The sequence below is a fragment of the Neolamprologus multifasciatus genome, chromosome 6 (genome assembly GCF_963576455.1).
Source record: "Neolamprologus multifasciatus chromosome 6, fNeoMul1.2, whole genome shotgun sequence".
In the NCBI taxonomy this organism is placed as follows: Eukaryota; Metazoa; Chordata; class Actinopteri; order Cichliformes; family Cichlidae; genus Neolamprologus; species Neolamprologus multifasciatus.
This window is the reverse complement of record NC_140444.1, coordinates 18590671-18662759: the sequence shown is the minus strand read 5'-3', so window position 1 is coordinate 18662759 and position 72089 is coordinate 18590671. Positions and strand designations below refer to the sequence as shown.

The following is a 72089-nucleotide window of genomic DNA, read 5'->3' as shown; positions in this document are numbered from 1 at the left end:
TCTTGTCTTTAATAATGTGATGTGCTTCCCTGCTTACTCAGTATAGTTCAGGTAAATGTTTCCTCTCTGGCTAAATGCTATGTGTAAAACAGGAACAAGTGCTACTGTTCTTACCTACTTAGGTTTGCTGGCAATTCCTTTCTCTTAACCTTTTAAAGCCCGAACCTTTAAATAATTGCCAGAAAATTCGAAAGTTTTGAAAATGACATGCTTATTATGCCTTTTGCTAAAACCCCGACTCAAGAAACACACACACATACATTTAAACAAAACCGTTTAATCAGTGTATTCAATCTAAAACAGGAGACACTGAAGTTTGTCACTGGATCAAAGTGAAATGATGCTATTTCTAATGAGTAACTTATAAGTAATCAATGTAATTTCATTTATCAGTACAAGCCAAACTGAGTTCTTGAGGTTTCTATTATTTACTAGATTTATTTATCAGCTTATCCAAACTAAGTAGTCATACAAGTCATTTGTTCTTCTGTTATATTACCATTGTGGTTTGAGGACCACAAAATACCCCTTCATGGGGTTAGAGGTCAGAAGTTAAATTAAAAAAACATTTTTGAGTCTTACTGGCATTTATTTTTGGTTTCTTATTCTTTTTCTCTGGTTTTGTTAGACTTTGGCAATAAAATAACTTGATAAGGCTAGGAAAAGATCATGGCTCTGCTCAAGACAGACTCAAAACAGTATTTAGCACACATTTTAAAGCTCGTTTTTCTGTGTTTCCCCCAATCTAAAGATATTAATGAACACTAATAAACTTAATAATATTAAGTAATATGCACCAGAGTTCAAAGAGATATATCAAGAAGAGTATCACAGAGAGAGAAATTTCACACAAATTTCACACAAAGAGAAAATTCTGCATGACAGGCCTCTGAGTCCTATGACCTTATGATTTTAAACGTTACTGATTCTGATGAGGGCCTCTACTACTGTGGAACAGAACAACAAAGATAAAGATAAAGATATAGATAAAGATAAAGAATTCATCGTGCCTAGATTTATTTACACTTATGGCAATGCCACAAGAAGAATCATAATAGGTGAGTGTTTTTGTCAGGTTTTTCTTTTGTATGACATTTTATGTGATCTTAATTGAGATGTAATTTGAGTAGATGTTGTGCATCATTCATCTAGAATGAAAGGTCAAATATTGTTTTTTTTAAGATTTTTCAAAGAATTCCTACAAGATCAGAGACCCCTTGCTACTTAGATGCACACCATTTGGTATAAATGTATTTTTCATATGATCACAGTATCACAAACCTCTGAGATTTTTTTTTGTTTTTACACTTCATTTCTGGAAAAAAAAAGTTTGGAAAAAACAGTAGCGCAGTGCAGTTATCAAAATCAATCAACCTATGTCAAGAAATCAAAGTAAAAAGCCACGATTGTATAGCATTTGCAAATTTCAAAAATGTCTATTCATTCTGCAAAGAAAACTTAGCATGGGTTGTAACAGAATAATTGATAACAGCATTCATTTTATGGTCATGGTCAAAGAAATGATGAGTTTCCATTATGAGATTAAAATATAATTAACCTACTCATTAGAGCTTTTTGTTTGATCCAGGTTCCAGCAAACATCATGAACCTTCTCAGAACTGTGACATGTGTTGGATGCTGCTCGTCTCTCTTTGTCCAGTTTTTGCTGGCCTCTCCTCACTCCTCACTTCTGGTTTATCACCTATGTAGGAAAAGATTTAATAACTGTAAGTATTACTATTCATATGCCGTTCATTTAAATCAAGACATTTTTCCATTGTTTTGATTATGTAAGGGAATTTTTTTTCAAAGCTAAAGAACCTGAAGTTGACCAGATACGTCCTAAAACAAGACGTCTAACAAGAATAAAGGTAATTGACAGAATGTTTTAACTTTATGTTATACTACAGTAATAGCATTACAGTAGAACAAAATGGAGCTTCTAACAACAAATGTGACCTCTTAGGATGAAGATATGTGTTATGCTGCCTTGGAAATCAGGCATCGCAGAGGCAAAAGAAGAAAACACAGAGTTCTGACTTCTGCACATTATTAATACACACAATATTAATATTCTACACCTTAGTGTGAAGCTGTGAAAGTGTGAAAACTTTGTTAATTTGTAATTGTTAATATCATAAATATATTGCTGCAAGCTCCTCTGTTTCTGGTGATGCCAACCTTTACTGCAAAGGGCTGAAAAATGTACAGAAAATACATTTTGATCTCAGTAATTTGCTGGAATAGGTATGAGTAATGGATATTTTTATGGTTCAAAAAAGGACATTTTGGTTCTAAAATACTCTGCATGTGAAGGTTGTGTGTTTTTGTAGCTTCACTGTGAACTGAAATGTACACAAAAATGTATATTTTTTTGATTGAAATTGGTTTTATTACGATGTTCCAGGCTTCATGTCATCTGGTTTGTAAATGAATTGTTAATTACTTGGTGTTTTTTGAATTTTTTAGAATATGTGTGCTTTTTTAAATTAAGAGAAAGGTAGGTTGCTATGTGCATTTTTTACTGGGTGGGCCAACTAGAAATTAAATTGGAATAAATTATTACATAAAGCTTGTCTGACAGTGCTGCCTTAAACCATAAAAACGAACAAAAAGAACTACAACGGTAGTTACATTTTCTGTTGACTTGTCTGACACATGACTGTCAACAGAGAGTCTTTTGAGTGGGATTATTTGACTGGGATTATTTTAACGTCCATTTTATTATTATTTTTCTCTGGTTAGGTTCAGTCAATGCTCAGGAGGGGCTGGAAATACTTAGAACTTGGTAAGGGCTTGGCTCAAAGTACCTTTTCACAGGTTTTAGAACATTTTAGAAAAGCTCTTTTGCTCTGTTTTATCAGTTGTTACTTTTTACTGGTAGATTATAACTAACAATGCCTGTACTGTAGTAGTTCATAGCATTTGATAGGTTAGAGTGGCTTTTTCTACAGGAAATACAACTCAACATACTAAATTTGTTTTAGGACGCGTCACAAAAAAAACAACAAAAAAAAAGACTCATCCTTTGCTTAATGACAGGCCAGCCACATAAAGTTACAACAACCCAAAAATGACAACAAAGGTAGCCTCAACAAGCCTTGTGATATGTGAAACTCACAGGAAACCCACAATGACAAACAGCTCATGTAACTAAAAACCTTGGCCTGTACACTGTTTGAACCACCAGATTAGCACATAGTGTGATTACGCTAACGAAAACAATATTGCATTTAAAGTATACACAAGCCAAAAATTAGCAGCTCTTCTGAATAAACAAATCACACTTAGATAACAAATGTTGAAAAAGTGATTTACTTTTTAATAAACATGTAATGTGTCCTGACATTAAATGGTCTGATTCTTATATTGCACTTTTCTACTCTCCTAGAGCTCTACTCTACTCTATTCTACTTTTCTACTCTCCTATTCCCCAACCTTTTTTTGCGCCACAGACCGGCCTTTGCCAAACTCAAGACTATTGTATCCAAAGGCGAATTGGAGATGGTTGGAACAGTTGACCTCACCCGCTACGCACCATCAACACTGTACATGGTGCCTTTCTACACATCTGTTTAGAAAGGCATTTAGGTAATATTCATGTGTAGCAAACTGTTTTGTTGGATATGCTACTATATCCTATTTATAGTGTTTTATTGTATCAATTGCTATGCTTTTATACCTTTTTTATACCATTTTTATTGTTTCGTTTGATATGCTTTTATTCCCATGTGAAGCACTTTGAAAAAACAACAAAATAAAGTACTGGTACCAAAAAAAAAGATTTATTCATAACACACAGGAAAACACCCAGGGAAACTGAGTTGAGGATAAAAAAAAATAATGATAAAAACCGATAAAAACCCTGAAAACCATAAATTTCACACCCGAGTCTCAACTCTCGCCTCCCTGTACCAAATTACTCACGGACCGGTGGTTGGGTACAGCTGTCCTAGAGCACTCAAATCATATTATATGACATGCCTCATTCACTTACTTCTATGCTTAAGCGCTTCCTGTCTACCAATCATACTCCGACGGATGCATAGGAGAGCAACTTGAGGTTAGTAACTTCTTCAAGGGTTTTTGGTATGCAGACTGGAGCAACAAGGAATCAAACGACTAACCTTCCACGCAGTAGAGGACCCACTCTACCTCCTGAGCTACAGCCACCCACATTAGCTGAATTCTTCTTTTTTTTGACATAAGAACCAAGTCACTGTGTATAGTTAGATCCTCATACAAACTAATTACACAGCTTACTAAAAGGATGAACAAGCAGGTTGGCATCCTTCATAACAGATGCCTCTGCTTCCCACACTTCTGTTAGCATCCACCCAAATACTGTACTATTCATGGACAATTTATTATTTAAACACTTATGAATACTTATCACTTGATATTTATTGCAAATGATACAGTTTGAAAGGGTATGTACTGAAAGATAACAAGCCTGTATTCTCTGGAAAGATCACAGTATGTCAACATGGCACCAATGCAAGATACCGTACTTTCTTGAAATTGAAACTCTACCATCCCCTAACAATCTTTTGTTCACAGGGGTATCCCAAAGGGAAGCATGCCATAATCAAAAATTACATCTTTCCCACTCTGTGTGGATTTTAAAGAAAAAAAGAGAGAGGAAAAAAAGAGATTTTATAGTTTTAGTTTTGAGCGTTTGGTGCACTGACACAATCATGTAATTGCTCAATGCTTTCACACTTACTGGGAGTAAGTAAAATAATCCATTTGTTCATATGGTTACAGTAAAACTGTATCTCATTTATTTATTTATTCATTTATATAACCTCTAATGGGCAACTTCTGCATTTTCTTGACTTCAAACTTCTACGATTTACAGGTGGGTCAAGTCAGTTAAGCAACTGACATGGACTTTGAAGAACATCTCTTTTGCCTTGACAAATATTTGGATTGCTTTTGCACTATGCACATTTAGTAGGGAAGAAAGATTTTTTTTGTTTATTTGTTTTTTGGAGGGTTTTTTTTTTTAGATTGGGCTAGGGCTATGAAATCTTTCACATAGCAGAATGAAGCTTTCCAAATATATTTATGTAAACCTTGTGGACAACTGGAAAGTCTTCTTTGTATCATGAATATCTTTTCTGTCTGAAATGAAGACATGAAGAAATCAATCAAAGCTTTGGACGAAAACTAGGGCTTATACACTTGAATGTGCAATGTGTTTATGCTTTTTTGTTTTTTGAAAGTTATCTTTTACATCAGTATCAAAACATAAAAAGCCTATAGAAAGCATCCACAAAGAATATTGCTCAGCAACCAATCACAACTAACATTTCCTTAAATGAAAAAATCGGCATGGCTCATGACATCTGTTAGGAGGTCATGGTGTTGTCTTCTAACTCCAGGATGTCATCATCATCACACATGGACGGGCTGCATGTATTTCTAATTGTTCCTTTAGGTAAATCTTATAAACATTTTGAAGATAGAATTATATTTATTCCATCTTTATTGATGTTCATTTTTGTAATGCCATGCAGATGCAAACAACCTTTAATTTTGTTTTGGGGTTTTTTCTCCAGGATTTTTAACTTCCAGTCAAGATCTCAGATATGACTCGCTGATAGAGATGGCAGTCAGACCAGGAGAAAATATCACTCTACACTGTGATTGTAAATCGTCAGTTGGAGTTTACATACTGTGGTATAGGAATTGCACTCATGAGAAACAACCTCCTCTTGCAGTGAAAACTGTGCTTGATTGGAAAAGTGGGGACCAAAGTTCAAATGATAGGGCTGCTTACAGAAACATTCTGAATCCATTCCCTGATTTTTACCTGGCGAAGAATGAGTCCTCTCAATCTTACAATCTGCTGATCACAAACATCACTGATTCCAATGAGGCTCTCTACTACTGTGGAACTGAAAAGCTTGCGCTTACGGATAAGAAACTAATTACTCCTGGATATGTACGCACATATGGTAACATCACAACGAGGATTTTCTTTTGTAAGTAATCGGTGTGTCATTAATACATTTTCTGTGAACTGTTTAAAGGATTTGACAAACTAAGCACAGAAAGAAAATCAGGTCTTACATAACCCCGTACTTGTTTAATGGTCAAAGTGGCGGCAAGATTATGGATTGAAAGAGAAACCGAATTTCCACTATTGAAACCCATGCATGCATGATGTAAGATGCTTGGATTTTTGTTCCATCCCTAGAACTAAAGATGAAACTGAGCACATCAGTCATGTTCATCTGTAATGTCACAGTGTCTAAATTTTCATAATTTCTAGATATCTGGTGTGTTGTTTATTTTTCATTCAGATTCCAGTGAACCTCATCACCGTGAGACTCAGCCCGACTGTGCTCTTTGCTGGATGCTCTTCTATTCTCTCTGTCAAGCTTTTGCTATCCTCTCATCTCTCCTCTCCTCTCTTTTGATTTATTACTGTCAGAAGACAGGTAACTCCTCAATGTTTCATTTTGTCCAGCCAGTTACTTTTTATCACTTTATTCCTCTGGTCATTTGACCATCACTATTAAATTGAGTTTTTGGAAAAAAAAAAAAACTGGGGAAAAAAGTGGCTGATTAAAATGAATGTATCTTTTAATGTATTACCATAATTAATATTGTGATATATTTTAATATTTATTTTATATTCATTTTAATTACATGTTGTTAATTTCTGTAGCTAAGGAACCTCAAGTTGATGAAAAACAGTATGACAGAAGAGACCAGACTACAAGAAATCAGGTAAGTAATGGCTTTCATCAGTCTTCACATCAATGATATGATATATGTATACTACAGCTACTATTTATTTTCTGTAGTCATGATTATCAAGATATTGAGCAGTAAAATACATTTATCATATTACACAAGTATATCATGATACATCGAAATTATTATAAAATTTTAGGATGACGAAGTGTATTATGCACCTTTGGAAATCCGTCAGGCATCACAGAGACCAAAGAAGAAGAGGACAGCCCAGATTTCTGATTTCAGCATCTCTGCTATCAACACTTGCACCATGTAATAATAATAATAATAATGATGTTTTTTCCTCCCACAGAAATGACAAAGAAATATCTAAGTCTGGTTATTGTTATACAGTGAAATAAAAAGCTACCATCTTTAACTTACAGAACAATTGCTCTGATATGAACAAAACTAATATATACGATTTGACAACATGAAAAAAATTGTTAAAATTACTAGCTTTTTGTTGTTCTTTATAGTTCATAAGTGTGTTTTATTACACACACACACACACACACACACACATATATATATATATATATATATATATATATATATATAATATACATATATATTAGTGCTGTCAGGGTTAATCTCGTTAACGCCATAGCCGCATTAACGCGCAAATCTGTGTTTGGGTTGTTTGGGTGTTGGGTTATATTAGTTATTATATTAGTTATATTTATATCAGTTATATAATTCAGCATCATTTATTTTTACCTCAATGTTTATGAACTTGCCTCAACTGTCATATAATGTCTATTTATCCTCTAAGTCAGCATTATAAATGCTCTTGCGGCCAAACCCTGTATATAGGATAACTTAATGGGTTGAAAAAAGAACTTTCTGCGGTGTAATTCTCAGGTGATATTTCTCATTCAGCTCACAATCAAAATGCTTTGTTTTTGGTATTGGACAAAAGGATAATATAAAGCAATCACTGTAGTACAAACCAGCGCTCTACAATATTTTTCTGGGAATTATTGTCAAACCTGAGAACAAACGTCATAGCTTAGGAAGGTTAATTTCAAACAGTCATAAAAAACAGCCACATAAAAAAAATCACATAAACCAATACAGCAGCATCTAAAAATTTGAGTTTTGACCCAATTAAAATAGTTATTCTCCTCATTTCTAATAGAGTAATATAACTATTTCACATGTATTTTTCTCATCAACATTCATGTACAGTAACTTAGCAATGGTGATTGGTACAACAGAAAATCCTTGAATTTACTAAAGTTTTCTCACATAAAGGGAGATGAGGGTATTATTGAAAAATCCTGAAGCTCATTAGCTTCCAGTACAGATTTTATGTATGTGATTTTACTTAGTCTAAACTGAATTTTGATTCCTAGCTGTCCTCCAGCTAGCGTATTTCCAAATTGACAAGTGAATATGGATTTTATTTTACCAAAATAACTACACATAAATATTTGTGAGAAGTAAACTGGACAATGTGGGAAATCTTGGTGAAGTTAATTACCTGGACACAAGATTTGAGACAAAGCTTTTTATAGGTTAGCTGCCTCAACAGCTAAGAAAGGCCCCTCCTTATAGACAGAATACATATATCCAAGTCAACAGATTATAATCGTTCCTCTATGTGTTCCCGATAACTCCTCTATAAGTCACACTTATGCCCAAATTTATTCATGCACGGTATGTTTTGTCTTCCTCTATTCATAAAAAAAATTCCCTATGAATTGAATTTTAGCTGCACGTTTTTTGAAACTGCAGTAATTTCAATAGAAGATTTTTCTGTAAAATTTTGATGGTGAAGGTGCATGCTTGGAAATATATTGCGTGTCTTTCCAGACTTTGCTCTCTGCCATTTGTGCACGCCTTCACCTGCTCCACCTGACATCTTTAAGCCAAACGAAAAGGTGCACAAAAAAGGAATGAAGAAAGAGAGCAGCACTGAAACATTATTATTTATATTTTGAAACTGTAATTGCTTATTGCTATCTGATTTATTTTGCATTTACAGTGCATGTGTGTATATGTGTGTCTTTGACCATGTGTGTGTATGTGTGGGAGAGAGACTGAAAATAAAAAAAGGCAATTCTATTCTATTCTATCCATCCATCCATCTTCATCCGCTTTATCCGAGCTGGGTCGCGGGGGCAGCAGCCTAAGCAGAGAGGCCCAGACCTCCCTCTCCCCAGCCACCTCCTCCAGCTTATCCGGGGGAACACTAAGGCATTCCCAGGCCAGCCGAGAGATATAATCTTTCCAGCGTGTCCTGGGTCTGCCCCGGGGCCTCACCCAGGAGGGTGAGGTGTTCCGGGCACCCATGCCCGAGGCTCACCCATGGTGCAGGAGGTTCCGGCATCCTTTTCAGGATGCCGGAACCTCCTGCACCACCTCAGCTGGCTCCTTTCGATGTGGAGCAGCTAGCGGCTGCCACCCTTCGGAGGAAGCTCATTTCTGCCGCTTGTATCCGCGATCTTGTTCTTTCGGTCACTACCCACAGCTTGTGGCCATAGGTGAGGGTAGGGACGTAGATCGACCGGTAAATTGAGAGCTTCGCTTTTACACTCAGCTCCCTCTTCACCACGACGGACCGGTGCAGCGTCCGCATTACTGCAGCTGCAGCCCCAATCCATCTGTCGATCTCCGGCTCCCTTCTCTCACTCGCGAACAAGACCCCGAGATACTTGAACTCCTCTTGGGGCCAGACTCCTCTTGGGCCAGACACCCCATGCTCCTGCAACACCTCCCACAGGACACCCTGAGGGACACGGTCAAATGCCTTCTCCAAGTCCACAAAACACATGTAGACTGGTTGGGCAAACTCCCATACACCCTCAAGTATCCTTGAGAGGATAAAGAGCTGGTCCAGTGTTCCGCGATCAGGATGAAAACCGCATTGTTCCTCCTGTATCCGAGGTTCGACTAGCGGACGAACTCTCCTTTCCAGCACCCTGGCATAGACTTTCCCGGGGAGGCTGAGGAGTGTGATCCCCCTGTAGTTGGAACACACCCTCCGGTTTCCCTTCTCAAAGATGGGGACCACCACCCCGGTCTGCCAGTCCAGGGGTACTGCCCCTGATCTCCACGCAACATTGTAGAGGCGTGTCAACAAGGACAGCCCTACAACGTCCAGAGCCTTCAGGAACTCGGGGCGGACCTCATCAACACCAGGGGCTCTGCCACCAAGGAGTTGTTTAACTGCCTCAGTGACCTCGCCCCCGGAAATTAGCGGGTTATTCCCCTCATCCCCAGACTCTGCTTCCTCCTCGGAAAACGTGTCAGTGGGATTAAGGAGGTCCTCGAAGTATTCCTTCCACCGCCTGACAATTTTCTCAGTCGACGTCAGCAGCGCTCCGCCAGCACTATACACAGTGCAGGTAGAGCACCGCTTTCCACTCCTGAGATGCCTGACGGTTTGCCAGAATCTCTTTGAGGTCGAAGTCTTTTTTCATGTCCTCTTCGAACTCCTCCCACACCCGAGTTTTTGCTTCAGTCACTGCCCGAGCCACATTCCACTTGGCCTGTCGATACCTGTCGGCTGCCTCCGGAGTCCCACAGGCTAACCAAGCCCGATAGGACTCCTTCTTCAGCCTGGTGGCTCCCTTCACCTCTGGTGTCCACCATTTGGTTCGGGGATTACCACCACGGCAGGCACCAACCACCTTGCGGCCGCAGCTCGATGCAGCAGCTTCGGCAATGGAGACGCTGAACATGGTCAATTCGGACTCAATGTCCCCAGTCTCCCTCGAAATGCTGTTGAAGCTCTGCTGGAGGTGTGCGTTGAAGATCTCGCGGACTGGGGCCTCTGCTAGACGTTCCCAGCACACCCTCACTACGCGTTTAGGTGCACTGGGTCTGTCCAGCGTCCTCCCCCGCCACCTGATACCAGGTAGTGATCAGTTGACAGCTCAGCCCCTCTCTTTACCCAAGTGTCCAGAACATATGGTCGCAGGTCTGGTGATACGATTACAAAATCGATCATCGACCTACGGCTTAGAGCGTCCTGGTGCCACGTGCACTTATGGACACTCTTATGTTCGAACAAGGTGTTCGTTATGGCCAAACTGTGATTTGCACAGAAGTTCAATAATAAAACACCGCTCGGGTTCAGATCAAGGAGGCCGTTCCTCCCAATCACGCCCCTCCAGGTCTCGCTGTCGTTACCCATGTGAGCATTGAAGTCTCCCAGCAGGACAACAGAGTCTCCAGGTGGAGCACCTTTCAGCACCCCCCCCCCCCAGGGACTCTAAGAAGGCTGGGTACTCTGAACTGCCACTCGGCGCATAAGCGCAGATGACAGTCAGGACTCATTCCCCGACCCTAAGGCGCAGGGAACAAACCCTCTCATCCACCGGGAAAAACCCCAACATACCGGCAGCAAGCCGAGGGGATATTAAAAAACCCACCCCAGCCCGCCGCCTCTCACCAGGGGCAACTCCAGACTGAGACAGAGACAGAGTCCAGCCCCTCTCCAGGAAAAAATTGCGACACAGCATCTCAGTGTGTGACTTGATCACAAAAGTTAGTTTCAATGGCAAAATCAAGCAATTAATTTTGATATAATTGTCTAGATTTTTGTTTGTTGGTTACTCATATTGGCAATAAATGTAGATGAATAAAGTTAAAGGGAGGAAAGCTGATCCAAATAAAAGGGGCATAGCTGCCACAAGCAGAATAGTATACATACAGGATAGCGACGAATACATGTATATCCTATAGACTAACGAGACTCATCAAGGCTAGTAAACATTAATTTAAATTGACTAGATTAAGATTCACTCAGTCAATTCAATCTTTTATATTGCCTTTATATTCTCTGGGGTTGAAAAACAGTGATGATAGCCCATGCAATATCTACTTCTGCAACTATTGGCTAAATCCACAAAGGGTAGTGAATTTCAGAGCAGCAAAATGTTTTGTTTTTTGTTTTTTTGTCCACACAACATCCAATCTTAGAGTTACCCCATCTGTCAAATCTGCACACGTTAACTCCTGAGCACAACAATTCAACTCAATTCAGTTGAATTTATATAGCATCAAATCCCAACACCAATCACCTCAAGGTGCTATATATTGTAAAGGCTCTACAACGAGATAGTGTACATGAACATCTGTGTAGCATATTGATTTGTTTATATACCTCAGTAACTGCCGTTGGTTTTCTAAGGCACCAACGGCTGAGGACAAGAGAGCTCAACCTGTCAAACCCTAGTGGTGACAAAACACCACTAGGTTGTGAAAGATGTGGCAGTCCTATTAAACAGCAGATTCAGGAAGAAGGCATATAAGAAAACTGTAATGTACCGGGGCAAAAGGAACAACTGAATCAAATGTGGAACACTGTTTTTCACATAGTAGTTGCAGTAAAGGGGCAATAAAACCAGTAAACCCAAACTGTAAGATTCCAGTACATTGCAGACACAACATCAAAGGTCTCAGTCCAGAAGAGATTATAGGAATAGTTAATACTGTGCAGAACCCTCAAACTTGATAGAGGACCCAAGTTTGAGGAATATGGCGACAATGTAGCATCAAGTTAACAAGGTCCCAGTCTCACAGGCTTAGAGACCAGTCCATTCTGATCTGGCAACCACCAGTTGTGAAGAAACTAGTAGATAACTTGCTATGGGATGACTGATATTGGATGACTTCCTCTTCCTGTTGCTGTGTACAGATGTGCTTTATCTACAGGTTAATCTGATTAACTCATTTAATTACAAAACTTTACTTAAAGGATAAACAGATTTAGTAGAAATGTAACTCATGTTAATACTAATGACAGTGGTTTTATTCGTTTTTCTTCAAGGAAATTCAGAAACTAATAAGATTAGAATGTATTTTTGTGAAAGCACTTTCACTTTCAACCTAGCTATGTAGTCTACAAGAAGTTACAACAATATAAAGTTGACAGTAAACCCAATGTTAACAACCCCCTGTTCTGTGAAAGTCACAGGAAACCCACAATGATAAACAGCCCCTCACAAGCACGCACAAACCTTCAGGCTGTTGAACCAGTATTAAGTGCAGAGTGTGATTTGTTTTATTGTCAGTAGTTTAGAATGTATTTTCAGAAAAAAAAACAAACATCAAGTTAATGCATACACAAGCCAGAAGGTAGCATATATATATATATATATATATATATATATATATATATATATATATATATAGCAAGAGAGAGAGAGAGAGGGGGAGAATCAGCACGATTCAGAAACTAATAATATTAGGAAGTGTTATTTGTGACAGCACTTTCAAGATTACCTTTTTTATTTTTCAGAGAAATGATATTTGAAACAAATTGTAATCATTTTCCTTGTGTCCTTAAAGTCAAGGTTGGTCATCATACAAGCTCTGTCTCATGCTGCAGAATGACGGAGGATTGATCATCCAGTGTGGTATTATATAAAAAAAATATATAATCAACACCAAGTGAACTACAGCATCATCAAGAAACCTCAGCATTACTTTTCATACTGCAGTGTTTTGAAGGGTTTTTTTTATTCGGGCTCCACCCAAGTTATTTACACTGTCCATAGTCCCCTGGTATCTTGCATAGATAATATCAATTATGCGCTGCTCATTATTGCTGCCAAATTTTAACACTGAGATCACCACCTAAAGGGAACCAATAACATAACAATAGATGCTCTGTTTAGAGGAGGATCTTAAATCAAAAATTTAATATTAATTTTTGATTCTGTTTGTGTCCTCCATCTTTGTTAATGTGAACATATTTTCTTTATTAATAACCCAATAGAGGGCAACTTCTTCAGATTCCAGTGATATAAAACATGGTTAAACAATATTTGTGCATGACTAGAAAGTCTAGGTATATATAAATATTTAAAATGCATGTATAAATTGATTTTAATAAAAGCTTTCAATAAAGTGTAAGGCTTATTGAAAGCTTTTTTTTTTACAGTGTGTGCGTTTTTTGTTGTTTTTCCTTCTTTTCTTTCTTTTTTTGTTCATTTTTGGAAAATTATCTTTCAGGTTACCATCATAACATCACTTAGTTTTGCACCTATAGAAAACAACCACAAAGAAATGTTCCATTCAGCAGGCCAATCACAACTTACATTTCCTTTAATGGAAAAATGTGCATAGGTTATGTCATCTGTTAATAGGAAGTGTTGTTGTCTTCTAACTCCAGGTTATCGTCATTAGACATGGACGGGGTGCATGCATTTCTGGTTGTTCTTTTAGGTAAATCATCTAAATATTTTAAAGATCCCATTTTAACAATAAACATTTTTCTCATTCTGAATGTTTAAAAACTATGCATATGTGAACATTCTTTAATTTTTGTTTGTTTGTGTCTTCCAGGAGCTTTATCTTCGAGTCAAGATATGAGAAATGCATCAGTGATAGAGATGAGAGTGAGACCAGGAAAAAACATCACTCTCTACTGTGATTGTAAATCATCAGTTGGAGTATACATAGTGTGGTACAGGAATTGTTCTCATGAGAAGCAGCCTTCCCTGGTATTAAAAACCTCGCATGATCGGAGATATCATGTCCGACACTCAGATTATGAGTCTGCTTTCTTCCATCTCCTGAATCCATTTCCTGATTTTCATCTGGTAAAGAACAATTTATCTCAATCTTATGACCTGCTGATCACAAACATCACTGAGACTGATGAAGGCCTTTACTACTGTGGAACTGAAGAGCTCAAGGTTAAGGATGAAGAAAAAATTATCCAAAGATATGTGCACACATATAGTAATGTCACAACAAAGATCCTGCTTCATAAGGATTCTGGTGAGTCTTGTATTATCTGTTTTTTAGCCCTTTGAAAAACTAACCACAGTAAGAAGATATGATCCGACATTGTGATGCATTTTAAAATGGACAGTTTGATTGTTTAGTAGATAGTAGGTAAATGATTATGATGATTTGCATGCCACCAGAATAAATTTAAAATGAAACAAGAAAGATGCAGTTTTTTAAATTTTTTGACAAACGCAGTTGTGAATGAAATGCAATTTGTTTTATGTTTTCTTTGTGGTGTTTTAACACTTTCCGTCCCTCAGAATGCTTTGCTAGGCCTTAAATAAAGCTGTCTTAAGCTTTTGCCAGTAAGCAAACTGCATTCTAAACTGAAATCAAGTCAATGACGTGGCCGTTACTAAATATTTTATTTATTTATTTATTCATTTTACTTCTTTAAAACAAGCTAGATGCTGTTACAGCACATTCTGGGTTATCCTCTATAATATCAACTACATCTGTAAAAAGCCCTCATCTTTGTGGCTAAAAGATGAGCCTGGTGTCAGAATGTAGGTAAAAATGAGAACATTTATACTATACAACTTCGTTTGAAGTTGTAAACCACCTATCTTGGAAGGTTATATGATCCTTTGTACTCTAATTTCTACTTTGTTATGATAATTCATAGATAATTAGTTTTACTATTGAAACTATCATATATAGTAATGTCCAATGCTGGCAGTAGAGCAATAGAACAAAAAATAAACTTGGGCTTCAGATTTTGAGATTACTTAAAAACTGTTTTTCTTGCAACTTTGGTTGCAAATTTTTAGAGGAGCTAATATGTTTATTTCAAACATAAAAATTTAATATCACTTGCTCCTATATTTAAAAGTTGTATTTTGTGTTGTGATTCACTGTCCACAACCTAAATAGCATTTGGCATAATCTGAGCTGAAAGCAGTTGAGATTTTGGTGAGGTCTGATGCAAAAATTCACAGAGGGTTCCTCTATTTTATTGCCCTGATATTATAAATAATAAAATAATAATTTCAATTCATGACACCAAAAAAGAAACATGGCATATCTTATTCTGATGCCAGAAACTTGATTAATGATTCTGAGAAAAGATAATAAAGTGAGATAATATAAGATGCACTAACAAGTTACCAAAATTACATGAAAAAGCCTTTGTCTAATACAATTCTAAACATTCTATAGCATTCATTATATAGTACTTATAGTACTACTTAGTATGTAACTGAAGGAGTGTAATAATTATGATACAGAAAATTTTACATATGATAGAGCCTGCACTACCAGATATGGAAAATACAATTAAATGCACATACAACATGTAGAGCAATAATTTACACCACTACACCTTAGCAACTTAATGTATAAATCCAGATTTCTTTGGCTTTAAATTTCATTATTTAGGAGTCATGCAGCTTGTTTCATTTATCAGAAATTTCCATACACTCATCATGGGCATTTTGTCATTTGGGACTTATACTGATTTCATTGAACAGTTTTTTTTTTCAGTGGTGGGAAGATACAGTATATGTACAGCATACTTCTGTAATTACTTACAAAAATAAGAACTGGGTGCACAAGTGTGAATTTGTTTGGATTTTCACTCATTCACACAGGGTCAAAATTATATGTACAGGTTCAAATATGTATAGTGGTGGCTGTGACACATTAAGAAATAACACATTACTGTAATCACATTATATTTTCCAGTAACATTTTACTGTACAAATTCAATAATGCAGCACATTACAGTTACAATTATGTCAACACTTGCGTTACAAAGGTTCATTCATCTGCTGTGCGGCAGACAGAAACCATTTGCACATTGTTAAAATCAGGTGATTCCAGTTCATGTGTGAGAGGAGAAAATTGGTGGAGCAGTACAGCAATACAGCTTCTGAGGAGTGGATATGGACATTAATTACATTTTTATTGCACAAAAGGACAAGAGCACGATGGTCAAGCAGAAACAGCTTCCAGGACAGAAACAACCCCATTATACTGCTAACACAAAGCTAGCCAAGAACTGAGAGTAATTTTAAAGCTGAGAACAAACTGACTGATCTTCAACAGGGACAAAAAACAGTGATGAGCATTGAGGCTAATAGTCTCCATTTCTACCTGTTCATGTTTCTAAAGTAGAATGACTGTGTCGATCATTTTCAAGTTTCTTTGAGCTGGTTTTCATCTTTGCTTTGTGTTGTCAGCTTAGTGTTCATATCTAAAAACTGAAAGAAATATTGTACGTGTGTCCCCATTAAGATCGAGATTTGTGTTGGTACATGGGGCTGTAGCCTACATTAGCTGGTTATTATCAAACGATGTGTTTCAGGTCATTTTATGGAGTAATGACTAACTTCCTGTAACATATGAGTAGTGTAACAAATAATTTTTCCTGGCAAGTAATTATGCAAAGCATAGCATTACTTTTAAGTAAAGTAACAAGTAATGTATTAAAAAGAGGTGCTGGAGGTTCTACAATGTCTTTGAACCAGACAAAGTCAAGGCATATTAATCTCTCATTAGTGATCACAACTGACTACATTTGGTAGTTTCTTATTGCAAACATAACAATTTGTACAATAATTATAACCATAATAATTTATTTGGATCTTTGGATTGACCAATACTCAGAACAATGGGAAAGTCCAAGGAACTAAGTGAAGACCTAAGAAGGAGAATTGTATAAGTTGGGAAGGTCTCTTGGAGACCTTTCTAAATGACTGTAGAGTCCAAGATTATCAGTTGAGACAATTATAAATAAGTGCAACTTATTTGGATGTTGCCGTTTTGCCAAGGAAGAAGACCCAGACTATCCCTGAAATAGGAGGAATCTGGTTAAGATGTTCAGGGACAATTCAGTGCTCAAACATGCCATGAACTGAAAACTCCTCACATGCCAGCATCACTGCCCACAGTGAATTGAGTTTTACATTGCCATGGACTGAGAGGGTGTTGACCAGTAAAGAAGTCCCTGCTCCAAAATCGACATCTTCAAGCTCAACTGACATATGCAGTTGCCCACACAGACGAGCCAAATACGTAATGGATAAAAGTCAGACATGAAAAAGACTGAACTATTTGGCCACAATATTGAGAGGTATATTTAGAGGAGTAAAAGTCATGCTTTCAAACTTAACAACACTGTACTGCCAAACATGAAGGTGGTAGCATCATGCTCTTGAGCTGTTTTATTGCTAATAATAACTCGTATGTTGCACAAAGTCCAAGACTACAGCCAAATTCTTTGACTACACCTCAACAGCTATACGGTTGAAATACAATTGAGTGTTCCAATAGAACAATAATCACTGAAAGCCCTAAATTACCATGATATTTGTGCCTATGATGAGTTTATGTGAACCGCAACTGTAGAAAGTATATCCCTCTACACTTCAGAATCATTAGGTTTATGTCACATATTAACAAACAGAACTGGACAGTGTGCATTACACTATCTGCACTATTTCTTACATGTGATGCCATATGCTTGGATCAAGGATTTTAATTGTTTTATTTCAGAGTTTCAAAATTGTCACAGTTTCTTGTATGTTATCATCAGTCTACACAATGAGCTAACCTCGATAACTTCTGTTTTTCAGGTTCAAGTGAGAACGTCTGTTTTACAGCTTCAAGTGAGCCCCATCATGAAACTTGTTGGATGCTACTTTATTCCTTGTGTCCAGCTTTTGCTGTTATCTCATCACTTGTCTCTTCTCTTTTGATTTATTACTGTCAGAAGACAGGTAAGTCCTCAACGTTTAATTTGTCTAGCAAATTATTTTTCATCTCTTTATTTCCATGATCATTTTTCCATCATGATTAAATTAAGTTTTTGTCTCTAAAATTGAAATATTTTCAGTTTCTCTATAATTCTGATATTATAATTTTACTATAATTTTTCCTTTAATCTGGTTCTACAGGGTGGGCCATTTATATGGATACACCGTAATAACATGTGAATGGTTGGTGATATTGAAGTCCTGTTTGTGGCACATGTGGCACAGTATATGTGAGGGGGCAAACTCCTCAAGATGGGTGGTGACCATGGTGGCCATTTAGAAGTCGGCCATCTTGGATACAACTTTTGTTTTATCAATAGGAAGAGGGCTATGTGACATTACCCGGCCCTGGCGCAGGGTGCCGAAAGTGCATCGAGCCACCTGGGGGGCTCTTCAACTGGTGGGGGAGGTTGTTGCATCTTGCAGGAGCTCTCCTCTCTTCAGGAACTCACTCTGCAGGAGGGGGAGATACAGGAGAGGTGGAGGAACATCTCAGCCTGGGTGTCTATTGTCTTGTGTAGTCTGGAAGATAAGTGGATGACGGGGTGGGTGCAGTTTTCTCTGTGGTGGGGTCAGGTGGGCTGTCCCGGGCTCTGTGGGGCCGGGTGGCGCTGCTGTTCGGGGCCCCGGTCCGGATGGGCCTGGGCCCCCTTTCCCTGGCAGGTTGCGGAGTATGGGGGTGCCTACTGGGGTCAGCGGGGGAGCTGGCCCCAGGGAGGGGTCACTTGCCCCTCCCTTCCTTCCCTCCCCATCTCCAGCTGCCTCCCTCTTCCCGCTCTTCCACAATCACCCACACATGCAGGGCCTTGGGGTAAAGGTGTGTCACCAGTAGGGATGGGTACCGGTATCCGGTGCCATCATGGCACCGGTTCTGTCATAAACGGTAGTAACCAGACTGAAAAGCAGCGCACATTTCAGTGCTTCATTTCGGTGCTTTTTTTTCCTGAGATGTCATACACTTTAGATTCTAGCCAATCATTTTATGTTTCCGAGGATAGTAGGCGGGTCCAGGTACGTACGTTCTTTTAGAGCAGAGCTACAGATTAAAAATAGCCAAGGCGAAGCGATCAAAAGTCTGGCTGTACTTCATAGCAAAAGATGCAAACTCAGCAGCCTGCAACAAGTGCTTTAAGGTGATACTGTGATACTGTGCAAAGGAGGTAACACCTCGAATCTGATGAAACACCTGGTGACGCATAGCGTTTTTTTTAAAAGCCGAGAAATGCGCTGTATTTGATAGCTTGCTGCGAGACCTCACACCGTGCACATCTACTGTGGGTGGGTTGCCTGTTATCGGACCCGGAGTTTGCAACATCCCCCAAAAACCCGAAGAGGAGAGTCCTGGTCCCTAGCCCTGCCAGTGTAGCAGGGCTAGGGACCAGGACTCTCCTCTCCTAGACGGATGATGATGGCAGCAGCAGCCGTTCTTCTCTGAGTGAGTAGCTTAATGTTGTTCGTGTGTAATTTACGTTGAGTAGGCTAACCACGCTATTACATTATTGCATGTAAGGTGAACTAGCAAACACCATCGTAGTTACATGCGGCTGTCTTCTTGTTTGATGGCAGATACTCCCTTCTCCCTGGCCAAAAAGTCTAAAATGACCAAAGAAAAAGTGGAAAACAGTTAAACATGAGAGGTTTTTGGACAAAGTTTGTGTTTTTTCCATTGTTTAAGCACTGCTTCCAGCCAAGAATGATACCATATATGCCCCATAGCTGCAGAAGAGGCTAACATTGTTATCTTTTTACAAAAAAACAGCTGAACATGAGAGGTTTTTGGACAAAGTTTGTGTTCTCCATTCTTTAAGCACCGGTTTGAGCACCGTTTAAGCACCGGCACTGTTTCAAGAGTACCGGTTTGGCACCGGTATCGGATAAAACCTAAATGATACCCATCCCTAGTCACCAGGGTGCAGGGGAGGCATCCCCCCTCTGTCCCCTTCTGGCTTCTTGTGCCTCAATTTTATCTTACAACTTAGACATTCACATTACTCACACTCTCATAACACATACAGTGGGGCAAAAAAGTATTTAGTCAGCCACCGATTGTGCAAGTTCCCCCACTTAAAATGATGACAGAGGTCAGTAATTTGCACCAGAGGTACACTTCAACTGTGAGAGACAGAATGTGAAAAAAAAATCCATGAATTCACATGGTAGGATTTGTAAAGAATTTATTCGTAAATCAGGGTGGAAAATAAGTATTTGGTCACCTCAAACAAGGAAAATCCCTGGCTCTCACAGACCTGTAACGTCTTCTGTAAGAAGCTTTTCTGTCCCCCACTCGTTACCTGTATGAATGGCACCTGTTTGACCTCATCATCTGTATAAAAGACACCTGTCCACAGCCTCAACCAGTCAGACTCCAAACTCCGCCATGGCCAAGACCAAAGAGCTTTCGAAGGACACCAGGAAAAGAATTGTAGACCTGCACCAGACTGGGAAGAGTGAATCTACAATAGGCAAGCAGCTTGGTGTGAAAAAAATCAACTGTGGGAGCAATCATCAGAAAATGGAAGACATACAAGACCACTGATAATCTCCCTCGATCTGGGGCTCCACGCAAGATCTCATCCCGTGGGGTCAAAATGATCATGAGAACGGTGAGCAAAGATCCCAGAACCACACGGGGGGACCTGGTGAATGACCTGCAGAGAGCTGGGACCAAAGTAACAAAGGTCACCATCAGTAACACACTACAACGGCAGGGAATCAAATCCCGCAGTGCCAGACGTGTTCCGCTGCTGAAGTCAGTGCATGTCCAGGCCCGTCTGAAGTTTGCCAGAGAGCACATGGATGATACAGCAGAGGATTGGGAGAATGTCATGTGGTCAGATGAAACCAAAGTAGAACTTTTTGGTATAAACTCAACTCGTCGTGTTTGGAGGAAGAAGAATACTGAGTTGCATCCCAAGAACACCATACCTACTGTGAAGCATGGGGGTGGAGACATCATGCTATGGGGCTGTTTTTCTGCCAAGGGGACAGGACGACTGATCCGTGTTAAGGACAGAATGAATGGGGCCAAGTATCGTGAGATTTTGAGCCAAAACCTCCTTCCATCAGTGAGAACTTTGAAGATGAAACGAGGCTGGGTCTTCCAACATGACAATGATCCAAAACACACCGCCCGGGCAACAAAGGAGTGGCTCCGTAAGAAGCATTTGAAAGTCCTGGAGTGGCCTAGCCAGTCTCCAGACCTCAACCCCATAGAAAATCTGTGGCGGGAGTTGAAAGTCCGTGTTGCTCGGCGACAGCCCCAAAACATCACTGCTCTTGAGAAGATCTGCATGGAGGAATGGGCCAAAATACCAGCTACTGTGTGTGCAAACCTGGTAAAGACCTATAGTAAACGTTTGACCTCTGTTATTGCCAACAAAGGTTATGTTACAAAGTATTGAGTTGTATTTTTGTTATTGACCAAATACTTATTTTCCACCCTGATTTACGAATAAATTCTTTACAAATCCTACCATGTGAATTCATGGATTTTTTTTTCACATTCTGTCTCTCACAGTTGAAGTGTACCTCTGGTGCAAATTACTGACCTCTGTCATCATTTTAAGTGGGGGAACTTGCACAATCGGTGGCTGACTAAATACTTTTTTGCCCCACTGTACATATAGGATCTTGGGGGCATGCTACATGGAGTCCAAAAGACCATCAGGGTGTAGACCTCAACCCTGGCGTCGTTGCCCACCTCTCAATTTTAAATACACATAGACACTGAGGGCTATCAGGAGGGGCTGTGCGCTTACCTGCTGCTCTCTGGCAGGTAGCTCCATGCCCTCCTGGGTTTTAAATGCACCTTAGAACACACATGCATCAACACTACATATGAGCGGGCGGAGGGAGATTTTGGAGTCTTCTCACACCCCCGTTCTCTGCGACCTGCTGGAGCGGGGGGCCAGGAGGAGGAGTTGGCCGTCCGACTGGGGTCTGGAGTGTGGGGCCTCCCTGCTGCTACTGTGGAGTCTGCTTCTCCCCACCACAGGGAAAAGGGTAACACCACCTGGGTCTGGGTGCAGTTTCTCCATCCAGGGGCAAGGGTACCTAGACCCAGTTCTTAGAGTACACTTGGGGAGTGTGATTGTGTGTACAGTGTCTCTCTATGTCTGTCTCCACGTTGGTTGAGTGTTGAGTAATTGCATATGAGAGCATGAGGGTGGGAATGGATGTTTGTATCTGTGTGTGCCTGTATGTCTGTGTCTATATGTCAGGTTGGATATCAGACGCCACCTCTCTGGGGACATCTCAGGCCCTCTAAGGTATGGAGGCCTATCTCCCCCCACCACTTCCCCTGCCAGTGGCAGACGCCCTCAGACATCGGTGCGTCGGTGGTTCTTTGTGTCCGGGAATGGGCGCCCAGGTACACACCGGCTCACTCCTTGGTGGCTGCTTATCGGGCCAAGGGCCTGGGGCTCGCTCGGGCCACTTTGGGGGTGGAGTGCCCTCGGCCTCTCGGCCTGGGGCTCGGTCACTCTGGCGCAGCTGGTTGCCGGCGGAGCTCACGGGCACGTCACTGCAACCCCCCCTGGCTTCTGCTCCACGGCTGCTGAGTGACCCCTCATCTGGGACTCTCCTCAGCTCTTTCTGGGATAGTGGCGCAGCTGCCCCTCTGTTGGTCTTCCTTGGTCTCTTGTGTTCTGGGGGCCTCTGGATGTCTGGAGTTTTGATCTCCTCCATACCTGCTTCATGCCCTGGTTGACGGGGCTGTGGCTCCCCACACCCTCTAGCAGATCATTACATGAAGGAACCTTTTAAAAACAAGCGCGTCCATGCTCACAGGTGTACACACGGGTGCTCACACACACAAACTACACCCTTTTTGGCCCCTACCTCAAAGCACACTATGCGCTGTCAATATTACGTGCTGCACAATAATGTTTAATATTTAGTATTTACTGTTATATTCCCATATATCATTGTGATGTTGTTTATTATATTGCTCTCGTTTTCTTCTGCTTGCTTTCTTTTTTCCTTCTCAAAAGGTGATCCAGGTGATTGATATATGTATTTTTTTTGTCTGCTTATTTAGTTGTTTTTTGTTTTTTTGCCCTTTATCCCCGTCCCTCTTCTCCGCTGTTTTTTCCCCCTCTTCCTTTCTCCCTTTTCTTTTCCTCATTCAAGTCTGTCCCGTATCTAGCAAGTGAAAATAAAAAAATAAATAAAATAAACAATAAAAGGTGAATCAAATAGACCATTACGGCAAGGCTGGGATGGTCAATTTGGTAAAGTAAATCCGTTGGGCATCTTTCCTCGCCTTTAGACAATAATTCTGATGGCAAAAGAACCAAACGGGCAAACAGGACAAGCAAAAAAAAAAAAAAAAAAAGAACAAGAAAAAACAAAAGTTGTATCCAAGATGGCCGACTTCTAAATGGCCACAATTCCCATGTTATTACAGTGTATCCAATATAAATGGCCCACCCTGTAGTTGTTTTCTTTTGGTGTACTGAATTATAATAACACTATGTTAATTTCTATAGCTAAGACACCTCAGAATGATGAGAAAAGATACAGCAAAAGAGTACAGAAAAGATGGAATGAGGTAATTAAGAACTTTCATCAGTCTTTATATGTACTGATATTTAATATTTATAATACCGTATTTTCTGCACTATAAGGCACACTTAAAATCCTTTAATTTTCAAGATATACCATGTTCTGACTGAGAGATTTCTGAAAAATTTAAAACATACAGCTCTGCTATCACTTCCAACATAAATGAAGACAGAAAACTAAACAGCAGTGACGTTTGTAGGGTTACTGTAGTTGGACTAGCTGATATATAATGATCTGCTACGTGACCGCTAGCGACACAGCTATGTTAGCCTAACAAACACAGTGAAGCTGGAGGATGAACGCTAACTTTTTCTACTCGATAAAAGTTAACATGAGGGTTCCTGATGATGAGGGACAAATGCAATCGCACGTCGGCATGCTGTAAACTGACCAAACTTCAATCAGCAGAACAACTGGAATAATCCATTCACATTACGAGGTTAGTCATTAATATACTCCAACAACACTGGAATAGAGCAGCTGCGAGAGGATTCAACATTAATGAATCAATGGTGCGGAAGTGGAGGAAGCAAGAAGAATGAGTTGAGTAAAGTTTGACTTATCTGACAGTTTTGTTTCGCTTACTGTGCCTTATAATCCGGTGTGCCTTATGTATGAAAACAGACCGTTCATCGACAGTGCGCCTTATAATTCGGTGTGCCTATGGTCCGAAAACTACGGTATTACTAGCATTTATTTTCTGCTGTTCCTCATTAATGTTTAGCAGTGAATTACTTTTAGCATATTACATCAATAGATGATGATAATTCTAAATAAATATATGTTTAGGATGAAGAACTGTGTTATGCTGCACTGGAATTCCGCCAGGCGTCACAGAGACCAAAGAAGACGATAGCCCAGAGCTCAGATTTCAGCACTTACTCTGCCATTAATACTGACAGCATGCAATAAACCCATCAGTGCAACAGGCTGTATAATGAATTATATACTCTATACTTATATTTGATACTTTTGGTGTTTGTACTTATTAATTCATGTTTTGTTCACAACAGTGTTATCACAAAGGGATTTATTACATCCCACAGAATTGCTTAGATCTGTGAAAGTAAAAATATATTTACTTTGTTTGCCAAGAGGATTATGCTATAGTCTTTAAGTTAGATATGTGAAACAGTTTCGCTTTACTTTTTATGCAAGCAATGTAATACATCTGTAAAGTTTATTAAAAACATTTCACTTGTTTCCATTGTTTGTGATTATTCTTCATTTTTCTTACTGTTGGTCTTGAGAACTACTGTGTATTATTCAGCCAAAAAATTCTGCGCTTACAGAAATTGGACAATAGAAGATTGGAAAAAGGTTGCCTGGTTTGAGACTCATATCTTAATTTCTGCTGCGAAATTCACGCATCATGTTTAGAATGTTGTGTAAACTTTCATGCTGGTGTAGAGTAAATGTGTAGGGGATGTTTGCTTGGCACATTTTCAGCCCGTTAGTATGAACTGAGTCATTTAAACACCACACTCAACCTGAGTAGATGTCGTCCCATCCAGAACAGTTAAATCCTTCCCCAAATCAAAAACCGTGGATTAACAGAGATGTTCGCACGGCACTGGCGACGGAACACCGCTTTTGCTTCCGCGAACACATCGGACTACAAACATGCACATTACCAACTCCGGAAGACGATCAAAGCAGCCAAACGTGAGTACAGGGACAGGGTGGAACAACAGTTTGACAACCCTCGGAGTATATGGCAGGCACTAAACACAATCACAGACTTTAGAGGGAAAACCAGCACACCACAGACCACGGCCTCTCTGTGTGAGGATCTAAACGTATTCTACGCTAGATTCGACACAGCTAACACCGTGAGACTGGACAGTGTGCGCACCACGGATGACGTCAGTGCGCACACTGTGTCTGAGGAGGATGTGCGGAAGTGCTTCAGGAAGGTGAACGGACGCAAAGCTACTGGTCCGGATGGGATTCCCGGCCGCGTCCTCAAGTTATGCGCGGCTCAGCTGGCTGGAGTGTTTACACACATCTTCAACCTTTCCCTCTCTCTGTCTGTAGTCCCAGCCTGCTTCAGAATGGCCACCATCGTCCCTGTACCCAAATCCTCCACCATCTCCTCACTGAACGACTGCCGCCCTGTAGCCCTGACCCTCATCGTGAGCAAATGCTTCGAGAAGCTGGTCAGGGACTTCATCTGCTCTGCACTACCCGACTCACTGGACCCTCTACAATTCGCATATCGCCACAACAGATCCACTGATGATGCCATAGCCCTGACACTACATACTGTCCTCTCACACCTGGAGAAGAGAGACACGTATGTGAGAATGCTGTTTGTGGATTACAGCTCAGCATTCAATACCATCGTTCCCTCGAAGCTGGACAGGAAACTGCAGGATCTAGGACTGAGCAGCTCCCTCTGCAGCTGGATCCTTAACTTTGTCTGACAGACGCCTAGTGGTCAGACTGGGCAGCATCACCTCATCCCCCGTCACAATGAACACTGGTGCTCCACAGGGGTGTGTACTGAGCCCTCTCCTGTACTTACTCTACACCTATGACTGTACGACCACTAACAACTCCAGCATCATTGTGAAGTTTGCGGACGGCACTACAATGGTGGGTCTTATCACCAAAGGTGATGAGACGGCTTACAGGGAGGAGGTCAGCACCCTGACCCACTGGTGTCAAGACAACCATCTTACCCTCAACATTGCAAAGACAAAGGAGTTGATAGTGGACTTCCAGAGGTGCAGAGAAGTACACACCCTGATCACCATCAACGGCGCTGCTGTGGAGAGAGTGAGCAGCTTCCGGTGCCTTGGTGTACATCTGGCTGAGGATCTTACGTGGTCAGGACACATAAACAAAACAGTGAAGAAGGCGCAGCAGCGCCTCTTCTTTCTCAGGAGAAGTCGACAACTTCAGTCAACTTCTCCTGACTGAAGTTTGGTCAGTTTACAGCATCCCGACATGCGATAGCATTTGCCCCTCATCATCGGGAACCCTCGTGTTAACTTTTATCGAGTGGAAAAAGTTAGCGTTCATCCTCCAGCTTCACTGTGTTTGTTAGGCTAACATAGCTGTGTCCCAAGGGCTGTTGCTGGGCATACAAAGGTTATACAAAAATCATACAGTGAAGTTCTAACCACCTACATCTAAATGTGATAGTTAACTACAATTTTCCCATTACATTACCAGCAAAAGTTTCTTGACCAAGTACTTCAATTTCAATTCAATTCAATTTTATTTATATAGCGCCAAATCACAACAAATGTCGCCTCAAGGCGCTTCATAGATACAGAGAAAAGCCCAACAATCATATGACCCCCTATGAGCAAGCACTTTGGCGACAGTGGGAAGGAAAAACTCCCTTTTAACAGGAAGAAACCTCCGGCAGAACCAGGCTCAGGGAGGGGCGGCCATCTGCTGCGACCGGTTGGGGTGAGAGAAGGAAGACAGGATAAAGACATGCTGTGGAAGAGAGACAGAGATTAATAACAGATACGATTCAATACAGAGAGGTCTGTTAATACATAGTGAGTGAGAAAGGTGACTGGAAAGGAAAAACTCAATGCATCATGGGAATCCCCCGGCAGCCTACATCTATTGCAGCATAACTAAGGGAGGATTCAGGGTCACCTGGTCCAGCCCTAACTATATGCTTTAGCAAAAAGGAAGGTTTTAAGCCTAATCTTAAAAGTAGAGATAGTGTCTGTCTCCTGAATCCAAACTGGAAGCTGGTTCCACAGAAGAGGGGCCTGAAAACTGAAGGCTCTCCCTCCCATTCTACTTTTAAATACTCTAGGAACAACAAGTAGGCCTGCAGAGCGGGAGCGAAGTGCTCTAATAGGGTGATATGGTACTACAAGGTCATTAAGATAAGATGGGGCCTGATTATTTAAGACCTTGTATGTGAGGAGCAGGATTTTGAATTCAATTCTGGATTTAACAGGAAGCCAATGAAGGGAAGCCAAAACAGGAGAAATATGCTCTCTCCTTCTAGTCCCTGTCAGTACTCTTGCTGCAGCATTTTGGATTAACTGAAGGCTTTTCAGTGAGTTTTTTGGACATCCTGATAATAATGAATTGCAGTAGTCTAGCCTGGAAGTAATAAATGCATGAACTAGTTTTTCAGCGTCACTCTGAGACAGGATATTTCTAATTTTAGAGATGTTGCGCAAATGGAAGAACGCAGTCTTACATATTTGTTTAATATGTGCGTTGAAGGACATATCCTGGTCAAAAATGACTCCAAGGTTCCTCACAGTGTTACTGGAGGCCAAGGTAATGCCATCCAGAGTAAGAATCTGGTTAGATACCATATTTCTAAGCTTTTCAGCGCCGAGTACAATGACCTCAGTTTTATCTGAGTTAAGAAGCAGAAAGTTAGTGGCCATCCAAGTCTTTATGTCTTTAAGACATTCCTGCAGTTTAACTAATTGGTGTGTGTTATCTGGCTTCATGGACAGATAGAGCTGGGTGTCATCTGCATAGCAGTGAAAATGTATGCTATGTCTTCTAATGATGCTGCCTAGGGGAAGCATGTATAATGTAAACAGAATTGGTCCTAGCACCGAACCCTGTGGAACTCCATAATTAACCTCAGTGTGTGAAGAGGACTCTCCATTTACATGCACAAATTGGAGTCTATTAGATAGATATGATACAAACCACTGCAGTGCAATACCTGTAATACCTACAGCATGTTCTAATCGCTCTAATAGAATATTATGGTCAACAGTATCGAATGCTGCACTAAGGTCAAGAAGGACAAGCACAGAGATGAGTCCACTGTCAGAGGCCATAAGAAGATCATTTGTAACCTTCAATAAAGCTGTTTCTGTGCTGTGATGAACTCTGAAACCTGACTGAAACTCTTCAAATAAACCATTCCTCTGCAGATGATCTGTTAGCTGTTTGACAACTACTCTTTCAAGGATTTTTGATATGAAAGGAAGGTTGGAGATTGGCCTATAATTAGCTAAGACTGCTGGGTCTAGAGATGGCTTTTTGAGTAAAGGTTTAACTGCAGCCACCTTGAAGGCCTGTGGTACATAGCCGATTATTAGAGATAGGTTGATCATATATAAGATCGAAGAATTAATCAATGGCAGGACTTCTTTGAGCAGTTTTGTAGGAATGGGGTCTAAAAGACACGTTGATGGTTTGGAGGAAGTAATTATTGAAGTTAACTCAGAAAGATCGATTGGAAAAAAAGAGTCTAACTTAACATCAATGGAACTAAGAGTAGCTGTAGATAATATTACATCTGTGGGATGATTATTGGTAATTTTTTCTCTAATGATAAAAATTTTATTTGTGAAGAAGTTCATGAAGTCATCACTAGTTAACGTTAAAGGGATGGTTGGCTCAACAGAGCTCTGACTTTTTGTCAGCCTGGCTACAGTGCTGAAGAGAAACCTGGGGTTGTTCTTATTTTCTTCAATCAGTGATGAGTAGTAAGCTGTTCTGGCTTTGCGGAGGGCTTTCTTATAAAGCAACAAACTATTTCTCCAGGCTAAATGATGATCCTCTAAATTTGTGACACGCCATTTCCTCTCCAGATTACGAGTCATCTGCTTTAGGGTACGTGTTTGAGAATTATACCACGGGGTCAGGTACTTCTGATTAGAGACCTTAGTTTTATTAACAAGATAATCGACCTCTGTTGGGGTAGCGTTCAGATAGCTGCTCTGCTCTGTGTTGGTACAGGGCATTGACGATGATAACAGTGGCTGGATTATATTCTTAAACTTAGTTACAGCGCTTTCAGAAAGACATCTACTTTGATAAAGTCCACTCTCCACTGCTGCGTAATCAATTATTGTAAATGTAAATGTTATCAAGAAATGATCAGACAGGAGAGGGTTTTCAGGAAACACTGTTAAATGTTCAGTTTCTATGCCATATGTTAAAACAAGATCTAGAGTGTGATTAAAGTGGTGGGTGGGTTCTTTTACATTTTGAGAGAAACCAATTGAGTCTAACAACAGATTAAATGCCATGTTGAGGCTGTCATTTTTAGCATCTACATGGATGTTAAAATCACCCACAATAATTATTTTATCTGAGCTCAGAACTAAATTAGATATAAAGTCTGAGAAATCAGACAGAAACTCTGTGTAAGGCCCAGGTGGACGATAGATGATAACAAGTAAGACTGGTTTCTGAGTTTCACAGCTGGGGTGGACAATGCTAAGCATCAGGCTTTCAAATGAATTAAAAGTCTGTCTTGGTCTTTCATTAATTAATAGACTGGTGTGAAAAATTGCTGCCACACCGAGGGTACTAAGTCATGTTTTTGCTTATTTTACTCTGACATGCAAATCAGTTTATACGTTTTATTTAATGTGGGGTTTTTTTTCCTGGGTTTGGGTTGGTATTCAGTCTCTCTCCATTAAAATGAAACTACCATAAGATTTTAAGACTGTTCTTTGCTTTGTAAATGAACAAAGTTACAAATTCAGCAGGCAATCAAATAATAATCTCCAACACTGTATATCTTTTTAAAACTGGCTTAATGCTATAGTCGTAACAGAGAGATATTATCAGTTTCTCTTTAAACATTTTCATGTAGCAAGTGTAATATGTCTGCTATTAAAATATAGTTAATAAAATATTTCACCTATTTTATTGTTTGTGACTATTTTGCACGTTCCTTAGTGATGGTGGCATGGACTATTGTGTCACTGCCTGGCCTTTGCATTTGCTACTCTTACCACACACCTTACCACTGTTTTCCTGTCCTCATACATGTCCTGTACCACATATCACATATTTCTCTACCAGTCCTGACTTCCCTACGTTATGGTATCGTTTCACTAGATCCACAAAGACACAATATAAGTCCTTCTGACCTTCACTACACCACCAAGTGTCCTTGTCCTCTTTCCAGAGGATTCGACTTTTGTCAAAGAAGAAAGATACTGCCCCCTCCCATCCCCCCACCCCCTCCCTCCACTTTTAAACATAGGACACACATGGGACGAGCGACTATTAAAATATAACGGGAAACATAAACACAGAGACGAAACCCAGACTCAAGACATACAACTAGACACAAGGAAAGGGTAACAAATATAGAGACATGACTAAGGACTAACATTACAAGACATGAACCAAGAACTAACTAAACTCAGAAGCACGAGAGAATAATATACAGTATCTCACAAAAGTGAGCCTTCACATTTTTGTAAATATTTTATTACATCTTCTTGTGGGACAACAGCAGGTGCAAATGACGAACAGGTGTGTTGAATTTGATGTTATTGCTCTCATACTCTCTCACAGTGGTCACTGGAAGTTTAACATGTCACATCATAGGAAAGTGTTCTCTGAAGATATGAAAAAAGAATTGTTACTCTACATAAAGATGGCCTAGGCTATAAAAATATTGCCAACACCATGAAAATGAGCTACAGCATGGTGGTTAAGACCATACAGCAGTTTAACTGGACAGGTTCCACTCATAACAGGACCAAAGAAGTTGAGTGAAAAAATGAAAACAATGAACATACATGTATACAATCCAGCTGATCCTACAAGTGTTTAATCAGGTTAAGGGCAGAACCACAGTCAGCCATCCCATCATCTTCACTCCAAATACTGTATACAGTGGCTTGCAAAAGTATTCAGCCCCCTTGAACTTTCCCACATTTTTGTCACATTACAGCCACAAACATGAATCAATTTTATTGGAATTCCACGTGAAAGACCAATACAAAGTGGTGTACACGTGAGAAGTGGAACGAAAATCATACATGATCCCAAACATTTTTTACAAATAAATAACTGAAAAGTGGGATGTGCGTAATTATTCAGCCCCCTGAGTCAATACTTTGTAGAACCACCTTTTGCTGCAATTACAGCTGCCCGTCTTTTGGGGTATGTCTCTACCAGCTTAGCACATCTAGAGACTGAAATCCTTGCCAATTCTTCTTTGCAAAACAGCTCCAGCTCAGTCAGATTAGATGGACAGCATTTGTGAACAGCAGTTTTCAGATCTTGCCACAGTTCGGTCCAATAAGGGATTGCCACGGGTTAGAAAATTTCATCTCAATATCTCTCTTCATTGAGATTGCCAGCAATAATGACACCCCAAACCCTCACAATTTCTCCACCAAAAGGTGTTACCTTATCAGTGCAACAATCAGCAGAGTTGACTCTGTCTTCTCCACTCTTTGACCCAACAGCCATAGGCAAACTCAAGGAGGATAACTTGGGAAGAATCAAAAGAAAAGAATCAAAAGCTGGCATGACTAGTTACCACTGAGATAGCTGTAATAGAATAGAATAGAACAGATCTTTATTGTCACTGTTACAAGAATAATGAAACACAGTACCATAACAATGTGGCAAAGATTGGAAGATGAAGGGGTGACTTAATGGGCGTCATGATGAGGAGATTGGCAAATCTGTCAATCCTGCCAGCTGCAGTGGCATGACTAAAGGAATCCCTGAGGCAGGGGAGACACCAGCAAGGACCTCAAAGTGGAGAGACAGAGAGGAAGAAAGAGGTTAAAGTACAGAGTGAATGGTGCCTTTGGATGGAACATGCTACCTTATCACCAAACTGGACTTTTAAAAACTCACTTAAAAATCAATTTTTACATTTTCATATTTGAAAAGACTGAGTTTTTATATATGTTTTAAAATCGAATTAAAAATGTATTGTTTATGTGTGACAAAAAATGACAGCTACACTCAGATAATTTCCAGTTGTTGTTGTTGTTTTTTCTCTAATCAATCATTAGTCATATTTTCTTCAACGTACAGTAAATATTAATGTGCTCAATGTATAATACTCAAATAATAACAATGTTCAAATATCTCACTGAAAGAAGTTAAAGGACAATACAAAGGTGAAACCCACAAGGTTTGGCCAAGTAAAGCTTACAGGAAAACCCCCACTTTGCCTTAATGCACTGCAAAGTAGTGCAAATCATCTGATCTAGCATGCTGTCACTGGACATGTTGTTTAGTATCACACTAAGCTTATACCACAACAGAGGCACTGCAGGCACTGCAAAGTATCATTGTTACTTTGCAAAGTATCATTGTTACTTTGCAAAGTATCGTGTATCATGCTTGTTAACTGTTCCTGAATAAATTCCCAGAAGCATTGTCAACAAAATCACCTACCCCCCACCCACATCTACATATAGCACCTTCTTCCTGTCCACCTTCTTTGCATCAAATGGCCAAAACCAAAAATCAAAAATTAAAACTTCATTTGATTCACTTCAGTCTTATTTATATAGCGCCAAATCACAACATTTCCTCAAGGTGCTTTATTGTAAGTTAAAGACCCTACAGTAATATGAAGAAACATGCAGCCGGAACACATGATCAGGGATTAGCTGGGCTGGTTCCAGTGCAGATGGCAGTTTGGCTGGTTTAACCAAGTGGGTAACCTTAGAGAAGCAATCAACAATAGTTAGAATAATCATGTTTCCTTTCAAGCATGGGAGGCCAGTGATAAAATGCAAGTCTATGTGAGACCAAAGCTGCCTGGCAATCAGAAGTGGCCAGAGGAGTACTGCAGGTGGAGAACTGACATATTTATTCCGGGCACAAACTTGACAGGCTGACACATATTCATGAATGTCTTTTACAAGAGTAGGCCACCAGAACAAGTGTTAAAGGAAGCTTATAGTGCAGTCTTTACCAGGATGGCACATGGACTTCACAGTATGTCCCCATTGGATGACTTGGGACTGAACTGAGGAAGGTACAAAAAGAAGATAGTACCTGGGTGTGGTTTACAATGCTAAGCATTTGGTACCAGAGACTCAATCTTCCAGGATAGTGACATAATAATACAGGAGGGCGTCATGATTGTGGGTTCCTCTGCCATGGCGTCAGAAAATTAGAATTAGCAGGACATGGTGTTGGGTTTCACAGTCTGGGAACTGCTTTTATAAGTAATAGCAAAATTGAATTGAGCAAAGAAGAGGAGGTTCTTGCGGTTGGTCCAGACAATGGGTGTTCAGCCCTCTCCAGGCAGTGGTGCCAGTCCTCCAAGGCCATCTTGACCACCAGAAGTTCCTAATCTCACATGCTATAATTGTGATCTGCAGATAAAAAGAAAGCACATGGAGCAGGAGCAGAAATCAATTAAGTAGCTTTCTTGCCATAATATTATTACTCACTGGCCATTCTGTCTCAGGTGTTCCACCAGAGAGAGGTGAGTAGGACAAAGTTGCACCTCACTCTTTGTTTCTCCTTCAACGGTTTCAGACTCATCTGGAGTTGTACCTCCTCTCCACAGCTCTCTCAACAAAATTTGTTAAATCAGTCTTTTTTTTTTTTGAAAATGGAAAAAGAAGTTAAATGATGGTCAAGGCTCAGTCATTGTAAGTTATATTGCAAACTGCCTTTTATTTGATTGTAAAAAAGCTTTTCTTCAAGTGTCATCTTGAGAAGAACTTTCATCTTTACATCTAGACCATCACATAACATTACACCAATAGAAAACAACCACAGAATACAGTTCCTTTCAACAAGCCAATCACAACTTATGTTTCCTTTAATGGAAAAATATGAGCAGGTCATAAGATCCGAGAGTCAAACCAGTTTTAGTGTCTTTTAACTACAGGTCACCGTCACACATGGACAGACTTCACATAATTCTTGTCCTTCTTTTAGGTAATATTTTGGATGGTAAACTTTGTTAAACTCTGTTGAACAGAAATTTTGAAGGAAATTTGAACTATTAATTCTGTTTTACGATTTACATCAACTTACGTACTTGATTAGAAGACTTTTGTCCAAAAGACGTTTGTACTGTGTTTATTTTTCAGGAGGCAATTGCATTTCTGGATCAGTGGTGGAGAGGGCAGTGAGATCAGGAGACAATATTACTCTGTACTGTAACTGTAAAACATCAAGTAAGGAATTTCTTGTGTGGTACAGAAACTGCACCCATGAAAATCAACCTTCTCTTGTTCTAAAACTAGAAGAGGATTCATGGAAACCCACCACTGACAAAGCAACTTTGGTGAATTCCCTATCTCGGTTCCACTTTGTAAAGAACCAGTCGTCTGGATCCTATGATCTGCTGATCATAAATATTTCTTATTCTGATGAGGGCCTCTACTACTGTGGAACTGGGAAGCGCAAGGTGGAACAGACTTCAGTAATCAATCTCAAATATATTTACAGATATGGCAGCATTACAACAAGGATTCTAATTAGTAAGTACTGTGGTGTGATTTATCATTATTATTATTTTTTATTATTAGTAGTAGTAGTATTAGAAAAAGTAGCAGTTTAGTATTAGTAGTAGTTCTTTGTGTTCAGTGGAGAATTATATGTTTGATATATAATTATATTTGATTCTCTTTAAAATAGCCTTTAAAGGATAATGATGTTTAGAAAGACTTATGTAATAAGAAAATATTAACAAAAAACACAGCACAGACCTAACTGAAAAATATTTGTGAACAATTTAGATTCGAGTAACCAACACTACTCAACTTCAACTGATTGCCTGACTACACCAGACTGTAGCATGTGTTGGAAACTGCTATTCATCCTGTGTCCAGCATCTGCTGTTTTCTCCTTTTTTGTCTCTCTTCTTGTTCATCACATCTGCCAGAAAAACGGTAACTGCTAAATATAACACTTTTATTCAATCCATCCTTCAGTTCATTCAACCACTTTTATAACTGATTCAATCTGTTATTATAACGTTCTCCAAAAACTTCAAATATTTGTAATCATATTAGAAATTGTTGGAAAATAGATGCTATATTTAAGTATTGAATGAATGAATGTGCCTGTATTTGTCACTTGCGGTTGCTTGCAGCGAAATTGAACATTGTGTGTTGTTGGATGTTTTTGTAATGATGTTGTATTTATTTCTGGGATTGAAAGTTGATCAGCAAAAACCTGAAATGAGTGGAAAAGCAAGGAGAAATCAGGTAAATTGCATTAGTATCCAATTTCTGTTATATTTTCAGGGTTTTTTTCATAATTAATTCTACAAACAAAAACTTTCAAAAAAGTTTTTAATGGATTAAAGTCAGTAGCGACTATAGATGCTGACATTTTTACGTACAAATTTTATACACACGGCAAATTTATTGTTAGTAATTTCTAACAATTACTCAACACCTTCATGCAATGACGAATCAAAATTATGGTTTGTTTTCTTAATAATAGGCATATATTTCCATCTCTTAGTGCAGCCATTTTTCTATCTTTATGCTTAAGAACGAATACAGGTTTCACCATTTACAGTGCTTGTACTATCTTTATGCACCAATATACAGAATTATGTTTAACAGTGACTTACAGAAAGTCAAAGTCATTGCAATCATTAATTAATCCTTAATTAAAATGCCCATTCACAGGATGAAGATGTGTTTTACACTACAGTGAAAACCGGTCAAGCAACACAAAGACCAAAGAAGAAGATAACCTATAGTTCTGAATTCTGTACTTATTCTGCCATCAATACCTCTACAGTTTAGATATAAAAAGGTCAAAATTGTTTGAGAAATTTTGTATTTTTCACCACACAAAGTTGAGCAGTGACTAAATTTAAAAGTTTCTCTTCGCAATGAACTTTAAACTGGTTGAGGTTACATTTAAGATGTATACAACAATGGGTTAATGATGTGACATTACCAGAGTTGTTAGCTTTAACATAGGGATTTATAACAGGCCTTTGATTTTAATCAATTCACTAAATAAATGCTGTAGTAATTCTGTTGCATTCTTGTGTTGATAAGTTACCATATCAGTATCCCAGTTGCTACAGATACATAAATGCTTAGTACAGACTCCTCCATATCATTAAGTGTATGGAGTAAGGGTGAGAATAATAAATAAATATGTTTTTTTAAGATTAAACATATATGGGGGCACTTCAGAATTTTAACCTAAATTGACCTTCATATTAGAAAATTGACAAAGATAGTTACCCCTACCCTCTTAGAAGTGTGTCTGGTTTCACAGGTCAGAGCAGACTTCATTTCTAAGTGTAAACACAAAGAATAAAATAGTACACATCTTTAGTCCCCAAGTGCTAATTTATAGCTCATGATTTGTTACCATTTGGTATCTAAACTTATGATTACAATATACAATGAATCTTAAAGGAAAATTGAGAGACCAATAACCCCATTGCCAAATATTAGAGAAATATTAGATTTAATAATTATGTGAACTTTTGAAGTGACTGTGTACACAGTATTTACATTGATCAGCTGAAATATTTACAGTAATCCCAGCCTGTTTCACTTTTTGCCCTTCATGTGCCTCAGAAAGAAATCTAACATGTAAAACTGAAGACTGTAGAAGACCTCTGATGGTGCCCTCTGGATTAGACCATGATTTTAATAGGAGATGTGTTATAGTCTCTATCATAGGAGCTGGTGATGTTGTAATTAATTAAGGTATTTGGAAGAACAGAATCTCAGCGGTGATAGGGATTAGGAAAGGACTAGTCTAGACAGTGGTGGTGGAGATGAAGATTGGCTTGAATGGAGGAGAGTAACAAGGGAGAGGTGGAGATGGGGAGAGATGGGTTGCATGAGGGCGTCTGCAAGGGAGAATTAGAGATAAACAGACAGATTTAAAGTACATGGAGTGGAGGCTGATTGGCTCGAAGAATGTGGTATGATAGGATTAGACCAGTGATGTCAAATTGAGTTTGAGAGTGTGTGAAAGTGGAAATGATGTAATGCTTAGATTATCTACCAAACACCTGTGAAGCAGACAAAAGTGTGACTACAGAGCTTCCCTATTGAACTTTTATATAAGCTTCATTATGAGATGTTTTTGGAAGCAGATGTGCGTACATTTTTTTGTTTGGGTGATTACTAAAAAAAGTAATGCATTCCACATTACATTTTCTTTAAAGTAATGTACTGATATTTTTTAGTAAGGACATATATAGTAATTAGTAAATGGATTTTGAAAACAGTCTTTATTCATATATTCGCTTAAAAATAAAATCAATGTTAGTTATTACTTTTTCCCTTTTTATAATTTTTGCTTCTCCATGATATTAAAGTTGTTGTGGTAGTTAAACTGTTCTCATGTAAATAGATTTCTTTTTTTTTCAATTATTTCAAATGGTTTTTAGCATTTTAAAGTCAGGTTAAACTTTGGTTAAACAATAGTATCCATATTATAAAACTTTCTGTGATTTTTCTGTGTTTGATTATTATAGGAATTACAGTGTTTATTATTTGAAGCAGCAGTTTTCTTGTCACAGTTTTTCAAAAGATTGTGGGGGGGGGGGGCGGAGGGGGAGGAGTGTGATCATACTACAGGTCTATATACAATGTCCTTTGTAAAATATATAGCTTTTCTCTTTAATTGTTGATTTGTATCATTGTTTTCCAAAGTATTTTGTAAACTCTGAATAACAGTTTTCATCTGAGTTTTGGAAATGTTTCCATTTTCTGGATTTAAATTTAGCAGCTGTCTTATCTGAAAATAATGTAATAATCAGTTCACTAATAATCAAATAAAATGTCAGTTAAAATATTTGGAATTTTTTCTTCTTGCATCCTGACTGTATCAAACTTGCATTGTGTAGTAAGTGTCTTAACAGTTAACCAAGTTAATGTGGGGTGGAAGATATGATAGATCCCTACTGTCACAAGTAAATGTGTCTGCCATAAATTTTACTAAGTGCAGAAGCTCAATTAAAGTTTCAGCTTTAATTCAGTGGCTTGAACAAAACGATGCACAAAAATGTGAGGAAATTACACATTTCCATCCATCCATCTTCTTCCGCTTTATCCGGGGCTGGGTTGCGGGGGCAGCAGCCTAAGCATAGAAGCCCAGACCTCCCTCTCCCCCAACCACCTCCTCCAGCTCACACCAAGGCGTTCCCAGGCCAGCCGAGAGATATAATCTCTCCAGCGTGTCCTGGGTCTGCCCCGGGGCCTTCTCCCGGTGGGACATGCCCGGAACACATCATCCAGGAGGAGCCCAGGAGGCATCCTTGTCAAATGCCCAAACCACCTCAGCTGGCTCCTTTCGATGTGGAGGAACAGCGGCTCTACTCTGGGCCCCTCCCGGATGGCTGAACCTCTCACCCTATCTCTAAGGGAGAGGCCAGCCACCCTTTGGAGGAAGCTCATTTCCGCCGCTTGTATCCGCGATCTCGTTCTTTCGGTCACTACCCACAGCTCGTGGCCATAGGTGAGGGTAGGAACGTAGATCGACTGGTAAATTGAGAGCTTCGCTTTTACACTCAGCTCCCTCTTCACCATGACGGACCGGTGCAGCGTCCGCATCACTGCGGCCGCAGCACTGCGGCCGCAGCACCAATCTGTCTGTCGATCTCCGGCTCCCTTCTCTCACTCGCAAACAAGACCCCAAGATACTTGAACTCCTCCACTTGGGGCAGGAACTCATCCCCGACCCGGAATGGGCACTCCACCCTTATCCGGCTGAGAACCATGGCCTCAGATTTGGAGGTGCTAATCCTCATTCCCGCTGCTTCACACTCAGCTGCGAACCGTTCCAGTGCGAGCTGGAGGCCATCACCCGATGAAACCAACAGAACCACATCATCTGCGAAAAGCAGAGATGAGATTTTGAGGCCACCGAAGTGAAAGACCTCTGCCACTTGGCTGCACCTAGAATTCATGTCCATAAAAATAATGAACAGAATCGGTGACAAAGGGCAGCCCTGGCGGAGCCCATCACCCACCAGGAACGAGTCAGACTTATTGCGAACCAAGCTGTTGCAACGGTTGTATAGGGATCGAATGGCCCGTAGCAATGGGCCAGACTCCCCATACTCCCGCAGCACCTCCCACAGGACACCCTGAGGGACACGGTCGAATGCCTTCTCCAAGTCCACAAAACACATGTAGACTGGTTGGGCAAACTGGTTGGGAGTGTGATCCCCCTGTAGTTGTTACACACCCTCCGGTCCCACTTCTTAAAGATGGGACCACCACCCCGGTCTGCCAGTCCAGGGGTACTGCCCCTGATCTCCACGCAACATTGTAGAGGCGTGTCAACCAGGACAGCCCTACAACGTCCAGAGCCTTCAGGAACTCGGGGCGGACCTCATCCACACCAGAGGCTCTGCCACCAAGGAGTTGTTTAACTGCCTCAGTGACCTCGCCTCCGGAAATTAGTGGGTCATCCCCCTCATCCCCAGACTCTGCTTCCTCCTCAAAAGACATGTCAGTGGGATTAAGGAGGTCCTTAAAGTATTCCTTCCACCGCCCGACAGTTTTCTCAGTCGAAATCAGCAGCACTCCGCCAGCACTACACACAGTGCAGGAAGAGCACTGCTTTCCCCTCCTGAGACGCCTGACGGTTTGCCAGAATCTCTTCAAGGCAGTCCGAAAGTCTTTTTCCATGGCCTCTCCGAATTCCTCCCACACCCGAGTTTTTGCTTCAGCCACTGCCCAAGCAGGCATTCCGCTTGGCCTGTCAGTACCTGTCGGCTGCCTCCAAAGTCCCACAGGCTAACCAAGCCCGATAGGACTCCTTCTTCAGCCTGGTGGCTCCCTTCACCTCTGGTGTCCACCATTTGCTTCAGGGATTACCACCATGACAGGCATCAACCACCTTGCGGCCGCAGCTCAATGCAGCAGCTTCGGCAATGGAGATGCTGAACATGGTCCATTCAGACTCAATGAACCCAGTTTACCTCGGAATGCAATTGAAGCTCCGCCGGAGGTGTGCCTTGAAGATCTCGCAGACTGGGGCCTCTGCTAGGCATTCCCAGCACACCCTCACTATGCGTTTAGGTGCATCGGGTCTGTCCAGCATCCTCCCCCGCCACCTGATCGAACTCACCACCAGGTGGTGATCAGTTGACAGCTCAGCCCCTCTCTTTACCCGAGTGTCCAGAACATATGGTCGCAGGTCTGGTGATACGATTACAAAATTGATCATTGACCTGCGGCCTAGAGCGTCCTGGTGCCACGTGCACTTATGGACACTCTTATGTCCAATAACCAATCAGTACTCTGAACTGCCACTCAGCGCATAAGCGCAGATGACAGTTAGGACCCCCTGGGTCGGGAAATGCAGGGCGCAGGGAACAAACCCTCTCATCCACCTGGAAGAACCCCAATGTACTGGCAGCAAGCCGAGGGAATATGAGAATACCCACCCCAGCCCGCCGCCTCTCACCAGGGGTAACTCCAGACTGAGACAGATTCCAGCCCCTCTCCAGGAGACTGGTTCCAGAGCCCAAACCATGCATAGAGGTGAGCCCGACTATATCTAGCCGGTACCTCTCAACCTCACGCACTAACTCAGGCACCTTCCCCACCAGAGAGGTGACATTCCATGTCCCAATTGCCAGTCTTTGTAGCCGGGGAGTCCTCCAGGGCCTCCGCTTCTGGGCGCCGCCCGGCACACAATCCACCTGACCCCTACGGCGCCTCCTGCAGGTGGTGGGCCTGCGGGAGGATGGGCCCATGTCCCCTTTTCGGGCTGTGCCCGGCCGGGCCCCATGGACTAAGCCCGGCCACCAGACGCTCGCCCTCGGGCACCCTCCCCGGGCCTGGCTCCAAGGCGGGGCCCCGGGAACCCTGCAACCCTGTCCGGGGCAGAGTAAACTGTTCCCTCGATGTTTTTCCTCATAAGGGTCTCCTGAATCGCTCTTCGTCTGGTCCCTCACCCAGGGCCAATGTAGTTTTTTTTACTTATAGGCCTTATAAGCCTATACTGGTGTTTTTAAAAGTCATGTTTGACTTCATGGTTTCTGGGATACTCAGAACTCAAATTGCACTACTTTATATAGTTTATTTTGATGCACATGCTGTTTTCTTTGCAAATTTGCATTATAGAATTTATTTAGTTTTTTCTGCAGTATATAATTGGTGTATCTCAAAAATAAAATTATGAAGACACTCAAAATAAATTTGTTGTTGTAAACTCTTTTTTGCAACTTTTTTATATTTAAAAGTTTTGAGGGATAAACCTCTGAAATGTCTCTAAGTAGAAATATATGTAAAAAAAACAAAACAAAAACGATTTTCAATTTTTTTGTAGTCTATTGCGCTTTTTTGCAATTTATGTAGTTACTATGGACTTAATGCATACATATTATTAAAATTTGGGTTTATAACAGTTGCATTGATGTATAGCAACTTGAAATGCTCTGGTGGACTTGGTTCTATGGTAGGTCTTAAAGGGATTAATGGTAAATGGACTGATTCTTATATAGCGCTTTTTTACTCTCCCTGAGTACTCAAAGCACTTAATACAACACACCAATTTATTATCTTAATCTCCAGTCATAGAGGCCTGGGGTCCATTTATTGAATCCCAACTGGTTGCTGAGTAGTTACTAGCTGGTCTAAAACCAAAAACCTCCTTACTTTGGTTGCTTGTAGGTTGCTGTGAAAGATGCCCTCTTTATGGGAAAAGAAATCCCCAAGTGGTGGTGAAACTGATAAGAGTGGACCACAAAATGGAAAGCTAAATGTTCTCCATTTCCTTTCATTTTCCTTTTCACAGTTACCACTACTTAATGAATAGTTGGTAAATGTTTGCAAGTCTGCATCTTCCATGCAAAGTACAAAGGTTTGCGGCAATTTGCGTGTAAGTAAAGCAATCACGAAGAAGTCTCTGGAGAAATACCTCTTTGTGACTGATTTCACCTAGCAACAGTCAGCACCCACTCATCGACCAGATGGGGGAATACACATTTCACCTGACAGATTTCATGGCTGGTGTGACTAAGGCCTTAACTGTCTAATCAGCCTGATCAATGTGTTTGATGCAAAGGCATTAGAGTGTAGAAAAAACAAAAAGACAAAATGTTAGCAAAGAGAAGGCTTTATACAGAACGTTGAGATCATGGAGAGGCAATCATCATCTCCTGCCATGAACAGAACAACCAAAATCAGCACAGATGCAAATGCTCCTTGTTAGAGGAGTTTCTGTTTGTTTTTGTCTTTTATGGTGGATTTCATCTGTATGGTTTTCTACATACTTTAAGCAATTCAAACAAAATTATATAATACTTGTGCTTAACTCAAAGGTCTTTTATATAACCTAACATGCATGTCTGTAATGGTTTTGAGCAAAGCAGAAAAATTCTTTTATGCAAGGCTCGGAAAATTATATTTGAAGTTCACTTTCTGTACTATCTGTCAAAATTATCTTTAACATTCATTCCAAAAACATCACTTGTTATTGCACCAATTGAAAACAACCACAAAGAAAATGTTCCATTCAGTCGACCAATCATAACTTCCACTTCCTTTAATGGAAAAATCTGCTTGGGTCGTTGCATTTGTCAGTAAGTCTTGTTGAGCTGCCTTTTAACTCCTGTTCATTATCACACATGGATATGATGCATGTTTTTCTCATTGTTCTTTTTGGTAATTAATGTGATCATTTTCAAGATTTATTGATATTTCGTCCTATTTGACATTGAACTAATGTTGTAAAATATGTCTGTTTTATTGTGATTTTGTATAAAGCTGTGCATGTTTTAACCTCTTCTAATGTTTTTGTGTATAGGTCCTGTAGGAGCTTTAACTTCTAGTCATAATTTGACCAGTGGAACAGTGTTGGAGATGATGGTCAGACCAGGAGAAAACATAACTCTCTACTGTGACTGTAAAACTTCAACTGGAGAATTCATAGTGTGGTACAGGAATTGCTCTCATGAGAAACAACCTTCTCTTGTTCTAAAAACAAAGCTTGAGCAAAGACAATATAAACCAGGTATTGATTACCAAAACCTTCTAAATCCATTCCCTAATTTCCATCTTGTGAAAAATCATTCCTCTCAATCCTATGACCTGCTGATCACAAACATCACTGATTCGGATGAGGGCTTCTACTACTGTGGAACTGAACAGTCTAAGGTGAAGGAAAAAGAAACTATTAATCTTGAATGCCTTTATAGATATGGAAACCTCACCACAAAGATCCTACTTTGTAAGTATTCTAGTGTGAGTCATCAATAAATGATCTGTCTGCTTATTACAACAATTTAACATGAATATATTGGTAAAAATACAAATACAGAAATAAATAAACATAGAAATAAAACAAATGTTTATGTTTAATAATTTTTTAAGATATATTCTTCCTTCAGAATAATTTGCCAGGCTTTTACTACAGCTTCATCTATTTTGCTTGCTTCATTGTAAGAAAAATAGGTATTCAGGTGACTGAAACAGACACTGCAGGATATTCTTTTTCTTAATTTTCAAAAACTACTGGGTGCCTATGCCTATTATTATATGTTATAGTTCATTTTCCTTCTGTACTACCTTTGGCTGAATCTGAGCAGAAAGTTCATCGCTATATGTTTCACATGTTTGTCATTCTGGTACAGGTTGGTCTTTGTAATGCAACTAACAACGTCATACTTAAAGTTATCCCCAGATCTTCTACCTGAATAATTTAGGGGGAAAAAAAAAGACTAATTTCAAAGCTTTTTTTACTCAGACCCCCGTGAGCCTCAAACCACGCAAAAAGACTGTGGTATATGCTGGATACTGCTCTTCTCTCTGTGTTCAGCTTTTGTGGCCCTCTCATCTCTGCTATGTTCACTTTTGATATATTACCATCACAAGACAGGTAACTGCTCTGTGTCATTTGTACAACAAGATTTTTCATCACTTTAGTTCCATGATCATTTGACCATCACAGAGTTTTATCTAGTAAAAGAAAAGAGCCTTTGTACATTTTACATTTTTTTTTAAATGTTCGTAGCTAAGAAACCTCCGGCTGATGAGAAAAGATATGAGAGCAGAGACCAGATGAGAAGAAATCAGGTCATATATCATATTTATTGTCTTTTCTACAGCTTGATTTTTTTTATAGTAATGACACAAAGCTATTTAGCTCTAAAATGCATTTATCATTTGTCAGTGCTTGATGATAATTCTAAATAATTATGAAATTTTAGAATGAAGATGTGTGTTATGCAGCACTGGAAATCCAGCCAGTATCTCAGAGACCAAAGAAGAGGATCGCCCAGAGTTCAGATTTCAGTGCCTACACAACCATGAATAGTTTTCACATGTAATGAACTCTTTTTTCCTCAGTATGCTTACTAAGTATTGTTGATAAGTAGTCTGTGCTACCAGATCTGATAAGGAAAGATTATGTAAGATTATGGTCTTTTTCCCCCAAAAATCAATGTAAGGAAGTGATTACCTCCACAAGAATTCTAATGCTTAGATATTTAAAAATAATAAATATTTACTGTGTTAGCAAAGTTTTTAAAATTGTGACTTGGTGTTATAGTCATTAACTTGGAAATATCATTTTAACTTCTTAATCCTCCTATAACAAACCCTTAGTATTTATGTGATCATTGTAATACGTCTATGTGCTGTGCTTTAAAACAGTGAATTTTCAGATACACTGTAGGCTACCATATTTTTTAAACCTAATAAAGTTCATTAAAATGTAACCTATTTTAATTGTGAATATTTTGCATTTCCCTTACTGATCAACAGCCTACCGTGAATGATTTGACTCACACAAAAAAGAATATAAAACAAAAGGCCCAGGCCAAAAGAAATTTAACATACTATCATACCAGCTGTATTAATTTCTAAATGGTTCTTTTACAGATTCATATATACTACTCAAAAAACCTACAGTTTTTGGACATTTGTGTCATTTTGAAGACTAATAGATATCTATGTTAATTTAACATTTCATATCCAACTCTACCATTTGGTGCTGTGTGTATAGAGGGAGATGTGCTGAACCACCATCTTGCACTGCATTAAGCACCACATCTGTCCTCATCCGCACCTATCTGCTTGATAGTGTTGCTTTCAGATTTGTCCAAGTGGCTTTGTTGGCCTACCTTGTGGTTATGATGTGGTTGGGGACAGGATGGCCCTTGGCAAACATGGTTCAACTACAAACATTATGTCTTAAATGGTCGTAGTATGATAGCAAGATCTGTACTCTAGATGAAATAGATTTTCAAGCACTTTCAGTCAAATGTTGTGCAAAGCAATAACATTTGATTGTCAACTAACTTTGAAAGGCAGAGCTTCTCAGAAGTAATGATTGGGGGAGGTTCACCAATCTAAAAAAATCTGCATCTACAAATTGTGGAACAATTTCCTCAATGTCCTCAATCCATAATATCACCCAGAGAGTCTAAGAATATGTGGAAAGTTCTATACACACACATGAAAATGCCAACGATCTTTAGGCAGCATTACATTAAGAACAGGCATAATTCTATTATGGAAATCATCGTAAGGGGTCAGGAACACTTCCAGAAATTGTCTATTAGCACAATTCGCAGTGCCATCCACAAATGCAGATTAAAACTTCTCTATATCAAAGCTCATTTAATATTAACTGATGCAAAATTCTTCTATAGTCAGATGAATTAAAGTTTGCAATCATTTTTGGAAAACATGAACACAACATCCTCCAGACTAACAAGGATAGGGAGATGGACAGTTAAGCTGACAGGACATCCAAAGTTATAAGATCTTGCGCTTAGTCTAATCTCAAACATGCTGCTCCAGAACCATGTACTAGAAAGGAAGTTCAGCACAGCTAAGTTATTTTTCTGTTTTCTGGATTCACTTACCCTGATATTGACAGTCAGGATAACTGGTCACATGAAGCAGTTTAATAACTCGTTAACTTAACCCAGGGTTTCCCATACACATTCACATGAAATAGGTGGTGTTGATAAGTGTACTGGCAACAAAGTGGCTGATTTTACAAAGAAAGATAAAACTATACTATGAGAAAAATATGAAGTGATTAAGCACATAACACCAATTTAAATTAGCACTGCTGCTGTAGAATAATTAGTGACATGAGTGTATGTTGCAGACTGGAAAAGAGTTGGTATATTGATGAAGTTTAGCTAATTTAAAGGCAGGATTGATAGCTAGCAAAACATAACATTTATTAACGACAACTCTATCATTAAGACAAGAAATTCTGAAGCACTATAATTAATATTTTGTTAAATTAATGTTTAAAAGACAGGCTTAGTTGTTATTCTTTCAGCATCAACCTCACTGCTCTTTGTTGGTCTGAGAGCACATATTGATTAATATTATTATAAAAACAAATGTATGCTTAGTTTGCATGTAAATTTGATGTAATGTCAGCAAGTAAATATAGCTCCTCTGTTTTAGGATCCTATATTTATGGTTATAGAACAATAAAATTGTTTTTAAAATTGCTTGCAGCCAACAGTAATGTTAAAAAATGTAAAAATCAAGTTGTTCATTAAGTTGTTTTTTAAGAATTTATATGTCTCATGATTCATCAGGGAAATGCAAAGTAGGTTTGGAAATTGCAGGTTATGTGGCCCTGAAGTGAGCTTAACATTACAGACCTACCACATAGGAACAAAGGACATTTTATTATAATAACAATTACAGGACAATGTTATAATATTAGTTTTTCAAGTGTTTTTATGTGTGCTTTACAAAAACAGACTAAAAAACTTATTTCAACACATATTTCAGATGATCAAATCCATTTGAATACTACAGAAAGCTAACACGAGTGAATTCAAAATGCAATGTCTTGATGCATGCTCAATCATCCAGGTAAGTAAATCTCCAAAAGTTGATTCTGTTCATCTGAATGTAGCGTTTTCAGTGGGGGAAACGTTTTGTCACTCATCCAAGTGACTTCGTCAGTCTACAGTCAAAATGCAATGTGAAAAAGTTATCAGGCCCTAACTCAAAAAGTCATTTTCCCCTTAACCTAATAACTGGTTGTGCCATCCTTGGCAGCAAGATATATATAAATATATTACTTAAATCTGTCTACAACAGTGGTTAGGATGGCTTTTTGTTTACAACAATTCATGATGCCTATTTTTAACTAATTTTCTGTGTTTTGTCTCATGTTACCAATCAGCTATTATCTTTAACAGAATGAAACACTGTAGCTAAGTTTATAATGAGAAAGGTTTGTTTCAAGGACATAATACAAAGAATAAATAATACTTTCTCTGTCTTGAAGCTACAACAATACAACTCTGACAGTAAAGTCAACCTCAGCCTCCTCGTCAGCCGTCAAACAGGAAACCCACAACATCAAAAAGCCCCTTACAGTTACAAAAATTCCCTTGCAGAGAGTTTGACATGCATTATAGTGTACAGTTTGATTTGCTTGACATTTTATATTGAAAATATATTTTGAGAACAGAGCTATAGTATTTCAGCGTCCCAGATCTATGCTATCCGGACATACATAACTACCTTATAAACTTCCCATCCTACTACTCGGGGGACTCTTTAAAAGCTTACTAAAGCCTGGAGGGTTACAAATGGACTCAATCTGGCTTGGCAACAAACATTCAGCTGTGGAATCTTCAAGCAAAAAAAACCCTGCATCATCACTGGAAAGGTAAGTGTCATATTATCCCAGGCGGTGTGACGTTGTTAGCGTTGTCGTTTGGTTACATTAGCTTCGCTAAAACGCGTCTGGTTGCCAGTAGCTATTTTGTGTTTTTGGTGTACTTAACATTTGTAATTGTATTTATAGGTTCAAAATTCCCAAAGGCTTAATGACCCGCTGTTAAAGCCATGGGTAGTAGTGAGAAAAGACAGGGTTGTCTTGGGAGCACACTGTAACTGCACAGCTGGCCTTGGTGAGAGCTGCACACATGTGTCAGCTGTGTTGTTCAGGACATGGCAGCATACCAGTGGAAAAAAAAGAAGAGATAGCTGTTACATCTAAGAAGTGCAAGTGGGCCATTCCAAGTGAGGAGTCTTTAAAGAAAGTAGAGTATTAGCAATACAAGGACATCATTTTTAACAACAACTCTAAACAAAATAAAAAAGAGAAATCTGCAAAAGATCATCCTGGCCTCCCAGCTTTCCCACCTCTGACTGCTGCTGAGCAAGACCAACTGTATCACAACCTCTCCCAATGCCACACACAAGAGGGGAAGATCAAACCTAAATTAAAATTCTAAATTAATGCTATTTTTGTTATTTATATAATTCAGTGTTTTGTATTGCACATTACCACTGAAGCAAGTGGCTATTTTGTAGATTTTTGTTCACTGACAAAGGCAATAAAACTTTTTTCTGATTTTAATTCTGATCTGCATCTGTCAATCAGGAATATGAAACGTGGTTAGTGGAAATCATTTGAGACAGATGTGAAGATCCAAAAATAGTGAGCCCAGGTCTGCCATTCTCTTATTCTGATATTTGTAGGACAAGTAAGAAAGCTTTCCCTTCAAAAGTCAAGTCACAATAAGCAAACAAAAAGTGAGTGTGTATTTTTTGGTTGAGCACATCAGTCACATCATTTTCATTTACATCACTGGAAGGGCACCACAGATTCAGATACATTTGTAAGCTCACAACATACACCCACAATCTTGTCAAGACGGGTCACATCATTTTCTCTGTCTGTGAAAGTTATGGGGACAGTGCTTTGCAAGATTGTGTACTTTTGACAGAGAACTATTACTCTTTTATATGTATCCTGAGAGAAGCAAGACATCTGGTGTTCTCCAAATCAACAGGATCCAACTGTTTCTTTCCACGAGTAAATGCTGGAATCTTTAAAACTACATCACCTGGGAGCAAATGAGATAAAAAAAAAAGACTTTTTTCTGTAATAAACTTATCACTTGTGCAACCTCCCCATTCAGAGGAGATGAAACAAATAGAACCTTGAGGTCAAATTGCAATTAAATATTTGACTGTGTGATGTGACTTGTACAAGAAGTAACACTGAGCACTGGCTAGCAATCTACTCGGTTTCTCTAGATATATTTCTAAACAATCCATGATGCAAACAGTCTTCTCAAAGCTGCTGTTCTGAAATGCATATAGCAAAGATTGTCTTAGGGATTCTCTGTCAGGCCACAACACTAGACTTGGCACCAATCTACAAAGCATCACACTGATACAGTGTTTGAAAAGTTTTGAAACAGTGGTTGAGTCAATTTTGAAATGAAGTCAAAGGACAAGTTCATTCTAAGCTCCATTAACATTAACATGTACTGCTGAAAACATGTTAAACAAGATTTAAGTTTGAGAAAAGCAGCCACAAGATGAAAAACTGTCATGAGAATTGTATATGTTGGTAAACCAGTAACAATATCAACCCCTTTCTCATCGTTATGGAAGCTCATTTCATTCAGTGTAGTGTTATTCGTTTTTTCTTTCATCAAAACACATTTTCAGTCCTCAGAGCTTGGCATTCTTGCTCAAGAGATTGGAGGCGTTTACCACATGTTTCAGTGCTGCATAATAGAACATTCTCATGGAGAAGAGGCTGGACATAATTTCCAGGTTCTTCACTGGTGGAGTCCTTCAAATGCTGTGAGATGGGAATTTGGTCTGCAGTAGCTGTTATCTTGGGGATAATCACTTGGTTGACTGGTGAAAACACAAAAGTATATTAAGAGTAGGGATGGGTATTGATAAGATTTTCACGATTCAGATTCCATTTTCGATTCTGTTTAACGATTCGATTCTTTTTAAAAAAGGAGAACACTAAGGTCTAATAGCTTAGAACTTTGTTTTATTAGATTAGATAAAACTTTATTAATCCCTCGGGTGGGTTCCTCTGGGAAATTTGTTTTCCAAAAAAGCACAGCACCGACAGAAGTTACAGAGTTAAGAATATTATATACACACACACACACACACACACACACACACATATAAATACAAAGACGTATACAGATAAAATATACAAAGGGGATAAATAGAATAAATAAGAATAAAAGTAAAAATGAATTGCACATTTCAAGTATGGAGTCTATTGCACTGCTGATTATTAACAAAAAGTATTGCACAAAAGGTAATTGCACAGTGAAGTGAAGAGGCACTACAGCTTAGTTGTTCCCCCCTCCTTTGTCCTCCTGTTTCCCCTCCCTCTCCCCTCCAGAGAGGAGTTAAACAGTTTGATGGCGTGTGGGACAAAGGAGTTTTTAAGTCTGTTGGTTCTTGTCTTTGGGAGAAGCAACCTGTCACTGAACAGACTCTTCTGGTTGTTTATGGCCGTGTGCAGAGGATGCCCAGCATTGTCCATAATGTCCAGCAGTTTCTTTAGTGTCCTTTTCTCTGCCACTGACAACAGAGTGTCCAGCTTCATGCCGACCACAGAGCCAGCCTTCCTGATCAGTTTTTCCAGCCTGGATGAGTCCTTCTTTGCTGTGCTGCTCCCCCAGCACACCACAGCATAGAACAGTACTCCAGCAACCACCGACTGGTAAAACATCCTCAGGAGCTTCCTGCAGATGTTAAAAGACCTCAGCCTCCTGAGGAAGTACAGTCGGCTTTGGGCTTTTTTTGTACAGGTGCTCTGTGTTGCATGACCAGTCCAGTTTATTGTCCACCCACAGCCCGAGGTACTTGTACTTATATCTTCTCTTTGAACAAGATAGAAATTTAGGAGTAACATGGCCTTACAAACCCAACAGTGAGATCTTAAGAGATCCACAGCCTACGGCTCTTCAATGGGGTGTCACAGGGTCCCCAGGAAAAAAAAAAAAAAAAAAAAAAAAAAAAAAAAAAAAAAAAAAAAATTGTACATGTAAAATAATAAAATAAATATTCTTCTGTAGCAATAACAAAGTATAACAACAATTATTCTGTAGCAATTCAGTGTTGGGAAGGTTACTTTTAAAATGTATTCCAGTACAGATTACAGAATACATGCCCCAAAATGTATTCTGTAACGTATTCCGTTACGTTACTCAATGAGAGTAACGTATTCTGAATACTTTGGATTACTTAATATATTATCACGCTGTTTACAACTACATGAATGTACTATTGCTGTGATTTATTACTGTTACTGAAGGTCCGCGGCTCCGAACCATAGTAAAGGGACCTCGTTGGGTTCTGTGTCGGGCTCGTAGCTGAAAACTAGCTTTACTTTGTTGTCTGGGTCAACTTTGCTAGCGAGAGACAGAGAGAGGCGTTGAAAGGCTGCTCCAACAGAACTTATTGTTTTTGGAGGAAAACACGAACACGGTGTACAGTCGAGTCTTAATAGCTTATTTACAACTGGGCTCGTCAGGCACTCTTCTTGGCTGCAGTGGTTATTATTATATTTACATGCTTCCAGCTCCCATTTTTGCTCGTACTTTTCCTTTTTCTCCCTCCCTCGCTCACAGACACATAACGGGTACAGCAGTCCATTCTCCCTGCAGCACGGACTGCGCTGCCTATGATGCTACATTCTTTAGAGCTATATCGGTAGCATTCTGCCTATTAGCTTAGCACAACAACAACAGGCGCTCTCTCACCCAGGAAACACGGAGAGAGAGCGTAACCCTGTAACCATGGCAACCGTAACGCTGCCGCCTGGAACAACAGAACGTAGCTGTCAAACAAAACCCAAACAGGCCTGACCCGCCACAATATGAAACAGGGAAGTACCGCCGTGTAATCCATTTATTTCAACAAAGTAACTGTATTCTAAATACCAAAACGGTAACTGTAATGGAATACAGTTACTCATATTTTGTATTTTGAATACGTAACGGCGGTACATGTATTCCGTTACTCCCCAACACTGTAGCAATTACACAAGAATATCCAGTAATGTCCCTGCCTACAATTAAAATCATCTGCTGTGGCAAATGGGTGCAAACCTTTGACCACAAACTTAGTCACTGCTCGGTGACATTCGTCTATCCTGGCCTGAAAGGAGACGCTAACGGTAGACTGCAGTGAGAACTGCCAGCATCTGAGCCAGACTGTCTGTCTCTCTCATCATGGTCATCTAAATGCACAGTAATGGCAGGTTTTATAATAAGGCAGATCGCGCTAACATAATATGCACTGTTAGTTGATCATTTACCTGCCGCATTAACGGGAGAGGACGTGCAAACGTTACCGCTGCTGCTGGGTTGAGATTCACGAGTCCGGAGCGGAATTAAAAACACGACATTCATTTAAGGTCATCGTGTGTTTTGTGAGCAAATGCTTTTGTATATTTGTAGTGTTTCCTCCCTTAAATGAAATATCTACTTTGCAAGTATTGCAAGTTGCCCTGTTGTCATCCATTCTCGTAAAGCAAAACCAAACTTTTGAGCGTTTGAGCCGCTTAGGCGCCGTGTTTCCTGCCAGGTAAATGATGCTCCGCAACGTGGTGACGTCATTCGGGGCGACTGGAATCGATAAGGGAATCGTTTGCAAAAATGGCAAACAATTCCAAGGAATTGAAACACTGGGAACCGGTTCTCAACAAGAACCGGTTTTCGATACCCATCCCTAATTAAGAGAGGTATTAACGACCATGGTGCCTTGTAATCGGAAGGTTGCCGGTTCGAGCCCCGGCTGGGACAGTCTCAGTCGTTGTGTCCTTGGGCAAGACACTTCACCTACCGCCTACTGGTGTTGGCCAGAAGGGCCGATGGCGCGATATGGCAGCCTCGCTTCTGTGAGTCTGCCCCAGGGCAGCTATGGCTACAACTGTAGCTTGCCTCCACCAGTGTGTGAATGTGTGTGTGAATGGGTGGATGACTGGGTGTGTAAAGCGCTTTGGGGTCCCTAGGCGGGACCAGTAAAAGAAGCGCTATACATATACAGTCCATTTACCATTTACAGGCCATTAAGATATAAACCGCATTTTTGTCAATCATTTTATTCCTTCAGTATACTACTATAGTACATGATACCATTTCTAGGTTGTACTAAACTTAGAACCAATCATGCAGAAACATTTTGGTTTACCAAAAGTGGGATAAACATGCAACAGAAAAACAAGTAGATCCAACATATATTACAACAGTTTGCTAGAGAAAGACTTTGATATATTCACCCTGGAGGGATGGCTTCTGCAGATAGCTTGATTTGCTCTATCCATTGTAGCTTTGCTTTCTGTCTTCTGTTGAACACATCCAGCCTAATTTTTCTTCTCCTCTTCTCTGGAGATGGAATAAAGTCCGGACTCAATGGATTATCGCTCTTTCTGCCTACAAAATAAACATTTCAGTATTTCTACTTTAGAGCTTGCCAACTTAGAAAACATGACAGAAACAATGCACGATGCACGCAACTATGTGGTTTTGCACTCATCAGAAACCACAATGATAGTCTAGTAAATAATGAAAATGATCGCTAGACAAGCGGAATCCGACGGCTGGAGGGTCCCATCTTTCAGTCTTGTTTTGCTTACTCCTGGCTCTTTTAATAGCGCTAGTCAATTTAGCTCGCCTTTCCCTATCTTTGGGAATGCGGTAAAACGACGTACCTTTCTTTTTCCTTGTCTATTTGTACAACCTGGAGCGCAACAGTTATCAGCCATGGTTAGCCTCCTTCACCAAGGCAGTCAGCCGAATGCTGCCAAAATGGGGGGGACCTGTGTGACGTCATCTCCCGGAGCTCTGGGAGACACTTAAAAGAAGTGGAGCATCTGTTTTGTGAGGAAAGATGAGAGGTAAGTGTGTTAGCCTAAAATCCGTCATCAGTATTATATGAATCATGATAAAACACGCCTACCATGTTTTGGGTTCCTGTAATTGGTCCGTCGGGTTATTGTCTCCCCAGAACCTTGTGCTTTGCGCTGGGCAGAGGGGCATCACTTACACTCTCAGTAGCACAGGAACAGAGCAGGAGGTAGAGAGAGAGAAAGAGAGCCAGGGACAACAACGTCACATTAGAAAGGTATAGTAATCATCCACAACTATTTTCAGTTGCAGATGATAAAGGATTCAAAAAGTTTATTCATGCAAGCCTATATGACAGAGAATGTGCATCTTCTTTTTGTTTTGCATATTTTAATTTATATTGTGTTGTGGTTTGCAGCGTTTTGTGTTGTTTTATTTAAAATTTGTTTAAAAGGAAAAAGCTGAAAATTTAAATAGTTAAAAGTTGAACTGCGACTAGTTGGTTTTTGTATTATATGATTTAGTTATTACATTTTATGTGGAGTGAATAAATAAAAGTATATTTACGGTGGCCCCTACAGACAAAGCACGTACAAACTGCAAAACACGTACAAACTCCAAAACACATTTCTAGCGTTAACTGAACTTCCAAAACAGCTACCTAGATCACTTAAATTACACAATTGAATTCATATGTCTATTGTTTTTGTATTACACACACACACACACACACACACATACACGTTTTTGTATTATACACACATACATATATATATCTTTAAAAAAAACTTCATTTACATGTTACTACCACACACCCAATCCGATTGTTGGTACTTCCTGGCTTGTGTAGCCACTAGCTAACAAAAGCTCAACACGGCCCCTAGCATCCTGGAGCACCTCCGTTGTGCTCCGGACTACCTTGTACGTGCTCCGGACTACCTTGTACGTGCTCCGGACTACCTTGTACGTGCTCCGGACTACCTTGTACGTGCTCCGTCTCTAGGGGCCACTGTAAATATACTTTTATTTATTCACTCCACATAAAATGTAATAAATAAATTATAAAATACAGAAACCAACTATTTACATTTCATACATTTCAATTTTAACTACTTAAATTTTCAGCTTTTTCCTTTTAAACAAATTTAAAGTGAAACAACACAAAACACTGCAAACCACAACACAATTAAATATAAATTAAAATATGGAAAATAAAAAAGGGGGGGGGGGGGGGGGGGGGAAGAACGCCCAGATCTTTAATTAAGGGAAAGGTTGGCATTTAGAAATATTAATATCACACTCAACTGACTGCGTTTTATCTTCCCATTGCACTGATGGGTGGACAGTTCTTAGGTGCCTGTGCATGTTGTTTGTGGAGCCGGCTCTATATGATATCCTTTTCTTGTAGACTCTACACTCTGCCTTTGTTTTTTCAATAAGATTGAAATGGTTCCAGACTTTGCTTCTCTACTGTACCTTTCCAATGTGACGGTGTTGTCTCTTGTTGTTGCTCCTGGCTCTCTTTCTTTCCCTCTCCCTCCTGCTCTTGTTGTGTGCTACTGCTGTTGCAAGTCTAACTACCGCCCCGCCCCCTCAGCTCAGCGCTGAGCAGAGGGGGGAGGGGCGCAAACGCAAGGCTCTGTTTGCCGTCTCTGCTCAGCGCAAACACAAGGGGCAGCGTGAAGCGAAAAAAAGTGAAAGAGGGCAGGAGAGAAAGAAAAAAACAAAAACAAAAAAACCCCCGAAACAACAACCAACAAGCCGGCTCGCACCGTTCACTTCAAAGATCCGTCTCTAAGAGCCATTTCGTTCGCTACCGACCCATCACTAGTTTACAGTATCTAGAGGTCATCACCAAACACGTCAGGATGCTTTTTCTTCTCACTACTCTCTTAGGTATATTATTTAATATATTATTAAAATGTATTATATTATTTAAATTTCCACATTTACCTTCTGAGTGTTTAAACTATCTTGTAATGTCAATTTCATTGAAATAGTATAATTTTTGTGTTTGTCTTTCAGGAGTTATCTTCTGTAGTCATGGCAAGCTGTCTGGACCAGAGTTATTGCTAAGAGTCAGATCTGGCGATAACATCACTCTTTACTGTGACTGCAAAAGATCAAGCCGCAAATTCATAGTTTGGGTCAGGAACTGTTCTCATGAGAACCAGCCTTCACTCATTGTGAGGACAAACTACAAATATGATCCATCATACCTTGAGGACAAAGTAGACATTCTCAATCCATTCCCTCGTTTGCATTTATTGGAAAACCAGTCTTCTGACTCCTATGACCTGTTGATCATGAACACTACTGATTTTGATGAGGGTCTCTACTACTGTGGAACTGAACAGAAGGAGATTCACACAACACTTTCTCAGAAATACATTTACAAATATGGCAACATTACAACCAGGATTCTGTTGAGTAAGTGTTTGAATCTTATTTCTGTTTGAAATAGCTTAAGTTGAGTGAAATTCATTCAAAGAATAGAATCTGAATACTCAGAATAAGAACAGCCTCCATAACTTCATCTTGGGGTGTTCAAAGAATATTCTAGCTCTAGTATTTACACTGTGAATTGCTCCTAATAAATAACCAATTTCAGTTTATGATTCAATTAAAGAAGTTAAGGCACTTAAAACAAAGAGCCTAAAGTTATCCACAAAATGAGCTGATTTGGTGTTATTTTTAAAATGTAATTGCCAGTGGTCGTGTACTATATAGGTCATTTAATTGTTGTTGTTTTTTTTTCTTTTAGTCATTTGAGATCTATATTTATGTATCCACCTATATTTAAAAAAATATTATTGCAATTAACACATGGGGGGAAAAAAATCTGTATTTTTAAACATGAACCATGAAAATGCATACAAATAAATTATACAAACTAATTATTGCAATTTGTGTTTGCGACAGCCTCCACCGTGACTCGTCATGACATCCACAAACCTCAGGAGGACTGTAGCGTGTGCTGGAAGCTGCTTTTCACTCTGTGTCATTTTATTGTCGCTCTCTTCTCTCCTCTGTACTGTTTTACCAGCTTCGCCTAAAAATAGGTACCTGTTGTATTTGTAACTTCCATCTGTTCCAGCTGAACAACTTTGTACTTAATTTCCATCCTCAATTTATTGTATTTGTTATGTTCCATCTTTGATGTAAAATGTTTCTGTTTTCTGTAGAAAATAATACATCTCAAGATGACATGAAGACAACTGAAAGCCAAAGTCACATAAAGCAGGTAATCACCAGCAGCAGTAATTAACAGACTATCTTGGTGTTACAGTTACAATTTTCATTTTAAGTTACAGAGTGGGTTTTTTTTCCTTTTTGCCTTGCTGTTTACTTACAAACTCTAATACTATAATAATAACAATTTTGAAATCTCAGGATGAAGATGTGTGTTATGCTGCCCTGGAAATTCATCAAGCATCACAGAGACCAAATAAGAAGAAAATTCAAAGTTCAGATTTTAGCACATATTCCTCCATCAATACTTCCCAGATATAAGAACATTCACATTAAAAAAAAAAATGATAATACAGTAGTTTTCTACCACATTTAAGATGAAAAGCAGGTGATAGATTTGTCCCTTCTTGTTTAATCAGCTTTTCACACCAACTTTGACATGCTGTTCACAAACCCCTGATTCTCTCTTGTTTTCAGTCTCTTTGGCTGAGACTAAATGAAGACCTTTGATGACTTGACATTGTTGTACTGCTTAATAGATTCCTCACAATAGACGCTGACATTTCCCGAAGTAAACTGTGTTGAATTAATAGTGGCATAAGAAGAGAATAAGGTTTTTCCTAGTTGGTTCAAAACTCCATGAAGTTGTATTATGAAGGAAGATTACCTATGTAGGAAGGAGTGTTAAGCTTAAATAAAGGAACAGTGCAAAATGTATTTGTGGCATTGTGTGAGAGAAAAACGTGCATAAATTTAAATGGTGATACAGTAAATGATTGTGTAACTGACTGATGGTAACTGTTTTTGTAATATTGAAAAAATCTTATAGTCTATTTGTAGAGAGATTATTCAATGTGTAAAATTAACTTTTGTATTTGTCAAAAACTAACATGAATTTCACATTTCCCTTATTTTGGTGTAATGTCTGACCTGAATGTGCTTCATTAGTATATCAAAATTACTTTATTATATATCATTTGATGTAGTCGAAAGTTTATCATTTTAATAAGAGTCGGTGAAATGATAAGCAGCACTCACAGTCTGCTGAGTGGTAAATTAATGCATTAACTTTGAATTTGCTAAGTGACAGGTTTCTGCAGTATGCATAATTTGCCTTCTTCAGAGCCCAGTGCTGTGTTCGCTATTATATTTTTTCTTTATAGATTTCTATCGCCTGTTTCTCTTATAATGTCCCATCTACAGTAGACGGTATTCAGTCTGTGCATTTTGTGAGCAACAATAGTCAAATACCCCCTTTTATGTGAGTATACATAGAGCCTGAAGTTTGGGTTAAAGGTGAAAGTTGATAGCAACCATTTTGATGCCCAGGTTTTATGTTTATTCAAGTCACTTAATGCAAATAAAACCTGGCTGTGGTCAACTTGTATTCATACAATATTAGCATGCCTAAACAAATTAGAGGAGTGCAAAAATTAAGAACTGTAAGGCAAACAATGCAGGCTTTGTGATTTGTCTTAATACAAAACAGACTTTGATTCCAAGACCACACTTGCCTCTCGGTTAGTTTTACAGTTGAGTTTGAAATTTCTGGTTTTCTATATTAAAGGATTTGCATGAGTATGTGTCTTTTTATCTGTCTGAATGCTGAGCCTGTACATTTTAAAAATTGACTTCTGACATGGTTTATTTACTTGTTTTTTTTTTTTTTAAATTCTTTGAAGTTCTGTTTTCCTTTACTGTCATCTTTTATTATGTTTTAAACAGTAAAGAAGCTGTTGTTTTTAAATGTGGTTGCTTATAAATAAAGTGACTTAATTTGACTGTGCTTAAGTAAAGTTCTCTTCTTGTATTTAAGCCTGCTTGTGAAAGGACATGGCATTTGTCCTCATGTGATTTCCTGTTTTTCTTTCTTGTTTTTCCTGTAGTCAAGCTCTAGTTATGTATCCTTCAATGCAATGAGTATTACAAAAGGTGTTTGATAGAAATAGATACCTAAAAGAAGTTACTGGACAATGAAACTATCAACATTTGGCTCAAAGCAAACAGGAAAACCTCAGTGACAAACAGTCCATCATACAAACTGCAACATGGAGGCAGACTGATGCTAAAATGACAGAATTTTTAACTTTCTCGACTTGTGATAATCAGGGAATTGAAGAATTAAATTCAACTCTGTTTCATGGAAGTTGCTTACTGTGTTATATACTGTGTAAATGAAAATAATAAAATAATTCTTTCTCTCATTTTTGGAGTTTATCTGCTCCAAAACCATGTCAGCTGGGAGACTGTTTTAAGGTCAAGACACGATCTAGCACACTGATCCAATACTTATTGGACAGTGAGTGACATGTCATCCAGGTACACAACGCAGTGGCTACGACGGATGTTCAAGAGCTGTCACTGTCACTGCAATTTAAATGGTGTAATCTACCATTTGCACCATCTAAATGGTGCAACAAGCAGCCGCACCTCCACTAAAGCAACAAAACATAAAACAAATCAGTAAAAGAGATATAAACAAAACAAATACACCCTAAGGTGCAGTTCTTTATAAAAGCATGATTAAAATATATCAAACAATTCCGAGTAAAAGACCATAAAACCAGGAGTCGGTCAAGGCCAGTCCATAAACCTTTGTAAAATGACAACAAGGCTACAACAAGACAAAACAAGACGGCAGCAATGTGGCACAATTCTATAACAAACGCAAGAGTCCCACTTACCACTCTCTAAAGGGCAGTACTAAAATGAGCAGCTTTCCTGAAGAAATCAAACCGCTCTGCAATGCTTAGCCACTTAATGCTCTTGGCCACCTTGGATGGGAAAAGAATGCCAAATGCCTCCATGTGGCACAGCATGCTGTGTTTCTTATAAGGCCTCTAATTAATCAGCTGGGAAGGTGTGGATGTTACTGCTGCATTCGCGGACATCACGTAAAATCCTTCCCAAAATCTACGTCACTACATGTTGATAATGGTGTTCTTTCATTTTTGATCTACTGCAGAATATTTTTAAAGTTATCTGCTATAAAAGCCCAGGCCAGGAAAATCTCATGTTTTTCTGTGTTTTATCCTCAGTTACTTTGACACAAAGGCATCTGCTGTAATGCTTACAACTTTGATAAAGTCTTGCAAGTGTCAGCTTTCTTTTTATAGATATAAAAATATGGATATGTACTGATAAGTGATCAGAATTATAATATTTCTGACTGTTGGTGGCAACATTTCCCTGATTCAAATGGAATCGAATACTGGATCAAATCAAATCGGAACCTTGTGAATCAGAATCGAAGCAATTCTAGAAATTAGTGATGATACCCAGCCCTACTAATGATCTTCTACCTAATCACACGAGCCAAGGTGTGAAAACGGGTGTAGGAAGGAACATTTTTTGCCCCTTTAAGCCTGAAGGGAAAAAGAGGGAACACACACATGTAAAGGATGCTCTTAAAACGTGGCTATCCCAATTGGGCTTTCACCAAGTCAGCAAAGATGCACAGAAAAGAAGATCAGACAACAACTAGGGAGGATCAGAAGGACAAACGCAAGGACATTGTTATCCCCTATGTAGCCGGTGTAAAAAAGACCAAAAAAACTCGGGACTGTCTTCTCCAAACACGTCATCGCAGTGTACTTCAGACCCAGCCACACACTCGCACTGTCACGGTCCTGGGTCGGTGGCCCAGTGTTTTTGGTTTTTGTACGTTTACCTTTGATACGTTTATGTATTATGACTGTTTGTGTTTTGGTTTCCCAGTGTTTAGTCTGTGCTCCCTCTGTTTGGTGTCATCCCTGCCTGTGTATCCCCTCTAGAGTAGTCAGGTCTCTGTGTTAAGCCCACGTCTCTGAGTCTGTGTCTTTGCGTGTGTGTGTGTTTTTCCTGTTTTACTTTGAAGGTCTGTGTCTGATCTCAGTGTGTTCAGTTTACGTTTCCCCTGTCCCGTCATGTCTGATTACTCCCAGCTGTGCCCTCCTTCTGTGTCTCATTCCCTCGTTATCCTTCTGTGTATTCAAGCCTTGTGTCTGCCTCTGTTAGTTGAGATTACAGAATGCGTAATCTCTGTGTTCACTCTCTGCGTCATTCTGCATCATTTTCTGTGTCTTCCCCCCTCTCTGTTTTCAGGTTTGTTTTTGCTTAGTTTTCCCAGTTTAGGTTTTCTCTGTTCTGTTTTCAACACCCTCGCCTTTGTTGTATGTGCACGCTCCATAAATAAAGCTTCCTCACCTCAGTTGTGCCGGATCTTGGGTCCTTTAATAATTCCCCACGGTTTGCCCGGCTAACCATGACACAGATTAAAAACTGGTTCATCCCAAAGACAAAACTCCTAAACACAAACTTAACAATGTAGTGTATGCTGTACAGTGTAGCGAGGAATGCCCAGACCTCTACATTGGAGAGACCAAATAGCCACTTCATGAACGTATGGCACAACATAGAAGAGCTACCTCCACGGGACAAGACTTGGCTGTCCATATGCATCTAAAAAACAAAGGTCACTCTTTTGAGGATGCCAATGTTCACATTTTGGACAGAGAAGACAGATGGCTTCAAAGAGGAGTGAAAGAAGCCATCTATGTCCACTGTGAATGACCGTCTTTGAACAGAGGCGGTGGCTTACGACACCAACTGCCAGTTCTGAGATCCCTTCCCAGATGCCTTAATGCCCCCTCACATCCTGGGCCATTTAACCTCAGAAAATCCCATGATAGGCTGGGGCTAGGTTTCACAATGAGCTCACCATAAAAGCTTGGATGATTGTGACCTGTGAGAATTTACTGTGGTGATGAACTGGATGATGACCATCATGAGGTCACATAAACATTCAACTATATATACACAACAATAGTATAAGTAAACATTTGCGTCTTCATTATTTATTGATCATACACATACTCACAGACTAATATTGTGCAACGAAAGATTACTGGCCAAGCCAGTTTCACAAAAAAACTATGACTCAGCCTTCGATATATTGTATCTGTCAGTAACATCTCTATACATGTTGGTTGCACAATGTTGTTGTGCTCTTTAATTTTATTTTTCTGTTTTATTATTAAAACATAAAAAATGTATTACCTATAAATACATAGAAATTAAAGATTTAAGAAGAATCAAAGCGCTCAGCTGAAATTGTTTTCCACATTTGGATTTTACAATTAGTAATAGTCAGGATTGCCATTTTTATTTTAAAACGTAAATTCTAAAATGTTGAATACATTAAAAACAAATTGAACAGTTGAAAATATCGAGTACAAGAACTGTTACAAGCAACTTTATTGATTATACAGAAAAATGTAAATCAATTTAATAAAGAAATGCATCCACTGGTCCTATTAGGGATTCAGTTAGAAAACAAGATGATAAGCAGAGGATGCAGCACAGTGGGAAATACTATTAAAATTATGACTCACCCTAACTAAGTGTTAGGGTGAGTCACATTGCCTCAAATGGCCCAACAGCTCCATTTGCTCTCCTCCTTTTCCTCTTTATAAACCGCACCTGTGATTATGAGGGGAAACACCTGTGGTCAGAGGGAGGAGGACAAGGGGAGAGAGAGAGAGCCACACACTCACAACCACAGCTGTAACACTCAGTGATCGCCTCCAATCCACACAATTCGACTTTAAAACCAAGGGTCGCCACAAACGCCCAGTGAGCACAGTGGCTGCCACCAGGAATCCCTAATGAAAACAGAGGAACCAGGGTTGAGATTACTAGCACCACATCTTAAAAAGCACTAGTAAGCAAAAAGGTTATATTTTAAAAGTACAAAAAATTAAAAACACTAGTGAATAATAATTGACTGGAATTTCAAAGAGAAACAAAGGACAATAAGAATCACACATAGCATACTTAATTTTGTGTTACATCATTAACACTAGTTTGTTTTGTTTTGTGATTGCTTATAAATAAAGTGATTTGTTTCATATTTTGTCTATCTTTCCTTTAACACCCAGCACCTACTACAGCAAATGCAAAACCATTAAGAACTGAAAAAACCTCAAAATTGAACTTACTCATAGTACATTTATCACAAATCTATGCTGTAGCTCAGAGGTGTGTTGAATGAGCCTCTTTCATTGAGCAAGACTAAGCCTTACCACATCTGATGCATGGCCTTTTGTTACCTAAAATAGAAACGCAGAAAATGCTTACAGTGCCAATAAAATGACTTACAGCAAGTCAAAATGATCATGATTGTAAACAACAAATGTCCCTTCACAGGATGAAGATACATTTTATGGAACAGTGGAAATCTCCAAAAGTTGATTCTGTTCATCTGGACGTAACGTTTTCAGTGGGGAGAAATGTTTCGTCACTCATCCAAGTGACTTCTTCAGTCTCAGCTGACTGCAGGTTTCCCCAATCTTATAAATAGTAAATTTGCATAATGCCTGAAACCAGCCCACTGAGGAACAATGGGCTGGGAGGTCAGTTCCTTCATCATAATTATGCAAATTCTCTTGACCATTGATCAACAACCACTGATCAAGGCCCACTGACCAAAGACCACTGATCAATGGCCATGAGTACCATTCACAGAGAGTTGGGGAATGGCTGCAATCACAGCATTGTAAGATGGTGAAAGATGTATCCTTAGGTCCTCTCCTCGATTCAGAGATGGTCTTTCTCTTTTCACATAAATGGCCTCCTTGACTCTTCGCTCAAACCAGCGTTCTTCCCTGTCCAGGATGTGTACATCCTCATCATTGAAAGAGTGTCCACTGGCCTGTAGGTGTAAATAGACTGCAGAGTCCTGGCCTGACGAGGTAGCTCTTCTGTGTTGTGCCATTCGCTTCACCAGAAGTTGTTTGCTTTCCCCGATGTATAAATCCTGGCAATCCTCCTGGCACTTAACAGCGTACACTATGTTACTCCGTTTGTGTCGGGGGACCAGATCCTTGGGATGAACCAATTTTTGGCCCAGCGCGTTTTGGGGTTTAAAAGCCACAGAGACACGATGTTTAGAACAAATGCGTCTCAACTGCTCCGATACTCCTGACACATATGGAATCACTACAGGTTTTTGCTTAGTCAGCGGTTGTCCTTCTCTCCTGGACCGGCTAGAGCTTTCTTTAGGCGCCTTTCCAGCTTTGACAAAAGTCCAGCTGGGATAACCACATTTACTCAGGACCTTCTTGATGTGCTGTTCTTCTGCTTCCATGGCCGCTGTGCCTGTGGGGATGGTGTTGGCTCTATGTTGTGGCGTCCTGATGACAACCAGTTTATGCTCCAGTGGATGATGAGAGTCTAACCTTAAATACTGATCCGTATGCGTAGGTTTATGGTACACATCAGCTTTTAGATGTTCCCCATTACTGATGGAAATCTCAGAGTCTAAGAAGGCTAACCTGCCACTTTTCATATCCTTCCTGGTGAATTTGATGTGTCGGTCCACCAAGTTAATGTGATCCGTGAGTTGTGGTACGTCCTGAGATTTTATTTTCATCCAGGTGTCATCCACATATCTGAACCAATGACTTGGTGGTGTTCCAGGGTAGGATAACAAAGCCCTCTTTTTCACTTCTTCCGTGTGCAAATTGGCCACGATGGGTGAAACTGGGGAACCCATGGCACACCCATATTCCTGCCTGTAGAGCTGACCCTTGTATGTGAAGTAGGTGGAATGAAGATACAGTTCCAACAGCAAACACATTTGGTCGATGCAGAGAGTGGTCCTGTTGCTGAGGTTGGGGTCATCCTGTAATCTCTTACGAACTACCTCCAACGCTTCTGTGACTGAGAGGCAAGTGAAGAGAGATTTAACAATATACGAGACCATGGTTTCATCTGCCTCCATAATGACATCTCTCACCTTCTCAACAAAATCCAAGGTGTTCTGGATGTGGTGTTCTGAGCTGCCTACCAGCGGGTTGAGGATCGAAGCCAGAAACTTGGAGATGTTATAGGATTGGATGTTTATAAGATTGGGGAAACCTGGAGTCAGCTGAGACTAAAGAAGTCACTTGGATAAGTGACAAAACGTTTTCTCTCACTGAAAAAGCACTACATCCAGATGAACAGAATTAACTTTTGGAGATTTACTTACCTGGATGATTGAGAATGCATACAGTGGAAATCCATCAGGACACACGGAGAGCAAACCTATAGTTCAGACTTGCACCTATTCTGCCATCAATACCTCTGGTGTGCATTTGTGAGAAAGCAACAAGCCTCCCTGATTTGTTTTCCTTTTCAGAGGAGCCACAGTGTCCAATGTCAAGCCTGTTATTTCCAACATATATGGTATTTAAATTACCTACTATAATTATTTTATTTGAACTGAGCACCAAAATAGATTAAAAGTCTGAGAAATAAGACAAAAACTCTGAATACCGGCCAAGTGAATGATAGATACAGTGGCTTGCAAAAATATTCGGCCCCCTTGAACTTTTCCACATTTTGTCACATCACAGCCACAAACATGAATCAATTTTATTGGAATTCCACGTGAAAGACCAATACAAAGTGGTGTACACGTGAGAAGTGGAACAAAAATCATACATGATTCCAAACATTTTTTACAAATAAATAACTGCAAAGTGGGGTGTGCGTAATTATTCAGCCCCCTGAGTCAATACTTTGTAGAACCACCTTTTGCTGCAATTACAGCTGCCAGTCTTTTAGGTTATGTCTCTACCAGCTTTGCACATCTACAGCCTGAAATCCTTGCCCATTCTTCTTTGCAAAACAGCTCCAGCTCAGTCAGATTAGATGGACAGCGTTGTCAGATCTTGCCACAGATTCTCGATTGGATTTAGATCTGGACTTTGACTGGGCCATTCTAACACATGAATATGTTTTGTTTTAAACCATTCCATTGTTGCCCTGGCTTTATGTTTAGGGTCGTTGTCCTGCTGGAAGGTGAACCTCCGCCCCAGTCTCAAGTCTTTTGCAGACTCCAAGAGGTTTTCATCCAGGATTGCCCTGTATTTGGCTCCATCCATCTTCCCATCAACTCTGACCAGCTTCCCTGTCCCTGCTGAAGAGAAGCACCCCCAGAGCATGATGCTGCCACCACCATATTTGACAGTGGGGATGGTGTGTTCAGAGTGATGTGCAGTGTTAGTTTTCTGCCACACATAGCGTTTTGCATTTTGGCCAAAAAGTTCCAGTTTGGTCTCATCTGACCAGAGCACCTTCTTCCACATGTTTGTTGTGTCCCCCACATGGCTTGTGGCAAACTGCAAACGGGACTTCTTATGGTTTTCTGTTAACAATGGCTTTCTTCCTGCCACTCTTCCATAAAGGCCAACTCTGTGCAGTGCACGACTAATAGTTGTCCTATGGTCAGATTCCCCCACCTGAGCTGTAGATCTCTGCAGCTCGTCCAGAGTCACCATGGACCTCTTGGCTGCATTTCTGATCAGCGCTCTCCTTGTCCGGCCTGTGAGTTTAGGTGGACGGCCTTGTCTCGGTAGGTTTACAGTTGTGCCATACTCCTTCCATTTCTGAATGATCGCTTGAAGAGTGCTCCGTGGGATGTTCAAGGCTTGGGAAATCTTTTTGTAGCCTAAGCCGGCTTTACATTTCTCAATAACTTTATCCCTGACCTGTCTGGTGTCTAAATCCAATCGAGAATCTGTGGCAAGATCTGAAAACTGCTGTTCACAAACGCTGTCCATCTAATCTGACTGAGCTGGAGCTGTTCTTTGGACTTCATGATGTTGTTGCTCCCAATATTCTCTTAACAACCTCTGAGGCCGTCACACAGCAGCTGTATTTGTACTGACATTAGATTACACACAGGTGCACTCTATTTAATCATTAGCACTCATCAGGCAACGTCTATGGGCAACTGACTGCAGTCAGACCAAATGGGGCTGAATAATTACGCACACCCCACTTTTCAGTTATTTATTTGTAAAAAATGTTTGGAATCATGTATGATTTTCGTTCCACTTCTCACGTGTACACCACTTTGTATTGGTCTTTCATGTGGAATTTCAATAAAATTGATTCATGTTTGTGGCTGTGATGTGACAAAATGTGGGAAAGTTCAAGCGGGCCGAATACTTTTGCAAGCCACTGTAGGTTGCATATATATAGTGACTTAGAAGAGAGTGACCTAAAAATCCACATTTATTTGTTTTTTTATTAGTTATATTGTCTGACTTTTTGAATATTTATAATTAAATTGCTATTTGCTGTTTTTTAGTTTACTTTTAGGTAGTCTGGACGCAAACTCTAGAGGGTTAGTGTTTTGGAAGTTATAGCAGCAGTCATTTTTGATTTCAGATAATTGCACTTTAAATTTCCACTTCAACTTTAAACTGTGCCTCAAAGATGTCACAAGATAAAAATTCACAAACCGCAACCATAATGTAGTGAACAGTGAGCCTGCTGTTCACTACATTATGTAGACCATGTAGTGAACAGCAGGCTCACAGGAAAACCACAGAAACAAACATCTCTCGGACAACTGAATGCAACATTCAGACTTCATGCTGCACACTGTTGACCTTAAGACCTTTTCTCAGAGACTTTGCAGAGTAAATATCTGTATTGCTGCATTAAATGTTTTTTAAGCTTTTTTTTAGATCCTTTTGAACACTTGGTGTGCACCCAAAATCACATCACTGTCTTTATCACACTAGCCATAAGTAAACATCCACTGACTCTCTCCCTGAGTTAAAATTAAAGAAAAAAAGTAAGCGCTGAATTTTTTTTTGACTCAGAGCTGACATATTACATTTTTTTTCATGTAAACTTTGTGCACAAGATACTTGGCTGTTCACACATTCATTCGGAAAACGAACAGGTTCCTGTACATCTGTTAAAAACGTCTACTGAGTCATGCAGCCCTAACAGTTTAATGTTTAAAATTTGTCACACTGATTCACACTTCAGACTAACAGACATTTGTTCTCATTAAAATGTTGCTAACGCTGAGCCACACATGTGTGGGAAGTGGATTGTTTTAGAACAACAGCTCGGCAGTGGTTGCTGAGCAGATCACACATGTATGTGTGCAAATGCATAGCTGTGAACACATAAGCCACAGCTGGGCCACTGCCCTCCCCTAGAGAACAGACTGATGGGTCATAGGGCAAACAATTTAAGAAGACCTACAGTTATACTTTTTATGTGAAGTGACTCCAAGTGGTCCTTTGCATAAGTCTTTGTTGAATATTAGAAAGAACTTTCACCTTTAGATAATGAGCAGGTTTTAGGATACAATTATTATGTTAATTCTGTTAATTCTGCCTTAATTCTGATCATCAACCATTTCAGCATTTCTACCTGCTTTGCCATGTTTATATTTCAGGTGCTGTTTCCTACAGTCATCACATAATCAGTGGATTAGTGCTGAAAGTGACAGTCAGACCAGAAGACAGTACAACTCTTGACTGAGTGTAAAAAATAAACTGGACATTTCTCTGGTTCACATGAACTATTATCATGTGAACCAGTTCAACCCAATATCATGGCCACCATGTCCATTTCATGCTTTGCCCCTCCAAAATGTGAAATGAATATGCATGCAGAAATTGCAATAATTTGCATTAAGCTGCAATAACAGCAGAGGGAAATATTTTATTTCAAGCCAGCATGAACATACAGCCATGTCTGTTACACATTTTGCCGTGATACTGGGTTGACTAGTTTTTTTTGCATGACTACCTACAGGCAATAAATGGTTCAATCTCCATCTGTTTTTCTTTGGCTTATATGGGACTGGGGGTTGTTTCCTTTAATTCTTATTTTATTTTGGTAACCTTTGTCTCTTGGGCTTTAGTCCAGGGGTCCTCCAGGGTCCAGGGTATTGCTGGCCATTTTAAGGGTGTTTTGTAATGACTTATGAGATTAATCCTCATTAATTTTCAAATATGGGATAATGGGCTCTAAATCACCATTATATATTTTTCATAATAATTGTTTAACACAACAAAACACACCTTTCACCTTTTCATGTATTTCAAAACTATTTTTTTAGGAGAACTGGATTGTAAATGTGCCTGTCTTTAAAGTACTTGGGGTCAGCTTTTTTCAGTTTTTTAAATATCCTATATAAATAAAATAGAGTCAATACAAAAACAAAAATAAATTCAGATATAATTTATTCATAGTGCATGTTTGAGGCATATTTTTTCACTTTAAAAAAAGGAATTTATTTTATATGGTTAGGTAGGTTGAGTTTGAATGTCTGAAAATAGTCTATAGGTAATTATTCAGCTGAAGTTACAACTATGATGACCACTAACAAGCAAACAATACTTCATGACTGAAACATTGCTCTTACCGTATATAAGAGATATGTGGTTATTCTTTACCTATCTGAAAGGACTGCGACAGTGATCTCTGTCTCTGTGCTGGTGGTCTAGGTCTCTCTGAGGGATTTCCTTCCTCCTCTCTTTGTTTCTCTTGCAGTTTGTACCAGGCTAAAGCTTTTTTCTTTTTGTGGTCTTTTATGTCTGTATATGAGTTGGTGGTGTTTCACAGTAGATGATTTCTTTGTAAGATGCTTTTTGCAGTGTACCTCTACTCATTTGTCTGCTTTATTACTCACTATGGCCTGAGTCAATCTGCTCAGTGCTATTGAGTCAGGTGACAGCAGGACCACTAAATACAGTAGAGCATTGAGGAGGGGGCGGAGCAAAGTATGCCTGCATGAGGGGAGTGATGTTTGTACAGAAATTTCTACTTTCTGATGAATGAGAGCAACTTACTGAACTTAGAAGAAAGAAAAAACTAAAGTATCAATCCTATCACACTCATATCAATCCATTACTAATGCCAGTGTTGGTACTGGCATTGTTGATATTTGGATCCGCTCACTCTCACTGCTCATTATCACATCTTTGCTCATACTTGTTGCTCAGCATTTCCTGTGTTCCCTAGAAGTTTAGTTTTTTTTCCTAGTTAGTGTTTGTCAGTGCTTTGTTTTACACTTGTTGAACTCAACAAAGAAGGATCATACCTTTGCCTATGCCCAAATGTTTAGGGACATGGTGCCTATTGAAAGGGGGAACTGCAACTGCTGGAGCTGGTCATCTTTGAGTAGTTTGTAGTTTTGAGTAGTTTGTGGGGAGCGAAGACGAAAGAGTGGGTCTGCTACCACTGGCCAGCAAGCCTGGAGGCAGCAGTTATTCCATTCAATTAAATTTTATTAGTATAGCGCCATGTCACAACAACTGTTGCCAGAAGGCGCTTTTAATTATGCTTTGAAGGACCACCTCCCTGGATCTCCTGCCTGCACACTCCTAGCTGTTGGTGAAGGACAAGCCAGTTCCAGCTTAGAAGAGGAAGCTCATCGGATCCTCTCCAGTGCTACCAACCACTGTTGAGTGTTTGCTGGGGGAACATCCTAACAACTCTGTTCTCTCTACTTTGGTCTTCTCGGGTCCCACTTGCTATAAGCACTGTTTCCAACTCACATCGAGGTACCCAGATATCAGGGAGGAAATGTTGGAAGTACAGACAACCCGGATACTTCCGCAGAGAGGTTCGACAGGTGATCTGCGTTGCCAGCGTTCCAACACCATGGTCCAGGAGGGATATACAGTGTTCTGGTAAAGTGCTTAGGGGTACACACCCAGCAAAGGTGGGCTGCATACAGACTTTGGTCTACCAAAACCTGGTTGGGCTGGAGGCATTGTTGGAGGCAAAGTGGGTGGAAATGAGGTACGTTCATGGTGACACTGACAAATATCCCATGGTGCCAGTGGAAATAAAATTAACCAGAGTTTAGGCTGAACACCTGTGCGGCATCGCAATCACAGCTTGCCAGCTTAAAATTTGTGTAGGGTCCTATGATTGGGGTTGTTGTTGGTGTGTATGTTCAGCTGCAATATGATGGAAAGCATGAAAATGTGGTCTGATCTTCTGTGGATCTATTACAGTAACCTTTAAGTGAGGTCCCATTTGAGCTCATATGGCCATTTCACCAGAGTGCACCATTTCGCATTAGTTCTAGGGATTATGCAACACAATATCCTGAAGTATTGCCCCTGTGCAGCATTTCTGCAGACTGTGGTGCAAGCAGTGTTTCAGGTCATCCTCTGAGTCAGCATCCCAAAAGAGATCCTGACTGATCGGGGAACTCGTTCATGTCTCACACTAGACATAGAACTATTGTGCATTAAATCAGTTCCAACAAGCATCTATCACCCTCAGACTGACGGGTTGGTAGACCAAACGGAACAAGACTTTAAAGTACTTGATTTGTAATTAATCTAATTGGGACTGATTGTTAGACCTTCTGTTGTTTGTATGGAAGGTACCCAAGGGCTGCATTGGATATTCTCCCTTTGAGCTGCTGTTTGGCAGGAAGTCACGGGTGTGTTAAATATAACTCACTCACTTCCTGTTTTATTTTGGGAGGTTGTGTTCCTTATTTGTTGTCTTAAGTTTTGCTTTAGTTTTGATTCACTTCAGTTATGTGGTTTTCCCCTTGTGTCTCCACTTACCCTAATCACCCTCCTGTCTCAATCTCCCTTTGTTCTTTTTCAGTGCAGTTCACCTTCATTGTTGGGCAACATAAAGGTGGGGTAACTTTGCACCAAATGCAAAGTTACCCCACTCATGCAGCGGGAACACGGATACAGATATTTGTTCACCTTCTCTGCAAAAAGGTCAGAACCAAAAAATTGAAATGTGGACATACCACACTTAAGAAACCCATAACAAGAAAACTGTGTAGTCTGATTTGTGTGTATGGTCAGTATCAACACTTCCTTGGTTTTGAAAAGTTTTATCGCTGTTTCATCTGGAATTTCAGCAAGCTTGCTTAACCGCTACTAAACTGACATCTCCCAGAACTCCACTACTCAGGAAGCCTTTGACGCTCAAGAAACACGCTGATCCTCCAGATTTTGTCACTGGTCTTTGACGTTCCTCAGGTA

The 72089-nt window shown here is 39.7% G+C and overlaps 4 protein-coding genes, 1 long non-coding RNA gene and 1 pseudogene across 5 annotated transcripts; 5 read left to right on the top strand and 1 right to left on the bottom strand.

Annotated features, from left to right (window-relative positions):
• The first annotated feature begins 5388 nt into the window (after positions 1-5388).
• LOC146516833 (uncharacterized) lies at positions 5389-7200 on the top strand. The gene is made up of 6 exons (XM_085163110.1): positions 5389-5443; positions 5565-5994; positions 6206-6236; positions 6281-6515; positions 6680-6741; positions 6908-7200. Exons 1-6 carry the CDS (start codon positions 5389-5391, stop codon positions 7025-7027), a joined length of 933 nt encoding a protein of 310 aa, XP_085019236.1. The 3' UTR covers positions 7028-7200.
• Positions 7201-13658: 6458 nt separating this feature from the next.
• Positions 13659-25600, top strand: LOC146516832 (uncharacterized). The gene is made up of 5 exons (XM_085163703.1): positions 13659-13932; positions 14053-14490; positions 18078-18221; positions 23747-23808; positions 24612-25600. The coding sequence occupies exons 1-5, from the start codon at positions 13896-13898 to the stop codon at positions 24732-24734; spliced, it is 804 nt and encodes a 267-aa protein (XP_085019829.1). The 5' UTR covers positions 13659-13895; the 3' UTR covers positions 24735-25600.
• A 16145-nt stretch (positions 25601-41745) lies between these two features.
• On the top strand, positions 41746-45907 carry LOC146516831 (uncharacterized). The gene is made up of 4 exons (XM_085162418.1): positions 41746-43715; positions 44214-44345; positions 44481-44542; positions 44677-45907. Exons 1-4 carry the CDS (start codon positions 43259-43261, stop codon positions 44794-44796), a joined length of 771 nt encoding a protein of 256 aa, XP_085018544.1. The 5' UTR covers positions 41746-43258; the 3' UTR covers positions 44797-45907.
• Positions 45908-47563: 1656 nt separating this feature from the next.
• On the top strand, positions 47564-51302 carry LOC146516829 (uncharacterized). The gene is made up of 2 exons (XR_014874626.1): positions 47564-48128; positions 48267-51302. It is a non-coding gene; the product is annotated as an uncharacterized LOC146516829 (long non-coding RNA).
• LOC146516830 (uncharacterized) lies at positions 48541-50117 on the bottom strand (annotated as a pseudogene).
• A 736-nt stretch (positions 51303-52038) lies between the features above and the next one.
• On the top strand, positions 52039-62349 carry LOC146516828 (uncharacterized). The gene is made up of 5 exons (XM_085163108.1): positions 52039-52047; positions 56091-56520; positions 57013-57140; positions 57269-57334; positions 57484-62349. Exons 1-5 carry the CDS (start codon positions 52039-52041, stop codon positions 57601-57603), a joined length of 753 nt encoding a protein of 250 aa, XP_085019234.1. The 3' UTR covers positions 57604-62349.
• Positions 62350-72089: the final 9740 nt, after the last annotated feature.

Coding starts and splice junctions, on each gene's coding strand:
- LOC146516833 (XM_085163110.1), top strand. CDS start 5,389: ATGTCATCATCATCACACATGGACGGGCTGCATGTATTTCTAATTGTT. Junction 5,995..6,205: donor ACGAGGATTTTCTTTTGTAA/GTAATCGGTGTG, acceptor TTCCATCCCTAG/AACTAAAGATGAAACTGAGC. Junction 6,237..6,280: donor AAACTGAGCACATCAGTCAT/GTTCATCTGTAA, acceptor CATAATTTCTAG/ATATCTGGTGTGTTGTTTAT.
- LOC146516832 (XM_085163703.1), top strand. CDS start 13,896: ATGGACGGGGTGCATGCATTTCTGGTTGTTCTTTTAG. Junction 13,933..14,052: donor ATTTCTGGTTGTTCTTTTAG/GTAAATCATCTA, acceptor TGTGTCTTCCAG/GAGCTTTATCTTCGAGTCAA. Junction 18,222..23,746: donor TTATTACTGTCAGAAGACAG/GTAAGTCCTCAA, acceptor TAATTTCTATAG/CTAAGACACCTCAGAATGAT.
- LOC146516831 (XM_085162418.1), top strand. CDS start 43,259: ATGTTTTTGTGTATAGGTCCTGTAGGAGCTTTAACTTCTAGTCATAAT. Junction 43,716..44,213: donor TTGTAAGTATTCTAGTGTGA/GTCATCAATAAA, acceptor TTTTTTACTCAG/ACCCCCGTGAGCCTCAAACC. Junction 44,346..44,480: donor ATATTACCATCACAAGACAG/GTAACTGCTCTG, acceptor AAATGTTCGTAG/CTAAGAAACCTCCGGCTGAT.
- LOC146516828 (XM_085163108.1), top strand. Junction 56,521..57,012: donor TACAACCAGGATTCTGTTGA/GTAAGTGTTTGA, acceptor TGTTTGCGACAG/CCTCCACCGTGACTCGTCAT. Junction 57,141..57,268: donor TGTACTGTTTTACCAGCTTC/GCCTAAAAATAG, acceptor ATGTTTCTGTTT/TCTGTAGAAAATAATACATC.